The sequence below is a fragment of the Spermophilus citellus genome (genome assembly GCF_964194105.1).
Source record: "Spermophilus citellus genome assembly, chromosome: 3".
In the NCBI taxonomy this organism is placed as follows: Eukaryota; Metazoa; Chordata; class Mammalia; order Rodentia; family Sciuridae; genus Spermophilus; species Spermophilus citellus.
In genome coordinates this window covers 76,351,398-76,421,455 of record NC_138184.1, presented here as the reverse complement: position 1 = coordinate 76,421,455, position 70,058 = coordinate 76,351,398, and the positions used below count along the sequence as shown (strand labels likewise).

The 70,058-nt window shown below is 55.9% G+C and overlaps 1 protein-coding gene across 8 annotated transcripts; it reads left to right on the top strand.

Moving 5' to 3' along the window:
- The first annotated feature begins 26,339 nt into the window (after positions 1-26,339).
- CMKLR1 (chemerin chemokine-like receptor 1) lies at positions 26,340-64,818 on the top strand. 8 transcript variants are annotated; one of them, XM_081288312.1, is made up of 3 exons: positions 26,340-26,954; positions 58,007-58,071; positions 58,718-64,818. In XM_081288312.1, the coding sequence occupies exons 2-3, from the start codon at positions 58,069-58,071 to the stop codon at positions 59,810-59,812; spliced, it is 1,098 nt and encodes a 365-aa protein (XP_081144438.1). In that variant the 5' UTR covers positions 26,340-26,954; positions 58,007-58,068; the 3' UTR covers positions 59,813-64,818. The 8 variants fall into 8 exon arrangements, with proteins under 8 accessions (XP_081144438.1, XP_081144436.1, XP_081144442.1 ...); XM_081288310.1 differs by having other exon boundaries at positions 26,341-26,879; XM_081288316.1 differs by lacking the exon at positions 26,340-26,954 and adding an exon at positions 47,073-47,095.
- The last annotated feature ends 5,240 nt before the right edge of the window (positions 64,819-70,058 follow it).

The window sequence follows — 70,058 nt, the reverse complement described above, 5'->3', positions numbered from 1 at the left end:
CTTGGTGGGTAGCACCCGGCTCCCTCGCCTCCAGGTGAGACAGCCCTGAGCGCGTCCCAGGTCATCTCCCAGAAGCCTCGGGTGGGCCGAGCTGAGTCCCCTCCCTCACTTCCTGCTTCCTACCAGCATTTCCCAGGGTCACCTCCCAAATACGTTACTGCACCCAAGTCCTGGTCTCAGGCTCTGCTTCTGGGGAACCTTGGCTCCCACCTGGATTCACAGGGGTCACTGAGCGCTTCCGTCTAAATAGGCTGCATCCCCAAGATTTTTGGCCTCAAACCTGTGCATAGGACCCCACCCACAAAGTCACGGTCCTGGTTATCCGAGGTCTTAAAGACTCTCAAAGGCAGAGCCAGGTGACACAGGTGACACAAGTGACACAGGTGACGCTCTTTCCCTGGAACAGATTTGACCTTGGCCGAGGTGGCCCTCCGTCCTGGGCCCCGCCTGCTCTCGCCTGGTCCCTCCGCGGGCTCTCGCCCCTTCGGGTCCCCGGGTCTGTTTGCTGCGGGGCCTGTCTGCTCGCCCGCTCTCCCAGGCCTTGCCACCTCCTGGCTGCTTGCCCCCCTCTGCCTTGTTTGCCTGTCAAAGCCATCAAGACCCAGCTCAGGTCCCCTCTGCTGGGGAGCCCTTCCTTGTCCCAGTCGTCCCCCTTGCTTGAGTGTCTTTGTGGTGGCGCATGGTCTGTGTCCTCTGAGGTCAACGAGGAGGAGAGTTGGCCCTGTCCCAGAAGCCTTTGCAAAACCCCGGGCCACCTCAGTGACCAGGATGGAGCCTTGTATTCCCATCGCACTTCAGCACTGTGCGCAGAGGAGCACAGGACCCGGCTCAGCCCGGTCCCATCACGGGGACCCCTCCAGCGGCACATGGGGTTAGCACCGCGTGATGAGGCTGGGGATGCAGGACGGCCAACCCTTCCCCACCAATGTCCCCTGCTCAGCTTCAACAACTTCCTTTTCTAATTTAAGAAATACAGATTCAAAGGTGGGTTTTCTTGATGTAAAAAGTTCCAGTTAGCAGAGCAGAGCGCGGTGGCGCAGGCCTGTCGCCCCGGCTTCTGGGGAGGCTGAGGCAGGAGGATCGTGAGTTCAAAGGCAGCCTCAGAAACAGTGAGGCCCCAAGCAACTCAGGGAGGCCCTGTCTCTAAATAAAATACAAAATAGGGCTGGGGATGGGGCTCAGGGGTCGAGTGCCCCTGAGTTCAATCCTTGATACCTGTCCCCCGCCCAAAAGTTCCAGTTAAATGGTCATTTATGTCCACTCACACACAGATGACTTGGTTCTCTGTTACTCAGCACAGATGAGCTGGAGGAACGAGAGTCCCCAAGGGGTGCCGCTCAAGCAGCCGTGGACTGGGACGGTCTTCCTGGGGATTCCAGGGCGGCTCAGGTTGAGGTCCGCGTTTCTTCCTTGGCACCTGGATAATCATCTGCACCGGGATGGGGCCTCTTCTTCTTCCCTCTCCTGGAATTCTGGGGATGGTGACGTTTGGGGTCCACGTTCCATACAGCTGGTTTCCCTGTTGGGATCCCCCAGGTGCCGTCTAGCTGGTGGGAGGGGACGTTCATGTGATCCCCCAGATCCACGAGCAGGGAGCAGAAGGCTGGGGTGTTCAGGGCCCGCCTCAGCTCCCGCCCTGCCTCCCCCAGCGCCCCCATCCCTCCCACCTCCCCATCCCCTGCCCCACGACCCTTTCCCAACTCTCTCCCCAAGTGTCTTTACTCCTGTGACTGAGAGCCTCTTCCAGTCTTTGTTGTCAAAGCGTCTCGATTAATACTAACATCTGCGCAATCTGCCAAGTCCTTAGCCTGTCCTGAGGACTAGGTTCTGTGCTTTGGGAAGTCTGCATTAGTTACTTGTTACTGCTCAAGGAATCAACCCCAAACCTAGAGCCTTAAAGCGACAGGGCACACGGACAATCTTAGCTTCTGTGGGTCGGGAATTCGGAATGGCCCGGCCAGTTGATCCTGGTGGGTTGTGTCAAGACACTGGGTGGGACAGCAGTCATCGGAGGGCTTGCCTGGGGCTTTGGGATCAGCTTCCAAGAAGGCTCCTATGACTGACTCGGGCAGGTGAGTGTTGGCTGTTGGCAGAAGACTTAGGCTCCTAGCTGGAGCTCTCTTCCACTCTGAGTTCCTCCAAGAGTGATTAAAGAGAGAAAGTTGGAAACTGCAATGATACATAAATAAATAAAATCAAAAATAAATCTGTAAAATAATAATAATTTATGAATTCATAAAATAACGTGACCCAGTCTTTGATGTCACAGACTGCCATTTCTGCCGTATTCCAGTGGTTAGGCAGGTCAGCCCTATTCCTTGTAGGAGATCACTACCTAAGGGCCAACAGAGAGGGGTGTCTAGCACAATTCCCCCTTGGATCCCCAATGATTGACATGCCTCCCACATGCAAAATACATTCACCTGCTCCAAAAGCTCCCTAAGATGGAATTCTATTGCTGCATCGAAGTGAAAATCTCATTCTCTAAATTGGTTGAATTAAATTACACTCAACTTACAGCAGAGGCACAGACAGAATAACCACCAGAGACAGCCCTGTTCAAAATGGGTGGGTGGGTAGCAGACACACAGCTGGTCTGCAGCAGAACTGAACTCTATCAGGGCACACGTTGGCCGTCTTTGAAAAAATTAGATCTTGAAGCCTGAGAATGAATCTCTATGGCTCAGCCTCTGAACTCTTGCTTTATCCAGTCTCACCATTTTCTTTTTCTTTTTTTTTCTGTAGAGTTGTGAGGGTCCAAAGTCCCCTTTTGATCTATGTAGTTTCTGTCTTTTTTCCATTCGACTGAAATCCTGCCAATACATTTCTCTTAAAAATTGTGGGTCTCTTGTGAATCTTATTAGAGGGTCATTTCATTAAAAGAAAGTTCTACCTACATGAATGCAGCAAAGTAGCAGGATATAAAATTAACACCCATAAATCAATTGTGTTCCTATATGCCAAGGGTGAATTCGCTGAAAGAGAAATTAGGAAAGTATGCCATTCACAACAGCCTCAAAAACAAAACAAAACCAAAAAACAAAACAACAAACCAACCAAAAACCCCCTTGGGAATCAATCTAACAAGGGAGGTGAAAGCCCTCTACAATGAAAACCACAGAACACTAAAGAAAGAAATTGAAGAAGACCCATGTTCTTGGACAGGCAGAATTAATATTGTCAAAATGGCCACGCTACCCAAAGGGTCATACAGATGTAGTGCAATTCCTATTGAAGTTTCAATGACGTTCTTCGTAGGAATAGATAAAGCAGCCATGAAATTCATTTGGAAAAATAAGAGGCTCAGAATAGCCAGAGCAATCCTTAGCAAGAAAAGTGAGCCAGGGGACATCACAACCCCAGACCTTAAACTATATTGCAGAGCTACAGGAACAAAACCAGCATGGTATAGGCACCTGATCGGGCAAGAAGACCAATGGCATAGAATAGACGACACAGAGAGAAACCCACGCACAGGAATCTTACTTATGTAAACTGTTTTCTACCTTGGGCTTCTGCTGAGGATCCCAAAGTGTCAGAAGCACGACACCCTTCATTTACTAAAGGGCACTTGGTTATCAGGGGCGCCATCTCAGGTCTTTAGGAAGCATTAACCAGAGAGTTCCCAGTTGCCCCCTGGGTTGCCCCTTCATACCTCACTTCCTGACAATACCCTGGATTTGATATTTGCCTAGAGATATTTCTTCCTCTTGACATCCTTTGTCATCTAGAGACCCAAGAAGATGTCAAAGCCAGCAGGTCCCGAGTTCCTTCTGTTCACAGCCATCCATTGAGCTGACCTGTTGCCTCTGTGTATTATTTCGAGCATCAGGAACAAACAGGGTCTGACCTGGACATCTGCCTGGAAATCTCCTTGTCTGGATCACCCAGTGGACTGGACATGGCACCTGATTTCCACGTCACCCAGGCGGCAGTGTTGCTAGACGCTCTGTGGCTCCGTCACCGGCACCGTCCCCCTCTGGGTCAGTGCTGATCCGTGTGCGCCCATTCCCGGCCGCTCTTCTGAAGTTCATGTTTTCTGAGAATCCCATTGAGTCCCCCTGCCCTTTGGAACCCGATGACATCAGTGTCACTATTATCTGAGGAAACTCAAGCCCAGAAAGCAAAAATCAGTGACCCTGGGCCTCCCAGAGAAGAGGAGGAGGATGGGGGAGGTGAGCGCAGCCTGTTGGATCCTGGCGCTCTTGGGCTATTATGATGATTCCCTTTCCTGAAGTTTAATCTCCATGGTCCTGGCCAAGGTCAGAAGCTACGTCCATGTCTTCCTTGAAATGCCTGTTTTCCCCCAATAGATGCATTTTGGGGGGGGACAGGAAGAGATAGGTGAAGATGCACTTTCGGGAGTGGCTAGGGTTTCTCTTTAATCTGGGGGCCCTGGGACTCCCCGAAGCCCCCCCCCGCCCCGTTTCCTGGTGCTCCCCTTATTCAATGATGGGAAAGATGGAGGTTTGCTCTGGACTTTTGGGGGGTGGGGTCAGGACAGGTTTTTCGAGGGCTGAAGTCATTGACTCTTGAAGGACGCTTGGGGGAAGAGAGAGGAGAACGTGATCCAGGCAGGAAAGTCAAGTGACCTGCTTATCCGTCCTCGTCCTCGGGGAATTGCCACCTCCCCCACTGCCATCTTCCTAGGTCACAGATGCCCTCCAAAGCCAAACAGCAGCACAGGATTTAGGGAAAAGCACACGTCTAAGGGAGGGAGACTGGTCCCCCGGATGCTGTCAAATGTGCCGCCTGTCCTGGGTCTTGACCTGGGGTCCCAGGCTGCAGAGAACCCGTTTGTCCTCCCAGCGCCCTGACAGACGCGGCCTCCCCTTCAGTGTCCAGGGTGAGCTGGGAGCTGCCCACATGGAGGGAGCCTGCAGATCTGCTGTGAGTCTCGGGGTCACATACAGTAGCACACTGACTTCCCTCTGAGCGTGGGGTTGAAGACACAATTTGTTTGCCAAGACCCTGAATGATCAGGTCCCGACCCCTCCTGGGCCGCGCCTGTGGCCCTCTCCACCTCCGACCCCGCGGGAGACCACGCTGACCTCCTGTTATTTCTTTTTGGTTATTTGATTTGAACTCAGGTTTCCTTGGCCACCGAGCCACATCCCCAGCCCTATTTGGTATTTTATGTAGTGACAGGGTCTCACTGAGTTGCTTAGGGACTCACTTTTGTGGAGGCTGGCTTTAAACTGGCCATCCTCCTGCCTCAGCCTCCAGAGCCGCTGGGATGATTGGCATGTGCTATCGCACCTGGCTGGGAATTTTTATGTTTGTGAATTTGGTGTTGCTACCACACAGATCAAGATTCAAAGCATTTCTGTTCCTGTAGGAGATGAATTTATGCCCCTTTCCAGCCCATGATACCATCTGCACTCCTGGATGATACTTACCCTGGTCCCCATCACCAGAGATTAATTATGTCTACTCCAGGGCTTCCTATCCGTGGGACCACAGAGTTTACCTCTGGCTTCTTTCAGTAGCATCACGATTACTTTTGAGCTACAACTGTGTTGTTGCATGTATCAATATTTTTTCATTTCCCTTAACTAGTAATATTCCATTTCATGAATGTACCCTGATTTATTTACTCGTTCTCGTATACTAAATGGACGTTGAGCTTGCTGTCTTTTGTCTGTCATGAAGAAAGCTGACAAGGACACTTGAGGACTAGTCTTTGTACCCTCATGGATTTTGATTTCTCTTGGGTAAATATCGAGGAGGCTGAAGGCTGTTTCTCAGGGTAAGTGATGGTGATGATTCCCCCACATCCTCACCAGCACTTGGTATTATCAGCCTTTTCTATTTTAGCTCTTCTCCCCTATATATGGCATTATCTCATTGTGGTTTTTTTTATTGATATGACTGATGCTGTTGAGCAATCTTTTCCTGTGCTTATGGGTGAGTGTGGAGGTGTGAAAAGAATTGACATTCAGGGACAACTCCCAGCTACAGGATGGAATTTAGTAGATAAGTGATACAGCCTCCCTTTCCTCCAGGGGTCAACTGTGGGACATGATTCATGATGATTCTTAGACATGTCCTATTGGTATTAAGTCCTAGTTGCCCACAGTAGTAAATGCATCCTTAAGACAGTATTAGTCTGTTCTCCATTGCTATAACAAAATACTAGAGGCTGAGTAGTTATAAAGAAAAGAGGTTTATCTAGATCACAGTAGGGGAGTCTGAAAGTTCAAACAGCATATTGCCAGCTCTGGCAAGGATGTCTTGGCTGTACCATATCATGGTGGAAATACGTCTGAGAGGGAAAGGTTGGATGGCCTCAGGAAGCCAGAGTGTGGACAGGGAGCAGGCTTGATCATCTATAAAAACTCACCCACACAGAAATGAACTGGGGTTGCCCATGAAATACCTGAATTCTTTCTTTTTTTCTCTTTGTTTTACTCCCTCCCTCCTTCCCCTTCTTGCTTCACCCCTTGGTCAGGATATAATGCAGCAGGAAGGCCCTGACCAGGTGCTGGCACCTTGGTATTGGATTTGTCAGCCTTTAGAACTGTGAGAAATAAAATTCCTTTTGTAATAAACTGTCCAGTCCAAGATCTTTTGTTACAGCAGCGCAACATGTACTGAGACCCTGCCCAAGTCAGAGAAGGAGAGGGAGCCACACCCTGGCCCCTGCCCTTTCCTCTTCCTCCAATCCCGGAGCCTCCCTTGGGTGGACTCAACCCTGCTGACCCAGGGCCTGGGAAATGCAGCCCTCAGGCTCAGGTCCCCTCAGGTTGAGAGCCGAGCCAGGCGAGGGCAGGACAGGGATATGAGGGCACTTGGGCCCAGACCTGGTGGGAAGGGAGTTGGCAGGAGTCTCCCCCAGGGACCTAGACAGGCCACTGTCCTTCTCTAGGGGCTGCCCAGGTCTTGGCTTCTGGGCTGGACACAGAGACCACCCTCTCTGTGTTTCAGGCTCAGTGGAGCATTCTCTGTCCCAGTCACCTGGCTCAGGGACAGCTGATCACACAGGTTATGGCCCACGTACCTTCACTCCCTCCTGGGCCACCCTGAGCTTTGTTGTCCCTGGGGTGGTGGGGTGCTTGGGTGTCTGTGGTCTGTGAGATTCAAACCCAACTGAGTGGAAAATGGCGGGAGGCGCGCCAGCCCAGGACACCTTCCTCCTCAGCAGGAAGGAGGCCTCACGCCCCTGCTGGCCAGGCCTGCCCCGGCAGAAGGCGCGTCCAGCCCTCAGTGCCCGAGAGGGAACAGTCAGGCCAGGAGGAGGGAACTGGCTGGGCCCGTGGCTCATCTTGGCCTGGCCACTAATGGGTCAGTCGCCTTGGGAAAATCATCCTGACTCTGGCCTCTGCTTTGCCATCTGTAGGGTGGGTCCACGATGCTGTTTCTACCTTTTCCACGGCACAGGGAGTGGGTTTGTGCACCCCACTGTGTTTGTGGGGTCTTGTGAACAGCAGGGGTGTTCCTGGCTCGTGTCCCAGCGTCCTCTCTTCCTTAGAAGACACTACGTGGCCAGGGACACACCCCAAAGCCCAGTGTGTCTTCAGCCCAGTCCTGCGGTGGGAAGAGCACAAAGTGACCCCCAGCGATCCCGGCCCCCTGGTATTCACGTTGTGGGTTCAATCAGAGGTGTACCCCCAAAGCTCCCGTGTTAACACAGAACTGTTCATGGGTGAAAAGATTGGATCAGGGGAGCCGTGACCTCCTCAGTCCCTCCTGGTTTGAATGGCAGGGTGGGGCGTGGCTGGAGGAGGCGGGTCATTGCAGGTGACCTTGGAAGGGTGCATGTCTCTCCCCCTTGCTTCCCAACTGACCCCTCCATGAGCTGAGCAGCTGTCTCCTGCAGGGCCCTATATTGCTATAACAAAATACCAGAGGTTGAGTAGTTATAAAGAAAAGAGGTTTATCTAGGTCACCTGTGGCCCAGGGCAATGGAGCCTGCTGTCTGTTGGGTGCAGGATGGGCCACCTGCAGCCCCCCAGGTAATGGGAAGTGGTTGGGAGAGAGGAGCCCACCAGTGTCTGTGGGTCTACCCAACAGCGCCTCCTGGAGCTCAGGAGTGGAAATGCAGGCAAAATTCTCAGCCTGAGCCATCCTGAGAGATGGTAATGATCTTGCTTCCAGAACCTTCTCCTATCCTTTTTCTCATTCTCTGTTAATTCTAAGTCTTCGGGGATCTCTTCTGGCCTTCTGTTCTTAGCTGTTGTCTTCTGTCAGGCAACCATGATCTCTGGCTTGAACCACAGTAAGAGCCTCCTCACAGACCTGCTTCTTGTTTTCCCTCTGCAATCCAGCTCCTCCCTGAAGCCAGGGGATACTCTAGAACACAAGGACCATCGTGTTACTCCTGCTCTGGAACTCTCAATAGCTCCCCATGGCCCTCAGGACAAAGTCCTGGCTCTGTGCCACATTCTACAAAGTCCGGCTCAGGCGTCTCTCCCACCACCATCAACTACGCCCCCTCCTCTGGCCATGCTGAGCTATGCATCTCCTGACTCTGCGTCTCTCTCTGCTGTCCCTGGGATGTGCACATTTCTGTTCCTTCTGGATGGCATACTCTTCCTATGCAGTGCCATCATAATCACATCTTGCTGTACTACACCTACCCTGTAGGTCTTGGACCTGTTTTTATTCACCATGGTGTTTTGAGTGCCTAGCACAGAGCCAGGTACATAGTAGGTGGTTAATAAGTGCTTGCTAAATGCATGAATACAACCACACCATCTCCCTGCCACTTATGAAATCTGATTTAACTAGAGTTTGGTGGGCAAATCTCTTCCGACCTGTTCCACCTTTCCTATCTAACCTCATTCTCCTTTACCCCTAATATGTACCCTCACCCAGCCAATGTCTTCTCATTGTCCTGCTTGGCCACAACCCTCTCCTGACGGCCACAGCTTCTGCTACACCATCCTTTCCGGGCCCTGGGAGTCTGTTCCCCCTGCCCTCTGCTCGTCCAGGCCAACTCACACCCTGACCCCTTTACCTACCTTTGGTGCCTGTGTCGGCCAGTTTTGCTTTACTACAATGAAATGCCTGAAGCCAATCACTTAGCAAAGAAAAAACACTATATCTTTAGCTCCCCGTTTTGGAGCTTCGAAGGCATTGTGCCTGCGTCAGCTCAGTTCTGATCTGGGTGGTGGGTATCAATGGTAGGACCATGTGTCACAGCGAGTCACAAGCCCAGAAGCAGAGAGAGGGAGAGGGGACTAGCTAGGGTCCCACACCCCCAGTGACCTAAGGACCTTGCATAAAGATGCACCTCTTTAAGGTCCACAGCACCTCCCAATACTGCCACCTGGGGACCAAGCCTTCACATGTGGATCCCTGAGGGACACTACCCACGTGCAAGCCCATGTGTAATGGTGGAGAGGATCTGGCTGAGAGGACAGGTTGAGGGTAGTGCCGGGGCTCAGGGAGTCACAGCCTCAGTAAGTGCCCAGAGGTGGGACAAGTCTGTCCTGGACAGAGAACCATCCTGGGCCAGGCTCACACGCACATTCCCACTTAAGCTGGTCACACGTGTCATGGTGACATTTTACTGCAGCTGAGATGCCAGGTGCTGGGGTCAGATGACCTGGACTCGGAGCGCAGCTCCTCCAATGACCAGCCAGTGACCCTTCATGACAGACACTTGCTACCCTTCTGGTCCCCAGAGAGAGACCAGCGGGACAGGCACCCTCCCCCTGGGCTCCTTGGGAGAATTTGGAGTCAACACATGGGAGATGCTGGGAACCGTGCTCGGCTCAGTAGACATTAGCTATTATTAGAGTCTCCAACTGTCCCAGTGGAAGCCACCAGCCACACGTAGCTATTTCCATTTAGATTCATTAAAATTCAGCAAAATGAAGGATCCAGTTCCTCATCACCTTAATCAATCGATGTGTCAGGTGCTCAGTAGTCAGGGAGTTGGAAGGTGTAGAGGTTCTGTGAGTCGGGTCTGCTGAGGAAGGACACGTAAGGGGCAGGAGAGCTGGGGCAGTGGAGGGCGCCGCAGTTTGGATCTGGGGTAACCCCCAGCGGCCTGTGGGCTGAGGCTGGGTTGCCAGCCTGAGGTGCTGTGGGAGGTGGTGGGATGGGCCTTTAAGAGGTGGAGCTTAATGGGAGGAAGTCAGGTGATCAGAGGCATGCCCTTAGGTACACTGGGGACCCCAGCTCCTTCTCTCTTGCTTCTTGGCTACCGTGAGGTAAAGAGGCTTCCTCCATGTGCTTCTACCATAATGTGCTACCGCGGGCACAAAGCAACATGGCCAAGGGACTGTGGGCTGAAATCTCTGAAGCCATAAGTCAAACTAGACCTTTTCTCCTTTTAAAATCAATTATCTCAGGTGTTTTGTCACAGTCTTGGAAAACGGACTTACACAAGAAAACAGGGAGAGAAATCTCCTCTTTTCCATTTGGAATTTTTATCGTGTGCATTTATTACTCAGCAGAGCATGAAAACAAAACACACAATAAACAGACCTGTCAAGGAGAGACTGGGGCTCAGAGAAGGTTCAAGACCACAGCATGGTATGGTGGCCAAGCCGAGGCTGGAGCGCAGCCTGAACTCCCAACTACCAGGCAGCACACAGGGGGCTCAAATGGAAGCGTGGAGCCCACAGGCAGGTGATGTTCCAGAGTCCGGCCCTGGAGACTCCAGGGAGCCCTTACGTTCCTCTCAGTCACAAGGCCCATCTCCTGACAGATCCCCAGGCCCTGCAAACACTTGGCAGAAAAACAAGAGGTGCCCAATCCTGATAACAGAGGGCGTGGCAGGTGGCGGGAGGGCCTCGGGAGTATTCATGAGGCTGCCGCGTGGCACTCTCCAGATTTCCTGACAGTCCCGAGGTGAGGACTCCGTTGTCACTTTGCCCCCAATCTTGAAAGCAAGTGCGCACAGTGGCCACAGCCCGTGTCTTGTTCATGGGTCACGGCGTCAGAGCCGAGCCCGGAGTCTGCTGGGCAGCCTGCAGCGGGGGCCTGAGCTCCTTCTGCAGCGTGGTGGCTGCGGGGAGGTCCCCACTGACACGGGGCTGGAATCCAGAGCCCAGAGGAGGGGGATCGGGGGGCTGCAGGTCAGGGGGATGGCAGGCTGGGGAGGAACCGGTGTGACCCAGCACGAAGGGACGCTGGGTGGTCAAAGAGACCTGGGAGACAGACGCGGCTGTCCCTGTGTCCAGCTGTTAGAACGGGTGCCAGGCCTTCTGTGAGACAGGGGCGTCCACCGAGGCCCACGCAGGGGGTACAGGGAGGATGGAGTAGGGCCGTTCCCAGGTCTTCAGGTCAGGGACCAGAGCAGGGTTGTTTGGGGGGCAGAAGAGGAAACAGAGGGCCCTAGAAGCCTGGAGGGCGGAGGCCCTGGGCCAGCACAGGACTCGGCAGTTCCCCGGACCCTGTAGCTCTTGGCTGCTCTGCGAACCCCCAACTCTGGGAACCTGAGAACAGGCTCTTTGTCTGAACTTTGCTAGATCCCCTCACTCTCTCCACTGCTGCTGAAACCCCCGAGGGACTGTCCCTTCCCCTCCCTGTCTCAGGCCACCCCTTTGGAACCTCTTCCATCATTTGTCCACTTTGGTCTTGAAGCCCTGCCTTGGGCGCCCGCCACTCGCCTGTTCAACCAGCTGTTATCCCACACCGCCCATCAACCAGCCAGCCAGCCGGTCAGGCAACAGGCTAGAGGTCCAGTCAGCCAGCTGACCACCCAGCCGATGGCCGACCAGCCAGAGGCCAACCAAGGAGCCAAGCAAGGAGCCCAGATGGACCGGGGTCAGGCAAAGCCACACCACGACCAGACCCGAGCTGGCCGAGGACTCGGCCTTCCTGTCTGGTTCTCCCTCCCCCCCGTCTGCAATCACCTCTCTGCATAGTTCTGAGCCGGTAGAGCAGCGGTTTGCAAACTGGGTTCCGTGGGGCCTGGGTTCCGTGGAAGAGTCCTGGGAGCGCTTTGGGCTGTGCGTGGCAGCCGGCGGAGGGGGGCGGGCAGGGCCTGGGACCCGCATCCTCACGGTCTCCCTCTCTCTTGTTTTATATATTGAGATTCGGGGTTCAATTTTGTCTGGAGAAAGTCTGTGATGTCTTGAAGTTGAAATCCATCTGAAGCGTTAAAGTTCGAGAACCAGCGCACTGGGTCACCTTCTGGGCAGTAAGTTGGAGATTGTGTCCCCACAGGCCTGGGGGAGGCGGGTGGAGGCCCTGGGCCTGGACCGGGCGTGATCGCGAGAGACGGCTGGCTGTGTCCCCCGGGGGTCCTGGGGTTGTGACCCCTGGGGTCCTGGGACACGGTGTCCCGGGGCCGGATGCTCTGAGGGGCCCTGCCTGCAGGAGGGTCCGAGGGGCAGCAGCCCCTGGCCACGTTTCCCACGGTCTCAAGCGCAGCTCGCCTCCAGTTCAGGGTTGGCCGGAATTTCCAAGCTCTTGGCAGGCGAGCAATGTCCTTGGACGCGGTGCCCACTAGGAACCGACTCCAAGAGATCTTCCGGCCGTGGCGGGGCCTCCCCATCTGCCTGTTCCCTGGAGTCTCCACAGGGAAGGGAGCCTGTGTGGGAAGACAGTGAGTCACAGACACATCACCACCCAACCCTCAGAGGCCCTGGGTGGGGCATGGGGCGTGGGGCCAGGGACATCCTCTTGGGCTCCAAACCCTCAAAGTGGAAGAGTAGCCAAATCGGGTTCCCACTGCCAGGGAGAAATCAGAGCAGGGAGGCTGCACCTTGCCTTTGCTGTGTGGCCTTGGGCAAGTGGCTATACCTCTCTGAGCCTGTTTCCTGTTCTGTGCCAAATGGAGCTGGTTGGTGGCTATCACTGCAAAGCACATGGCCACAGGGGGGACGTGTCTTCGTTCAGTGGCAGATGGCCACACAGGGAATTTCTAGAAGACCTGGGATACCACTGAGGTTTCCAAGTTGACATCTCTTTCCTCAACCCTGTGGACAAGCCGGGGACATCTTTCTTCTCTTTCTCTCTCTTTGGGGGGTGTCTTCCTCTCAGGTGGGAAGAGCTGTCCCTGGCTGTGAGGGCTCAGCTTTGCTTCTGGGCCAACGCCTGGGGCTGACTCAGGGGGCTCTTGATCTCCTTCCCCGCTCCCTGTCCCCCACGCCAGCGGGTGTGGGTCTCGGTCTCTCCCAGGGAACATCAGCCGTCCCCACCGGCCTGCCCGGGAGCTGGGAGCGATCATTTATTCAGAAGCAATACTGGGAGCGTTTGATGGATTGGTGACAGCCCAGCTCTGTTCTGTGGGCAGCTGATGGCCGCGCCGTCACAGTTTTAGGTATTAGGAGCGCCAGGGGGAAGGCAGATCTCGTGCCTTGGGGACCCTGGGACAACAGCTCTGGGGCGATGTCCTCACACACCTTCACGCTCACCTGGCAAGAAGACAGTCCCTCCGTGCTGCTTTCCACCAGGCACCTCGTGAGTACCCTGTGGGGGAAATCTGCTCCCGGAATGGGAGGAGGTCCATTTCGGGGCTAGGAGGGGTCCTCGTGCTAAGTCTGCCAGAGGAAAGCTAGAGTCGACCTGGCCAGGCCCCGCCAGACCCACCGGCCCTGGCCCACGGCCGACATGTGAGAATCACATGGTCCAGCCTGCTTGCTCACTAAGCCATAAAGAATCCAAGGGTCATGCTGGGTGAGGTGGCGCACGCCTGCCATCCCAGCAGCTGGGGAGGCTGAGGCAGGAGGATCGCCAGTTCAAAGCCAGCCTCAGCAAGAGCAAGGCCCTAAGCAGCTCAGTGAGATCCTGTCTCTAAATAAAATCAATGTTACAATAGAAAGTAACATGTTTGTTGCTCATTTCAGACTCAAACAGACACGCAGGAAGGGGTCCCACGTGGACGTACTGTTAGTAGCAAACAGATGAGAGAAGTCCTGGCACACAGGAGCCCAGGTGGAGAGGCAGGGGCCAGGCGGAAGACCTGAAGAATTCCAAGTGGTCTTAAGGTAGGACGAGTTGCTGTGACTGTTACTTGTATCCTGCACACAGGAGTCAGGGACAAGTGCCAGTCAGATGCCCTGATCTCAGAAAGTGCTTCCTCCAAAATCTCGGGAGACTTCTCACAGACTCCAGAGAGGAGGCCTCGGGTCCTGATGTGGATGCTGGCCTCCCATAGCCTTGCAACGTGGGTGCTACCAAGAGGGCCCTCTACACCCAGGGCTCCAAACACAGACACAGCCGCCACCTTGGGACTGTGTGGAACCCCAGAAGGAAAGTTCTGTGGACAGACAGCACCCCATTAGCATCTCCCACAGACTAAGGGAAGGAGCTCTGGCCCTTCGAAGGCAGGACAATGACCCCTCCCCTGCAGTCATTTGCTGACTCTCATGACATTACTAGTCCAGACAGGGGGTCAGTAATTGGCATCCACGTGGTCTTGTGGGCCACTCTGGCCTCAGTATCCTCATCTGTCTAATGGGTAGAAGGTCCCTCCTACGTTCATCTGGATGATGATTGAGAATGACCCAAGCTCACACCCACTTCAAGACCTTCTCCTCTGTTGCAGTCCACCCTGAGATTTTGACAGCTGGTAATAACTTACCACTCAGATCTCAAACAATACCTCCCCAGTAAGCCAACCCTGACTTCTCATGGTATGGCTGCCTGAGTATGCTCACTGCACCTCCTTATTTATTCACCTTTTAGCACTTCCCACCATCTGAAATGATCTCATGGGCACCTATGTTCATTGCTCCTCTGCTCTGAGGGACTATGTGGACATGTCCATATGACAAATATGTGTTATAGCACACACACAGGACAGGGCCTGGCCAATAGTAGCTGCTCACTTAATCTTGTTTGAATGAACAAATAAACAGAAAGGTGGATGCAAACAGTCTAATGCAAGCAGGTGTGCTGTGGATATATACTTCCTTTCACTGTCTCATCTGAGACCTCCCAGAGATTCTGGTGTATTTGTCTAGTTCTCATTGCCATAATAAAACAGCCGAGGTTGGGAACATTATAAAGAAAAGAGGTTATTAGAACACGGTTTTGGAGGCCAAAAGTCCTGAATCCATCCAGCCTTTGGTCTGGGCTCTTTGGCTGTGTCACATTTTGGCAGGTGGCACCATGACGGGAGTGAGTGTGAGAGAGATCACATGGTGATCCCAGGAAGCCAAGAGAGATCCGCGGGTCAGTCTTGCCCTTTTATAATGACTTAGTCTTTCGAGAACCAGCTCACTCTTGTAGGCCAGTGACAGTACCCCCACTGACCTGATCTCCCTGCACTAAGCCCCACCTCCATCACCACTCCCAGGACCAGGGAACCCTTGGGAAGCTTTTGGATTTAAAATAACTGTCCACGCTCCAGGCAAGTCCCTCTCAGAGGTCACTGCGGGCACCGTGTGCTCCGTGGGAGGCTCTCGGACTCATCTGGATGGATGGCCGACTAGCTTTTCAAAGCAAGTGGGGCCGTTTTCTATCAATCAGGAGATTTCATATTGAAACAAAGTCACATTTTCAAAAAGAAAAGGGGAGGTTTGGCAAAGCCAGATCTGCCTTTCTGCTTGGGGAGGAAGGACTGGCACTGAGTGGCCACCACCTATGGAGTCAGGAGGGACATATGGCATCCGCTTGGCCCCAGGTCCCCTGCTCCTCTCACTAGCCTGTGCCCCGTCCACCTGTTCCTGTGAGTGACCTGCGAGCATGGGCGTCCCCGGATTCATTCTTTCCTGGCCCTGCTGACTGACCAGGGCCACTCCTCTGTCCCCTTCCCTGTTGAGCCACAGCTGCTCCCTCAAGAGTGCACTGTCCTGCAGGGCAGACCCCTACCTTGCAGCTCCCAGCCCGCCCTCGCCCTTGGAGTACAGATCTTCAACCCGTGCAGTGGATTCTCCAGGTTGGTGAGGAGGGAAGCCGTTTGGATCTCTGATGTGTCTCCAATTTCCCTGCTTCTTCTCTGGCCCCAGATGGGGGACTCGGGTGGGGGCTGCTGGGCACAGATGGCTTGCTATTTAGGACAACCACGACCCAACACCCCTCCCCCAGCCCTCCTCTTTGTTTTCTAGATTTGCCCCAATGGCTGGAAGTGTGTGCTGTCATCTCCCCCATCCTCCCCCATCCCCCCATTTTCCCCATACCCCCAATCCTCTCCAGCCATGCCCAGCATCATCAGAGTGGGGGAGGGAGCCTGGGGAGAGGTGTCCCTGCAACTCTCTGCCCAGATGTGGCTCTTCCAGATGTGGCTCTTGGTTTCCCTGAAGCGCATTAGAAATGCAGACTTTGGGCTCTGACTGCTGCTAAATCAGAGCCATGTGTCAGTGAGTGTGTGTGTGTGCGTGTGTGTGTGTGTGTGTGTGTGTGTGGTGCTGGGATTGAACCCAGGGCCTTGTGCACATGAGGCAAGCACTCTACCAACTGAGCTGTATCCATGGCCCCAGAAGCCGTGTTTTAATTGGTGTGGCCAGAGCCCCTGTCTGTCTGTCTAGGCTGCAGTTCTTTCTCTGGGAGAAGCCGTTCCCCAACGTGGGCATTCTACAGCGCATACACTGATATATAACTTCAGAAGAACAAGTGGCCCCTGGCAAATTCCATATTACCTGTCAATAAAACAGAAGAGAAAACGTAACGATTCCCAAAGCCACACTAGGACCTGATTCGCACCACCCCCAGCCCCACTTCTAGAGCCCAGCCGACCAGCACTGGGTTTTGCAGATTCCAGTCCTGGAATCCTCTGTAGGACAGGGTTAGGTTCTTGCTGAGACTTGGACTCCCCTGGGGAGATTTAAATATTACTCATTAGGGATTTTTTAAAACCAATTTAATTGACACACAATAATTGTACGTATGTCTGGGGTGCAGAGCTGTTTTGATACAAGCATACACGGTGTGACGATCGCATTGGGGTGATAAGCAAACCCATCACCTCAAACGCTTATCTTCTCTGCACTGAGAACTTGCCGAATGCTCTCTCCTGCTATTTCAAAGTGGAGGTACATTATTGCAGAATATAGTCACCCTATTGTGCAAGAGAACGTCACATCTTCTTGCTCCAGTCCATCTGCAACATGGGACCTGCTGGCCATCCTCCCCTCATCCCCTTCCGCCCCCCAACCTCTGGCGATCGCCCTTCTGGGAGATCCATTTCAGGTCCCACCCAAGCGAGAGCAGGGGCCACTTGTCTTCCTGTGCCTGGTGGCTTTGCGTAACCAACCGCCTTCCTGATTGGTCCACGCTGTCATGAATAACCTGAGCGAGTCTAACGTAATTGGCCTGGGTATGAAAGGGGGCGTGGCTTAGCAGCAGTTGGGTGTGACCTGGGAGTGAAAGGGGCGTGGCTTAGTCTCAGTTGGGCGTGGCCTGAGAGTGAAAGGGGCGTAGTCTAGTAGCAGTTGGGCGTGGCCTGGGAGTGGAAGGGCGTGGCTTAACCGCAGTTGGGCGTGGCCTGGGCGCAGCGGAGATTTTAAAAGCTCCCCAGATCCCAGCTGCAGCCAGGACTGACAACCGCTGTTACAACTTCAGGCCTCCGTTGAAAGGTCCCAGGGGACAAAATCACTCAAATCCCACAAGGAGGAGGCTGAGGCAGGAGACCCACAGGGCAGCCTCTCCCTTTTCCCCTCGGGTTGGAATTGGACAGCGGCGTCCATATGGAAGGACGAGAACCATTGCATTAGGGGACAAGACCCGAAATACACATCTTGGAGCCCCAGCGTCCCCGTCTGGGGGAGATGCTGGCCTGTGAGCAGCTCGGAGGTGGCCTGTCCACGGGCTGCCTAGGCGAGCACCGGCCCTTCACGCCCCACTCTCTCTCCACCTCCCCACTTCATGCCTCCTGTTTTCTTGGATCTCAGTCTGTGGGTCCCTTCTCTGGCCACCCTTAGGGAAGGCGGGTTTCCCTTGTTGCATATTTTCAAAGAATGGGGCTCTTGGCAGAGCCGGGCTGGCAGGTGGGTGCTGAGGCATGGAAATCTGGGGATCCTTCTGGGGCTGGAAGCTCGTGGTGTTTGCATCCGATCTGTGGGGCCCTCGCTGTGTTCCAGAGCACGATACAGGACTTACTAACATTGCAACTAACAAGCTCGTCCAGATCCCTAAGGTGCCACACTTGGGGGAGGGTTCTCCTCCCCACATCCTCTAGGCACAGGGGGAGGTACTGGGTCGGCCCTACGGTGTGCACTGAGGCATAGCGGGGTTTCGTGGGTCAATAATTTTCCAATAATTAGACTTCCATGCTCGTAGGTCTTGTGGTTTAAATATGACTCAGTTATACCTCTGTTGCTAAAGTAACTGAATACGTAAGCCCTCAAAAATTTGCTTTTAACAGTGCTGGGCTACTGTGGATTTGTGCTATTTAGGTAACTTGCAATCTACTTTCAGGACAATATAATTACATGGCTGGGTTATTTTTAATTTCATGGGGCAGAATTTCTCAAGCTTCAGTCATTCCAATGCCACCTTTCTGATTTTCTTCTCTATGGTGTTGTGAATTTAATATTTTCCTTTAAATCTACCCATTAAAAATATACGCAAACGTCCTCATTAAAAATATCAGTAAATGTAGCTCAAAAGGAAACTTATAGGACCACAGAAAATAGAAAATCAGTTATCGCAGCATTGCTCAGGTAGACCGTAATCATAAAATATTAGACTTTCACATAAACAATGAGAACTAGAACAAAGCTATTCAGTGTCCACTTGGTACTGCTGCCTGCCCTAGGCTGCTTCCTTGTAGAAGGAGACCAGCAAGTGTTGGAGAAGGTGTTAAAACCATCAACACCAAACTGAGACTTTGGATAGGTATAATCAGAAGGACTGAACAAGAATTGAAAGAGAGAATAACTTTCTCACATTCTCATTCAATATTTCCTGAGCAGATATGTCACAACGGACCCCACTAATGCATAATTATACTGCACTAATAAAAACATACAAAATGTTTATTTAGTGTCTAGCCTTTGTCATAGGAGATCATTTTATTGTGTAAACTTATTTGCATGAGCCCAGTGTGGTGGCACCTGCCTGTAATCCCATCAGCTCAGGAGGCTGAGGCAGGAGGATCACGAGTTCAAAGCCAGCCTCAGCAATTTAGCAAGGCCCTAAGCAACTCAGTGAGACCCTGTCTCTAAATAAAAAATATAAAAAAAGGGCTGGGGATGTGGCTCAGTATTTAAGTGCTCTGGTTGAGTGCCCTTGGGCTCAATCCCTGGTACATTAGAAAAAAAAAAAAAAAAAGAAAGAAGGAAAGAAAGAAAGAAAGCTCATTTGCATGAACTCACTCACAGTTACTCTTGTCCAAGTCAACAGCAATTCTAACTTTGGCCTTCAGTTTACTGCAATTTATTTTTATTTTTCCTCCGGTTTTCTCTTAGAGCCAGATCAAAAGGGTGGAGATTGGGTGAGTCTTGAGATCTTTTGTTCTGCCCAAACTGGGGAGTTCAAACTGCTGACAGCCCCAGAAGCCTTTGAAGTGGAACTGTCCGGAGTTGGAAATCTGCCTTTATCATTTGTTTGCTCTCTGATCTTGTGCAGAGCACTTCACTTCTCTAAGCCCACATCTTCTTAGCTGCAAAATATGAGAGTCCTGTGAGACTTACATAAAAGCATTCTGTGGGGATCCCCTACCACAGGACCTGTGGTCCATAATTGATCATTATTGTCCATTCTGTAAGCTCAAGACAGCTGGACACTGTCTCTCTTATTGCCATAACACTAGCACCTGGCACCTGGTGGATGGTCAATTAAAAAAATCTCACACTTGAGGCAGGGCGTGGTGGCACAAATGTCTTTATTCCTGGTGATTCTGGGAGGCTGAGATAGAAGGATTGTGAGTTGGAGGCCCAGCCTCAGCAGTTAAGTAAGACTCTGTCTCAAATAAATAAATAAAAATGAATAAAAAGGGCTGGGGATGTAGCTCAGTGGTATAGTGCCCTTGAGTCCAATCCCCTATATATAAAAAAGAAAAAGACTCACACTTGAAGAAGTTCAAGGTTGCAGAGGGTGGGGAGCGCTGTAGGCTCATGAGGCCTTCTGGGGAAATCTCCTATTAGGTGGTTGAAGAGTATCAACTTAGACCTTGCCTTTGGGGACAGAACAGCTTGAGAGATTCCTGGGGGGCAGGTGCTGTGCTGGGGAGTCAATAGGAAGGGCTTCAAACTGTCCCACGGATGGTAAAAATGAAGACAGCAGGTCCTCATTTACCCTAGTCCATCAGGGCTAGAAGAACAGTGTCCTCTTTTTATAGAGGAGAAAACCGACATCTGGAGACAGGAGGCGACTCGACTAAGGGGTGCAGCTTGTTTGAAGCCAGCAGAGGCTTGAACCCCTGTCCTGGGATGGCTTGTCCAGCGCTCCGCTCCCACATCGCCTCCGGTCCTGTCTACTTCCTCCACCGCTGTCATATAATGAGAAGCAGCTGGGTTTTCTTTCCAGAACTTTACAAAGCCCCCATCTTCACCTCCTTCCTTTCTGGGAATCAATCTGCATTCAACCGGCACCTGCGCACAGCAGGGAAAGCTGGGAGTCTCCTTGCGTTCCAGAGGGCCAAGCTGAGATCCTGGGGGTGTGAGGTCACCGTGTGCACAACAGAGGGAGCGCCAAGCCTAACCGGCTCCGGGAGGGCGGGGCCTGATGTCTCCCCTGGGTCTCATCTGCTGGGTTAAACCATCCTGATCCCTGAATATTATACAACATGAATAAGAAATAGGGAAAAAGAAAAAAGAATTAAGAAGACAAACAGCAACTGGAATCCCACTACCTAGAGATAGCCACTGCTGACCCCTAGCCCCATTTCCTTCCAGTTCTTTTCTCTGAATATGTAAAATCATTTACATTTCCCTTTCTCCCACCCCAGTAAGCTCACAACTAATATTATATTAAAAGTGATACAATCACATTTTGAAGTAGATGTGAAACGGGCCTCAATTTTGTAAATTTAAAGACTTCAAAGAAAATTTAAAAATTTCAAAAGTGTGCTAGTGGTGCGGGCTCCCCTCCAGAGCCTCGAGTTAGACTGTCACAGTTCTGTGCCATTTGAGGGGGTAGGTGGGAGAAGTATCGGACTATTATAAGATGTTTTATCACCAAGCAACACATATGTAATAAGTTATATACATTATATAGGTTTAATATGATCTATATTTATATTTTGTGAAATGCAATATACTTCATATATAATAGCTTTATAACTTACATACCATCCAATTCAGCCATTGAAAATATACATTTCAATGGGTTTGAAAATCTTTGGAGCCTTTTCCCCAGAAAACCCTGTACCCACAGAGGCATGCACACATAACTTGGTGGACCCTAAAGACCATCAGTAGATGACTCAACTCAGAATTGATATATTCCAATAAATTAAAAAAGATGAGCCGGGCTTGGTGGCCCACACCTGTCATCCCAGTGGCTCAGGAGGCTGAGGCAGGAGGATGGTGATTTCAAAGCCAGCCTCAGCCAAAATGAGGCCCTAAGCAACTCGGTGAGACCCTGTCTCTAAATAAAATACAAAATAGGGCTGGGGATGTGGCTCAGTGGCTAAGCACCCCGGGGTTCAATCTCCAGTGCCAAAAACTATGAGAAATAGCTGTTGTTATAAGCCACTCAGCTTATGGTATTTTGTATTACAGCCCAAACAGACTGAAGCTTATGGGTTCACACAAGCCATCCCCCCCACAATTCACTTGTTGTTTTTACTTCCAGAAGGGAGCTGAGGCACAGAGAGGTCAAGCCACTTGCGTTAGGCCACACAGCTATGAAGTACACAGCAGAGTAAGTGGTGGGGTGGAATTCGAACCTGCGCTGTGCTCTGCACCTCTCCCATCTGCGACCTTGAAGTCTCCTGGCTGTGATTATATCGTATTCATCATCTGACAAGAGCTGGGCTCTGCGTCTGGATCCTGTGTGCCTTACTTGCCAGGGTTACGCCTTTAGTTCCTGGGTCCTGGGGGGGTCCTGGGAGGTGTGGTGGGCTTCCCCGACTGGTCAGGCGATATTTTAATATTCATAGGACTGCACAATTCCCCAGCAGTGCCTCTGGGGCTCTTCTGAAGATGTGCACCTTGGTAGAGGTCTGTGCAGGGGGAATGGGGAGCCCAGGGCCTGGGGTTCCTGCAGTAATGGTGGGGGGGGATCCTAGGCCTGGGCCCTTTGGCGTTCCCCACCAGGCCTGGGCCCAGCCCCTGCCCCTGAGCTCTGCGTGTGCCTCTGAGTCAGAATCCCTGGCAGGAAAGTAAACTTTCTGCACCTAGGGGAGGAGTGGGGAGCTCACTTTTCAAAAATAGGAAAGGCAGCCCCGTTGCTATGACGAAGTCCTCGTGTTTTCAAAACCCAAAAAATCTTGATGACCCACATTAAAAAAAAGGTACCTACCACCTCCTTGTAAAATACCCGGAAACAACCGGCATCTCCTGCCCGATGTGAGGGGGTGGGGGGGTGGGGGGGGCCGGGGCAGCTTGTCTGAAGTAGGACCTCAAAGGCTCTGGGGTCGCCCACACTCGCCCCCCCCACGTCACCAGCAAACCCCAAGCCCCCCCCACAGAGCCACTGCAAATGGGGGTGTCTTACAACAATATCTGAGAAGGGATGGGAATCATTCACACAACATGGGTCTTTATGAAAACTACGAGCAGCCCTGGAGCCCAGAACTTGGACCCACGGGTCGTGGACATGGGGTCGGCCAGCTGACGCTGCAGGCTCCCCCCTGGGCCTCCGGGGTCCACTGCCCATGACCGCGGGCCTCACGCGTCTCTGTGGGTCCTTGATGGGCTTCAGCCTCCAGGTTCTGAGCTCCCGATCCTGGCTGTGGAGGCAGGGCCAGGGCACCGGGCAGCTCCGGGGCCTCCGTCTTCCCATAGGCAAAATGGGCGCAGTCCAGGAAGCCACGCAGGGAGACGGACAGAGGAGGGACGGGAGGCGGAGGAAGGCTGAGCAGACGGGGCCAGAACAAGTCACTGTTCCTCGTCACCAACCCCCAGGTAGGGGACGTGGAGGGGTCACCAGAGGCTTCTCACCTGTGCTCTGATGGTGACCCAGGGGCCCTGGGGGACAGGGTGCTGAGGGCAGTGGATCTGACCCAGGCTGGCCTTATTTCTTTCTCCTTAGGGTTTGGGGTCCACACAGAGTCTTCTGGAAAATAGAGGCCTTTATAGAGAAAGACGGAGGCTGGTGGTCAGGGGGGGCCGAGGGCTGGGGCACGGGTGGGGGCCTAAAGAGTCCCCGAGGGCCTGGGAGACTGGAGGGCTCGGGTTTCCTGACCGAGCAGGGAGCAGAGACAGGCCCCGGGACAGAGGGGTCAGCGGGGCAGGAGAAGGAGGCGCAGGCCAGCGACACACAGGTCTGCAGGAGACAGACCTTCACTCCATAGAAGGGACAGGGAAGCCCAGAGAGGGGAGGTGATCTGCCCAAGTCCACACAGCAAGACAGCAGCAGGCTTGGATTTGAACTCAGGTCTTTCTGACCTCAGAAGTTGTGTGTGTGTGTGTGTGTGTGTGTGTGTGTAGGTCATGCCCTTGACCTCTAGGCTGCCCTAAGATTCAGTGGCTTTGGTGTCTGGCCCGTCGCTGGACGCTTCTCCTGGCAGCTGGCCCTGGGGAGGGGCTCGGGTCAGGAACACTCCAGTGTGAGTCAGCCCCGGGGAGCCAGGGACAGCAGCCAGGGCGGGAGGCAGAGGTGCACAGGGCCACGTGGCATAGCAGGAGGGACACGGTGGCCACGTGCAGACGGGCCTGCAGGAGGACGCTGGACCCTGCCAGGCAGGTGGGGGGACACGGGCCCACCTGGAAGGCCGCTGGGGGAGAGGATGTCCAAGCGCAGTTTCAAAGGACCCAGGCTCCCAGGCAGCTGGGCGCAGGGTGGGGGGGTCACCTTTGCAGAAGGAACAGCTTGGCACAGGGTGGGTTCCCAACAGAAGAGGAGGAGGAGGGTCACGCGGCTGGAGAGGCGGGCAGGTTTGGGGCACAGGAAGCTTCTGTGTGTGTGTGCGTGCGAGTGTGCGCATAGATGAGTGTAAATGTGTGTACATGTGAGCACTTGGGCAGTGTGCATGCTCATGTGTATAGGTGAGTGCGTGTGTGTGCACATGCATGTGTACGAGTGTGTCCACGTGTGCGGGCATGTACTTATGCACGTGCATGATTGTGCGTGTGCTTGTGTGTTTACCTGCATGTGTGCACGCGTGGAGTGGGGCTTGGGAAGCCCTCTGGGAATTACGATGATTGAGCAGTGCCTCAGGACTTGCTGTGTGGCTTTGGGCAGTTGCTCACCCTCTCTGGGCCTCTTTTCCACTGGCTGGAAAATGAAAGGTTTCCCAGAACACGGCTTCATGAGGTTCCTGTCACCTGAGAGCTGGCCAACAGCTACCCATCTCCTGAGCTCCTCCTCCCATCCCCTCCTCCCATCCTGTCTAGGATTCCAAGAGAAAGGGGCTGAAACACCCCTGCAGGGCCCTCCCGTGGTCACAGGCCCCTGGAAAGCTGTCTTGTAAGAGGAGGGGCTGGGGCTGCTCTCCACCCTGTCGCCCTCACCAGGAGGGGTCGGAGTTGGGGCTCCTTGTGCCCCACCCTCCCAGGGCCCCCTCCGTGTGTTAACTCTTCCCAGCTTAGAAGACAGCCCTGGGCGGGACATGGCCTCCTGCACAGGATGAGGGCTGCCAGCCTCCTCCTCCAGCCTCCTTGCCCTGGGTTCCCAAGACCCAACTTCTCTGCGCTTCCCTCCCCCTGGATGTTTGCAGAGCCCAGGGAGCCGCTTCCCCTCCCCTCCCCTCCCCTCCCCTCCCCTCCCCTCCCCTCCCCAGACCTGGTCTCCAGGACAGGAGAGCCTGGCAGTCCCCCAGTCAGCTGCATGCACACTGCCAACCAGGCAGGACTTCTGTCTGGGTGGGAGGACGCCTGAGGACCGCCATGCTGGCCCTCCTGCCTGGTGAACTTGGAGTCTGCTGGCCGCCGGCCTGCTGCTCCCTCATGCCCAACGGGGAGGAGAGGAAACCCAGCTTTCAGCCTCGGGCCAGATCCCGCGCTGAGTTCCCCACCGTGGTCTGTTCTCCGGTGACTGCTCCATTCCTCTCATTTGGGGAGGAGAACGTTGAGATTCAGAGAGGCTAGGAAGTTGCACAAGGTCACACAGCCAGCAGGTGGAAGAGGGGCTCCGACTCAGCTCTGCCTGCCCCCCCCCCCCCCAGGGCCGGCGCCTGAGGTCAGCGTCCTCTGGGTGCTACAACAAATCCCCATGAACTTGGTGGCCCAAGACAGCACAAAGTTAGATTCCTATGGTTCCGGAGGCCCAAGGGCCAAACCGAGACTCAGGGTATCACCAGGGGGCAGCAGGCTGGTCCCTCTTGGAGGCTCCAGGGCAGACCGGGCTTCTCGCCCCTCCTGGCCACCAGAGGCTGCCAGCTGCTTGGCTCCCTGCTCCTCCATCAGCGGCCTCCTCCCCGTTGGCCTCCCGCCTTCCCACAGGGACCCTTCCCAAGCCCGCCTCCACATCTCCAGGTCCAAAGCACATCTGCAAAGTCCCTTCCCTGTCACCAGGGAGGTGGCATAGCCTCAGGATCGGGGGTGGGGACAGGGACATCTTCTGCGATTCTGCTGGTCCTGGACACATGCCCTGGGGATCCTTCCTGGTACTTCAGGGGTCCTTAGGGAGCACCCTATCCCACCCCTCAAGTGCAGCCTCCAGCAGGCAGGCTCCCTAGGGTGGGGCCTGGACATCCTGCTCACCAGCCTGGGCCTGGCACACAGAAGGAGCCCAGGAAATGGCTCTTGAGGGCTGAATGAACCAGAGAAGTTAAGTGACTGGCCCAAGGCCACACAGGCGGTCCGGCCAGAATGGAGCTCTCCATTCTAGGCCTTCAAGAAAGTGCAGAAAGGCACAGTGTGGGCTGCAGAGGATCCTGCAAGTCACAGAGAGCATCTTTGGGAGCCTCTTCTAGCCATCTGATGACCAGAGAGGTCAAGGAAACTTTAGTTCTAGAATGTTAAGAACCGGAGTCCCTTTATCACCAATCTCCAGGACTCCAGATCCTGGTGGTGGTGAAGCTGGAGTCTGATCCTCCATCTTGACCCCAGGGAGCGTTTCCCGGGGTATAAACAGGTTTCCCTGCGCCCTGGCCTCTCCCAGGCCCCAGCCTGTCTGCAGGCCCTGAATTTCAAAATCCTGTTGATAAATAAAAGTGCAAACAACAAGACGGGGACCCCAGCAGGGCTGCATGTTCTCATCCCTCCCCCGGGACCAGGGGCCCAGCTGGACAGGAGCCCAGGGCCTGGCCTTGCCAGACGTGGCCCCCGGCTGATAGACTCCAGCTCACGACACCCAGGGGCGACTTGGGGGCGGGGCGTGGGCGGGGCTTGGGTGGCAGGTCCCAGGAGGAACCGGCGACTTCCAAAGTTCCTCCAGAGTTGGCTTCTCCCAGCGCCCCCTCCCAGGGTCCCCAGATTGTGCCGGCCACCAAGAGGGGCAGGAGCCGTTCCCAGGTGGGGGGACAGCACGCACCGAGGCCCAAGGCCTGAGTGGGGACAGAAGCAGCCCCGCAGCCGGTCCCTGGCAGGGCGCAGCCCCGGCCGCATCTGCTCCCGGTTTGCGCCCAGACGGTGGGCGGGGCTCCCAGCTGCGCCAGGGGCGGGTCGCCCGGGTCCTCGCTGCCACCCACGGCTCCCGCGGGCAGGGGCGGCCTCGGCGGCGGCCCCCACTCCGCAGCTGGCGACCCGCCCTCCCCTCGCAGCCCGCTTCCTGCCCCTCCTCCCTCTCCTCCCTCCAGCTGTTTCTCTGGCTGAGTCCTGGTCCCTGTCGCTGTCCCATTCAGGGCAGCAGCCCTGGCGAGCAGGCAGCTCGGGACGGAGCGGGGCTCCCGGGAAGCCTCGTGGGGGCGGCTGCGCTCTGGGGGACTCCACGGGGGTCGTCAAGGGACCGAGAGCCACTACCCGAGGAGCCCTGGGACCAGGAGGAGGAAGCCAGGGACACAAGTGTCCTGGACAGTCCCGGGGAAGACGGAGCCCTGAGAGAAGGTATCAGGCTGGCTTTTCGACGTCTTCCAGAGGGACCGGGGAGGGGACCGCGGAGACAGCAGCTCCGATCTTCTGGTAACTTAGTACTTGTCTACAGGCAAAGAGTTTTGAGGTCATTTTCAGATTTCAAAAGTAACGCCTGCTGTTTACCAACCGACGACAGCAGGGACACAGCGTCCTATAGGGATGGGGACCCCCATGCACGTGTGGCCGCGCAGAATCTCCCACCATCTGGGTGGGAAGCCTGCTGGGTCCTCAGCCACCGACCCTGAACTTCCGTGCAGATCATTTCTATCTTTGCCAACATTCATTTTGAGGGCTGCGTGGGAAGGGGCCCGGGAACTCACTGAGCGCTCTGCGGTAGATTTGTCATTATTTTGAAGGTGCCACGCTTTCCCCAGTGGGTCATCTTTTGTGTTTGTCGTGGGGACCCCTTTTCAGGGGTGCAACTGCATCCTGGTGGGTGGCCCCAGCTCACAGTCTCTATGGCATCGTATCTGGGTGCAGGGTTCTCACATCTCAGTTACCCACCCCTTGGTCCTGAGGACCTGAGACTCTTATCCAGATGCTTCGATGTGCATTTCTTATTAATGTTGATGGTTCGCCCTTCTTTGATTATCCTGTTCAATTCTGTTCCTGTTCTCCACCCCTGGGAACATGTGTTTCTTTTTATTGATATTTAGGAGTTCTTTGCATAGGAAGGGTAAGATCCCTGTGCCAGTGTGTTCTGTTGAAAATATTCCACACCCCCCTGGGCCTCATCCTTGTGCATTTTAAAGGGGAGGAGCCATGAAAAACGAGCTTTGGGCCAAATTACAAATAGACAACACATTTCAATGATCTATTAGCTGCTTTTGGATGGAAGTTGGATTGCTCGGCACTTTGTGGTTCGCAGAGGCCAGATCACAGGTCTGAGGTCACATGGTGAGGAAGCGGCCAAGGAGAGCCTGGCTTTCTTTTCTGTTAAGGAAAGCCCAACCTGCCTCCTTCTCAAGAGCAACCTTTTCTGTAGCTCTTGCTCTCTGGAAGGACAGACACCTCTACATGACTTCATGCTGAGCTGCATCTGGTGCAGGAAGGGGATGGCTTGGCATTTTCTTAAGAAGGAAGGTTTAACTTGAACTTTTGGGGCTCAGGTGGAAAGTCCAGTTGTCTTGCCTGTTGTCCTGGTAGCCTGGGAGCTCCTGGAGACCTTGAGTATCACTTTCTCTGGGTCCTCAGTCCCTTGTGCAAGAAGTAACTTGACCCATGCTAGGTTCATGGAAGAGCATTGATTGAATAAGGAGTAACCAGGTCTCGGTTTCACCATCTGAAAGATGGGGTTGGACTAAAGTCCCATCTCTGAGGTGTCTACTCACTGACATCTCTGTTTGCAAGCCACTTTATTAGGATGACTCTCTTGAGTCTGCACCATGGCTTTATAATAAAGGCAGCAGGAACACACCTGTTTTACAGAGCAGAAGACCAAGGTCCAGATGGGGGTTCTGAGCTCTGTCTCCTCAAGACACCATCAGGCACTGTGCTGCAGGGGTCAGTTTGAACTGGTTGGCCACCTGACAAATGAGTGACAGAAGCAAGTTATCCTTTACCTTGGTGCCTCAGTTCCCTCATCTATAAAATTGTGCTACGAATAATAGCTACCTTGTAGGATAATTATAAAGATTCAATGGGACCATACATGGACAGCACCCCGCAGCGGCTTGTCATGCAGTAAGGTAGGTAGTGTTAACAAATCTGTGCTGTTTTAGCTCACTCGGTTTGTGGTACTTATTGTTATAGCAGCCAACAAGAAACTAATACACTCGTTGCCTGAACTCTTACTTCATTTAACACCAGGATGTCATAGATTCTGAATCCTGTTCAAACAAATCCAGGTACTCATTATTCTTCTTGTCATCATTTTCATACTACCATGCTGTTTAGACCTGTAACATTCATCTGAGCCAAACAGAAATGAAGCTGGGTGCAGTGGTGTATGCCTGGAATCCCAGAGGCTCAGGAGGCTGAGGCAGGAGAACCATGAGTTCAAAGCCAGATTCAGCAACTTAGTGAGGCCCTAAGCAAGGGCAAGATCCTGTCTCTAAATGAATAAATAAATAAAAGGCTCTGTTCTTCGATGCCCTTGGGCTCAATATCCCTGGTACCAAAAATAAATAAATAATAAATAAATAAATAAGAAAAAAATATATACATTTTTTACAATAGATTATTAACATCTTTAAAATAGATGATTAGTTCATAGATTCTCGCTGACATGCAGGAAAACCAAAAGCCTATTTTGTTCTCTTTGGGCTTCTCTGTGCCTGTGCAGCCAATGCTGCCTCTGCAAGGCTATGAACTAGACTCAGAGCATCTTGCCCTGTGATCTCCAGACCACCTGGATAAGAATCATTGATGGTGTTTCTCAGAGTTTAGAGTTTGAGATCAGAATGTCAGAAGGTGAGGCACTGGTGTCTGCATTTGGACCAACTCCTGGGGAGATGGGAGCACCCTAAAACTTGAGAACCAGAGTACTTGAATATCTTTTTTTTTTTTGTCATTTTTCCAGGTTCCTGGATTCTTTGCTGGGCACAGGGGTTTCTTTTCCCTTTCTAAGCAAATACCCTTGTGTTTCTGTGAAGTCAAATGTTCTGTGTCAGCAATTGAGGCCAGGAGGCTTGGTGGAGAAGAAGTGAAACTTTGTCTTATGGCACCACAGAGAGTTGGATCATGTTAGCAAGCCCCCAGCGAGGGGAACTTTGAAATTATTTTAAGCCGCAGAAGCCTTTTTTCAAATGAAATTTGGCTGGGAGGTGCAACTTGAAAACAGATAAAAAAGGGGGTACAGTTTACTCTGGAACAAAAATGGAGCACGTCAGGCCGCAACTCACTCGACCCGCCTCTCATTTCTGAAGGACCTCCAAGAATCACTTAACTCTCTGGGGTGGGCTGAAAACTGGAAATCTACTTCCTTTACTTGATCCAAAGATCAAGCTTCTAGACTTTTATTAGACTTGCTGTGTGAACTAAGGCAAGGTATTCCTTGAATCTGGTCATAATCATTTAATCTATAAATAGGGAGGTTGTATTAGTTAAGGTGGTCTGCAGTAACAAATAGGCCCAGACACATAAATGGCATTAGCAAGACATGCTTATTATAAGTCAGGTGTTTCTGTTTTTACTCTTCTTTTTGTTTTCTTCACCCCTCCTACCCCACCCCACCTTTTGAGACAGGTTTTTTCCTATGTTGCCTCAAACTCCTGGGCTCCCTTGATCCTCCTGCCTTGCCGCCTGAGCAGTGGGGACTGCAGGTGCATAACACCGTGCCTGGCTGAGGGCAGGTGCTTCTGAATGGAGGGTGTTCCTCTTCCTCATGGTAATTCAGTGACCCATCTTGTGGCCCCCTCACCTCCTTGGACTGGCCGATAAGAGAGTGGCAGTAGCATGTCCACGTCCTAACACCTGGGCTGGGGTAGCAGACTCCCTTTTGCTCCTGGGAGAGCTAGGCTTGCGGCCAATCGAGTTGCAAAGGAGGCAATTCTCAGGCCCCTAATCATGAATTTCTCTAGAACGTGTCCAATGACTATTTTCTCTCCCTACTAGGGGGAAAAAAAATCAAACCAAAGATGACGATTTTAACGAGTGCTTTACATTTATGGAGTTGAAAGTTTTTATAGCCATCATTTGTTTCACTGATCTTGCGTGGAAAGGATTCAGGATCATCACTGCCTCTTTATGGATGAGGAAAACGAGGCTCAGAGAGGTAAAGGGACTTTGTCAAAGTCACACAGCTCTTAAATAAAAGAACTGGGATTTGAACTCAGAAAATCGTACTCCACCGGAACATTCACGTGCATAGATGTGTGTGTGCCTGTGGTCAGGGTAAAGATTTTCCAGGCTGGACTTCCCCAGGGCTGGGCACAAGGGCAGCCGAAGCTCAAGAACAGGCCGGAGTTCCTGATGGTAAGGCAGCTGGGTGGTTGTCCTGGCCTGGGGAAGTCCTGTGTGACAGTATTACAGCCTCTGGCCACGAGAAACAAGAAAGGGTGGTGGTGGGGGGCAGGTTGGGGTCCTGGGCTCGGCTGGGGCTCGGCTGGGCTGGGCCCACCATGGGTGTCTGGGAGCGTTTCCTGTGTGGACAGCCCACAGCAGGATGAGGGCTTTAGTGACATAGGAAACTCGGTGACTCAGCCCTGCTTCCTGACCCTTGGCCCTTGATGGAGAAGCTTGCAACAGACTTTTCCTCATTCACTCAACAAACACTAATGCCTGCTGTGCGTCGGGCCCCTCTTGGCCAACCCCATGAAGAAAGGTGGGGTTCGTGCCCTTGTGGACCTTGAGCAGTTATATTTGTTCCCATTTAGAAATGAGGGAAGTGAGGCTCTGATTAGGGGAGTGACAGTCCCAGGTCTCTTGGTGGGATGAAGATCTGCATCTTGTTTCCCCCTCCAGGGCTCTTTCTAGATCCACGGCGGAGAGGGGGGCACTGGGCCCGGTCTGGGATGCAGAGAAAGGGCCTGGTAATGGTTGGCAGCTACTTTGTGATGCTTCTGGGCTCAGGTTTGAGGCAGTGTCAGGAAATCAGTTGATTCATTTATCTTTGGTGTCTGCATTTTTTTTTTTTTTTTTTGAGTAATGGACGTGAGCATTCTTGAGAAAGTGTAGAATTTCTTGCACTGCTGGACGGAACCAAGGGGCAGTCATTTTACCCGGTCCCAGAACTGTCATAGACTCTGGGGCCCACTCTAGAATGCAGCCCCCTGACTTCCTGACACCCTGGGCTTCCTCCCCCAGGTTGTGGAGGGATGGAGTGATCTAACGCTCACAGAGCCCTGGGCGCACCACAGCGGCTCCAAGAAAGCATTTCATTATCATCCTTCTCAGGAAAGTGAGAAAGTTGTCTTTGCCAGTCTGGGTTGGGGGCATCTGGTGCTTTGCAACTTTGGGTCCCCAGGCTGGAGCAGGTCCTTGGGGCCCTGGGGGCGGGGCACCGTGGACCTGGCTTTCCTGAGCCTCACACATACTCTGGCATTGATGGAAGCCCCAGAAGTTGAGTCAGCAGGCGCCAGCTGCCATTCAGGCAGGGGGGGAGGGGTGGAATCAGTTCTGCTTTCTCAGGACCTGACTTGGGTTCTGTGATCCTGTCCTGAGGCACGTGACCTCCTGCTGAGGGCAGCACTCGTGCAAGGAGGTGGGTGGGTGGAGAGCGAGGCTCAAGAAACAACTAGCACTGGGGATGTGGCTCAAGTGGTAGCGCGCTCGCCTAGCTTGCATGCGGCCCGGGTTCGATCCTCAGCACCACATACCAACAAAGATGTTGTGTCCGCCGAAAAACTAAAAAATAAATATTAAAAAAATTAAAAAAAAAAAAAAAAAGAAACAACTAGCACAAGTGACCCTCCACCTTGGAAATCAGGGATGAGAGATAGGGAGCTGACGGGCGGGGGTGAGCATGGGGGAGGGCAGGCCCTGCACCGGGCACACCTGGGCACCGGCCCTGCATGTGCATGCTCCGTGAATGCAGACATCTTTGCTGGGCTTGGGGAGGGGGTGCCTTCCTCTGCCTGTCCGTCAGGGGTACCTCCTACTGTGATCTGCACCCATGTGCCTTATGGACTTGGGCTCTGAGAGCTGAGCTGGCCATTCTCTCCCTCGGTTCCACAGAGCGCTGACCATCAGAATGGACACGGGTGTGAACACCCAGAGAGGCTGGGCCGGCCTCCCGTATGGTGGTCAGGCCTGACCTTGGCCCCAGCCTTGGGCGTCAGTCATTGAGACGATTTACCCGCTGAGCTCCCGGCGGCACAGGGTGGGCTCTTGGCTGTGAAATGCTACTAAGTGCTTCCCAAGGGGGTCGATAAGGAGAAGGACTGAGCCAGACTCCAGCACCTGGCGGCTGCTCGGGTGGGGCTCGGGGTGACCCCATGAGCCCCTGGCCATTCAGTCTTCCAGGGCGGGCGCTGTGCCGGGCGTGGGGATTTCTGTACACGAGGACCCTCCCTTTGGCTTCTGCCTCATGTCAGGAGCCGAGCTCCCTGGGGGCTCCTGGTGGAGCATGGGTGGCCACCTAGTGGCAGGTACCAGCTGCCTGCCAGGCTGTGCTCAACTGGGAGACTTCTTGGGCTCTGAGTTAGCTGTGTTCCCTCAGCTGCAAGAGCCGTTGTGACCTCAGGGTGGCTCAGTTCGCCCCATTTCCGCCCCTTTCCAAACATCTGTTTCTGCTTCTGGTGCTGCTCCTGATGGCCCCATGTCCCTCCCAGTCCCCTGTTTAAACGCCTCAGGAGGGAGCACCTTCCTGGTGCAGATGGTGCTGCGGGCCCCCCCACAGGTCCCTGACGGGGTCCGCTTTGCTCTCTGACAGTGGATTGGATCCCTCTCAATCTGGAACCTTCCTTTCCAGCAGGTCCCAGAAGAATCTTGAATGGACGTTGAAGTGAACGGTGTTGACCTGGCAGGATCCAGTCCAGGGATGCAGGTCCCCCCCCCCCGCCCCACCCTCCCCGTCTCTCTGGTGGGAACTGCCGTCACCTTTCTACCTGGGTGCTCAGGCTCTGCCAAATCTGCAGCCACCTGACCTCTTGAGATTCAGGCTTGGGACTAGCTGGGTATCGCTTCTGCCACTTCCTGTCCATTCTGGAAAGTGACCAGGCCAGTCTAGAACCAGGGGAGGAGCAGCAAAGTCCCCCTCTTCATGGTAGGAAGGACAGGTGTGTTTTGGGAGATGTCACAGTCTGTCCTTAAAGATAATATACCAACTGGGGGTGACAATGATCGCCTGAGATAAGTGTGGCCACCCCTGAACTAGTGCACACTCCCGTTTCTCAGCTGAGCCTCAGAAAGGGAGTGTGAGACCGTGTAGAGAAGAGAGTCTCCATTGACATCGTTCATTTATTGAGCACCGACTATCTGCCACGAGCGTGGGATACCGGGAGGAATGAACCCTGTCCCCGAGAGTCCCCAGTTGAGTGGGAGATGGCGTGTAGGCACACGGAGGGTGTCCTGTCTGCTCAGAAGTTTGGCCTGCAGGTCAGGGAGTCGGGGGACGGTGCTCACGGGTCCTGACTGACCCTGACCATTCCACTCATTCAGTAGGGAACACGCACACAGGGCCATTGTGACTGAGGGCTGATTGTTGTCTGCACTAACTGAGGCCCCTTTAGCTTGCCAAGGGCTACAGGGACAGACAGGAGGAGCTTTCGGGGATCGGAGCTGGGTTAAGGGGGTGTCTGGAGGAAAGTTGGCCGGAAATAAGAGATTTCAGGCTGAGAGAGCAGCGAGCAGGGAGAGGTGGGGGGGCACCACAGCGTGGGGTGTCCTGTGGGCAGGGCGGGAGGCCAGGGCTGACAGGAGGGAGCAGGGGCTCCGCAGGGTCTGGGAGCTCCCAGCGGCTTCGGGGAGGGCTGGAGCTCCTGGTTTTCCTGGAGGGCACCCTGGCCCTCCCGGACTCAGTGCTGAACTCCAACATGGGGGCCATGGAAGATTCCAGACGACCCCAAGCTAATTGAGTTTGCAGTTGCGAGTCAACAGAGGGCGTGTGGCTCTGTGGCTTGTCTCCCAGGTTGTCTGGCCCCCGAGGCCAGCTGGGGGTGGGGGGGACAGTGGTTCTCCTGTCTGGGGGATGGCGGGTCCTCTGTCCTGCCGCTCTAAGGACTTGCTGACAGACATGGGCACCGAGGCTGGGAGGGAACATGGCCTTTGCTTTGGGCTTCACGGGAGCTGGGTCAGGATGGCCTCTCTGGTGGGCCCCGGGGCATCTGTGGAGTCTGGACGGGCCAGAGGAGGCTGGCCTCCAGCCTCGGTACCCAGGCCAAGCCTCGCTGACATTAGAGGCTCCTGCGGCCTCCAGGCCGTGGGGGGTTTGGGGCAGCGACGCAGGGACAGGTCCTCAGGGAGCCGAGTGGTTTCCAGTCTGTTGTAGAACAACCCGGCTCACCAGGGGCCTCTTGGGCTGCCCGGGGTCAGGGTCATGAAGAATCCAGGGCTCCTCTGCAGGGGCACGGCCGACGCAGCAGCCCTGGGCTGGCTGACCCCTGGCCCCGCTCCCGCCCTGTCTGGGCTGACCTTGGGAAAGCTGCCCCACGGCCAAGGAGCCACCAGGAAAGGACCTTCCTCCCAGGGACGTCGTGGGGCTCAGAGGAGGGCCTGCTGAGCCGGAGTTGGGGTTCCCAAATAAAGCACGGCCTCCGTGGGAGGGGCTGGCCTGACCGGGCCCCCAGGACTCTTGAGCCACCGCAGGTGAAGAAGGGCCAGCTGTGGACAAGGCCCATGTCTTCGATTTGTCCCACGTGCCTGCCCTCCTCTTCCTGCCTTGGCCACGGTCCATGGCAGGGATCAGGGAGACGATGAGTCACCGCCTTGCATTTCCTGGGGCCCGGGGCCTGTCTGGCCTAAAGGGGCCTCTCCTTGACGGTCCCCTCTCCTCCGGTGACACACCAAGGGTGTAAAGGAAATCAGAAGCAGGACTCTGTGGTCTGATGGGCAGGCGGGGCCCTGCGCCTCCTCCCGTCCCCCGGGGCTGGCCGTCCTCTGCGCTCCCCGTCACTCCACACTCCGGCCCTGCCCGAGCTCTGGCAGGTCACATGTCCCAGGGGCCTGGAGGCCAGAGGTGCTGGGGCTCTGCTTGCCAGAGCCCTTGCGTTGTTTCATCTTCCTGAAGGGACAGGTAGATGTCACCAGCTGTGTCCAGGTGGGGTTCCTGCCCAGCGCCACTTCCTGCTGCCAAGGTTGTCTCTGGGCCATCACCCTCGGGCCGATGGCCACAGACTGTTTATGAAAGGGACACTACCCTCCCCCATGGAAGCGTGTGAAGGAGGGGACAGCCCTGAGGGAAGGGCAGGGAAATGAGGGCCAGAGGGGACGCCCTTCATGCTCCAACTTGTGACATCTTTATCAGTGAGATAATGACTTGAGCTTTTTTCCTGTTTGGTGGGGCTCCTGGGGATTTGCAGTTGGACAAACCTGGGTTCGAATCCCGAGTCCCTGCATTTCCAGCTGGGTGATCTTGGATCTTCGAAGGTGTCTCTGAGCCTCAGTTTCCTTGCTTATAAATTCAAAGTGGTGGCAGAATGTAATGAGGATAAAATGAAACCATCCACGCACACACACACACACACACACACACACACAGAAAAGATAGGCAAGCCGGGCACGGTGGCACACGCCTGTCATCCCAGTGGCTCGGGAGGTGGAGGCAGGAGGATCATAAGTTCAAAGCCAGCCTCAGCCATAGTGAGGCCCTAAGCAACTCAGTGAGACCCTGTCTCTAAATAAAATACAAAATAGGGTGGGGGATGGGGCTCAGAGGTTAAGCGCCCCTGGCTTCAATCCTTGGTACCCAAAGAATAAAAAATTAGAAATCAACACCACCGCAGTGGGCCCGCACCTAGCAGCTCCGTTAACCAGGGAGCCTGCCCAAGAACCGGGGGCTTAAAACAATGTGGCCTCAGGTGGGGCCCCCAGGATGAGGCCTCCAGATGAGGAGCCTGGGCCCTGTCACTCTAGGCTGACACTCAGGGTCCGGCCCTCCCTCTCTTCCTTGCCTGGGCTTTGGAAGGAAGCAGGTACAGGGAGAGGCTGGGGCGCCAGCCGGGTGGTGTGGCAGTGACGTGGGGATTCCTTGATGTCCTAGTGAGACGGCCTCGGTTTCCTCACCTGTAAATTGGAGGTGAGACTGAAATGCTTTCCCGTCACAGGGGAGGGTGGGGGGCTGCAGGGGTGAATTTTTCTTTCTCTTTTCTTGGGGAGTGGGGATTGCCACAGCCAGATATTTAAAGGAAAGAAGTTTGAACTGGGGGGGCCAGGAATTGGGCTGATAACAGCTGGGACCCTGGCCGTTTGCCATGCGCCTGCTCGGCTCAACACAGGGACACTTTACCAGCCCTTTTTATGTTTTATTTAGAGTCAGGGTCTTGCTAAGTTGCTTAGGGGCTCACTAAGTTGCTGAGGCTGGCCTCAAACTTGCGATCCTCCTGCCTCAGCTTCTCGAGTCGCTGGGACTTCGGGCATGCGCCCCTGTGCTGGCTTGTCTCTGTCTTTTGAGAGGCGAGTTCCCAGAAACCAGGGCTGTATTCTGCGTCCTCTTAAGTGATCAGGACAGGGTGGTGGTAATGTATAAGGAGCCCTGGCCCAAGGCAGATCCTTGGGACACGTTCTGATGTCTCTCCTCTCGGGTGCCAGGTAGAAATCCTGGGACATCTCCAGACCCTTGAGTTCCTGAGGGGGCTCTGGAGGTCCTGGGGAGTCTCCCGGCCGGCATGGAGAGCATGGCCCGGTGCGGGTCAGCAGGGGCGGCCTGGCCTGGCCTGTCCCTGTGCTCCCGCCCCGTGACCCCTCTGTCGCTCCTGGCCCTTCCTCCTCCTTTTCCTCTTCTCTCTTTATTGAGTACAGGCTGCAGCCTTCCAGAGGCTGAGCCCCGCAGTTGGGCCAAACCCTGCCTGTCCCCAGCGGAAGGGTCCTGGAGTGTCCTGTGACAGCTGGGCTCGGCCTCAGCTCTGGAAGGGGACCTGTCTCGTGCCCCTGCAGCTCCCCGACCGCACCTGTCACATCAAGGCTGCTGGTGACACTTGCTCATTGAGGGACTGGACCAATGGGCCCCTCCAGCAGAGGGACGCCCCCTCCCCCTGCAGGGAGCAGGAGCTGGGCATCCTCAGGAGCCCTGTTTACCTCTGGGAAACCAAAAGGAGAGCTGAGATGATGCTGAGATCCTGCACTTTGTTTTTAAAGCATATACAATATTTCGAGGACATACACTTGGTTTGTTTTATTGAAAAGCCTGGGAATTTTGCATCCAGCACCATAAACGCCCTGTGCATCTGAGCTAAAGTACTGTGGCCCTTTGAGTCAGTTCCTGGAAGGGTGCCTTCTCTGTCCCTGGCCTCCTGTCTGGGTGGCTCATTTGGAGAAAACTTGGGGTGGGGAATTCATGGACTACCAGGTCTGAGGGAGGGGCTCTTTTTTTCCCTTTGTCTCTGCATTTTGTATTCAAGGAAAGGCACAGAGAGGTGGAGGAACTTGCCAAAGGTCACCCAGCTGACCAGCAGCTGAGCCAGAGTTTGACCCCCAGGGGCTTTAACCATAATCCTCCTCGGGAAGTTGCTGTTTGACTAAGTCCATCTGTCCCGTTGTGTCTGCAGCTGGGCAGCTAGGACAGGTTTCCTGCACAGCTAAGATGGCCTTCCTCCCACAACCTGGGAGCCTCCTGGGGGAAAAGAATGAGTAAAAGAGGATTCTAAGAAGCTCTGTGGTGGGCTCTGATCTGGGTCCTCTGTGTGGTTTTAGGTGTGTGAGGGCAAAACTCTCAAGTTTTGGGCACCCCCGTGTCCCCCGATTTGGACTCGCCTAGTTCTGCTTTCAAGGGGGGAGGGCTCGGAGTCAGTTTTCTGTTACTAATAATACCACCCCACCGTCTGGGTCAGTTGTAGAGAAAAGAGGTTTGTCTTGGCTCATAGTTCGGGCCCAAGGTCAGGGGGCCGCATCTGTTTGCTTTCTTGCTGGCAGAGTCCCCAGGCGGGGCAGGCATCACATGGCAAGGGACAGGGAGGGTGCTACGCTCACCTCCAGGCCTAGACACTCCCGAGACAACCCGCTAAGTCGCTGCCCTGCCCGGTGACTGGCGGATGGATCCCTGGGAGGGCAAAACCCCAGCCCCCTTCAGACACCCCATCTTCCCAGCTCCTCGTGAGGAACGAACTTCAACTAGAGTTGAGGAAGAAAAGCCCCATTTCCAAACCACGGCAGGGAGGGAGGGAGGGAGCCAACCCGAGATGTGGCCTCAGGTGGAGGCTGGCCTCAGCCTGGCCCCTGGAGCCCTGGAACCGGAGGGATGGTGCCCCAGGTTAGTCAGGGACAGGCAGCTCCTGCTTGGCAGAGGGCGATTCTCAGCAAAGAGGACGGCGATGACATGTTTGCTTCTAATGTCCCCTGGGGCTGGCGGATGGGCAGCTCTGCTGGGGCTTTTGGCTTCTGGACTGTTTCTGTTTCTGTGGATGCGATTGCGTGGGAGCTTCTGGTCCAGCTTCCACTCCCTTACAGAATGCATGAAGGAGCAGGGTGTGGGCGGAGCTAGAGGGGTGGGGCTAGAATATGTGGGTGGAGCTAGAGGGTGGAGCTAGATGTGTGGGTGGAGCTACAGAGGTGGAGCTAGAGGATGTGGGTGGAGCCAGAAAGTTGGAGCTAGATGATGTGGGTGGAGCTAGAGGGTGTGGGTGGAACTAGATGATATGGGTGGAGCTAGATGGTGTGGGTGGAGCTACAGGGGTGGGGCTAGAATATGTGGGTGGAGCTAGAAGGTGGAGCTAGAAGATGTGGGTGGAGCTACAGAGGTGGAGCTAGAGGATATGGGTGGAGCCAGAAAGTTGGAGCTAGATGATGTGGGTGGAGCTAGAGGGTGTGGGTGGAGCTAGAGGGTGTGGGTGGAACTAGATGATGTGGGTGGAGCTAGATGGTGTGGGTGGAGCTAGAACATGTGGGTGGAGCTAGAGAGGTGGAGCTAGAGGATGTGGGTGGAGCTAAAGGGTGTGACGGAGCTAGAGGATGTGGGCGTTGCCAGCAGGTCACTTGTACATCTCCTGGGCACGGGGGAGGGAGGCCAGGGTGCCTCCCCTTTAGGATTTCGAGAGGTTCTTGGTGAACCTCCACCTCTGCCCCGTGCGCTGCCTGGCTTTTCACCATCAGAATGTCCCATCCCAGTTCCGCTCAGGAGAGCCTTTTCCAGCCATATGATGGGATCCTGCAGAGCTTCTGGGCTCGGCTGTGACCTCAGCCTGACAACCACCTGCCAATCAGGTGTCCGTTCTTTGAAGTGGCCTTCGCGGACTCAGAGCTGGAGTCAATGCCATGCCCACGTGTCGCCCACGTGTCCCCCACGTGTCCCCCAGCACCCTGGGATCCCTCTCTCCTGATTATCCCTCCTCTGCCTTCCCACCTGGCTCCCGGGGTCATGGGAGTGGATCTGTATTTTTGTGTTCCTGGCTCCTGTGTCGGGACCTGGTAGGTAATACGTGCTCAGTAAGGTTATTAACTATGGATGAGAACCATGTAATCACATTCCTCCAAAATACATGTCAGCGAGAAAGCTCCGAGATGGGGGTTTGAAAAACTCAAGCTCCTTCACAACTGTACCGCTTGTGCAACTGGATAAGATTCATTATCACACTCAGAATAATAATAATAATAAATAATAGTAATAATACTAATGAACTTACCAAGGCTTTATCACGGGTCCTGTGCTCTGCTCTTCCAGTTTACCTCTCTCCTGTATTATATCCATGAAGTACGTACTATTACTGCTTCGTTTGATAGGGAAACAGAGACATAGAAATCAAGCAACCCAGAAGTCTCACAGGTATGGTGTCGCAGAACTGGCACTTGAACTTGGGTGGTCTGGCTTCAGAGCCTGCCCCCTTTACCATCACTCATTGAACAAGGCTTTGGGTTCAAGTCTTGGCGTCTCTGTTTTTAAGCTGTGTGACTCTGGGAAAGTTGCTTGATGCCTCTGTGCTTCAGTTTCTTCACCTGGGAGATGGGGGTGGTTGGGAGGAGAAGTGAGGGCTGGGAGGACCCCAAGGGTTCACAGGGATGGTTTCCGGGTCTCAGCAAGGCAGCGGTTTCAAGGGGTCCCTGAAGTCAGCACCAGCAGGGACGTCACAGGTCAGCGCTGTTGGTAGAAGGTCAAAGAGACCAGGAGGAGGGAGACAAAGGCTCCTCTGTCAGCCACTTGGCCCCGAAGGGAGGCTGGCCAGGAGGACCACGAGTACCACGAAGAAGGTGGACGGGATGGGACTCCTGCCCAGGAGTGGGTGGGGACCCTTCCGCCTGCCGGGACATGTTCTTCTAGTGCCCCGGGTGGAAAATTCCCTTGGATTTTTTCCCGAGGGGCCAGGAAGGTTGGGGCCAAGTCTGCGGAAGGGTCGGCTTTCTCCGGTGCCCGGGGAATGCCATCGCTGTTTCGGTTTAGGACTAAATAAAGGCAGAGGTGGTTCTTAGCTGGTGGCTGCTTGGGTGGCTTACACTTGTCTGCCAAGCCACCCCCAGAACTGGCTCCCCCAGGGCTCGGGCGCCAGCTCTGGGACTGGGGACCACACTGACACCTGCCTGCTGGCCTGTCACATGTTCTCTGTCACACGCTCCGTCCTCTAGCCTGGCTGACCTCCTCTCTGGGAACCTAGAGAGTCCAGCTCCACCCTGCGGTCGAGGAGGGGCCTCAGGCGCACGTCACCCTCCTGTGGCCATCCGCTGTGTGGATGATCCCTGGTCCCACAGCACCCCGGGCATGGCTGTGGTCTCCCTTGGTAAATGTGGACACTGAGGGTCAGGATCGGGAACAGCTCCCACAGCTGGGTGAGAACCACGGATTCCTGATTCCCGCGAGACCTTGACTGCAGGCGTGGCCCAGCTCAGGGATCCACAGTGTAGGCCCTGGAGAAGGTTCTGGATGGTTTAATACAGTGTTCATCCAACACAGGGGTGAAGCCCCTTTGGCTCATTGTAAAGGATGAGGGCACTGGAGATCGGAAAAGTTGTGCTCTACGTGTGTGATAGGAATTATAGTGCATTCTGCTGTCATAGAGAACAAATTAAAATAAAATAAAAGCACCAGACTCTTCTAAGATGCTCCAGAAAAATGGTGGGGTAAACCGTAACACTGTAACACATGCACTATTGCTATTCAAGACATTGTAACAGTAAGGGACAAAAAGAAGTTAAGTACTCATCCCCAGGAAACTGGCTAAGTAAAAGCCAAAAATTCTACTGCCCAGTGGAGCTCGTCTGTCATCCCACAGACTTGGGAGGATGAGGCAGGAGGATCGCAAGTTCAAAGCCAGCCTCAGCAAAAGCAAGGCTCTAAGAACTCAGCGAGACCCTGTCTCTAAATAAAAAAAATAAAAGGGGCTGGGGGTATGTGGCCTAGGGGGGAAGCACCCCTGCCTTCAATGTCCAGTGCCCCTAAACAAACAAGTAGTTCCTCTTCCTGTTAAAACCCACCAAAGCCGTTGATGAGCGTCCCTTGGCTCCTGTGACCAGCATGTGGGCAGACCTGTCGCCGGGATGATTCTAGCTCCATCCCAGAGCCAAGGCCCCTCCTGTCTGGATGCTCATTCAGAGGTCTCTAGTCTCTGGGGATTTTGGAAATCCTCGCCCGTCCTTCTCATGCTTTTAAAAACATGCAAATACAACAGAAAATGCTCCCCACCTGCATCTAAGATGTTGGGGCCTCCGTGGTGGGGTGCCTTTCCTGGAGCTCTGCCTGTCTGCACTGGGGTGGCTCCGTTGGGTCTTCCTGGGAGTCTGGGGAAAAGACTCCTTTTAGCTTGGCCTCCTTCCTCTTGTCTACGGGCTCTAGGTTCTCATCTGTAAAGACGAGACAAACCGAATCGCTTTCCCCATGGTCTACAGCTCACGAGCCTGGACTGGAGAGAGGTGACCCTGGCACGTGGGCGTCCTGTGTCCCTTCCTGAGCCGAAACCGCAGGGGCCCTGGGAGGCCACGCTTTCCATCTGTGAGCTGAGGCTCTGTGACTGCACCTGGGAGATGGAGGTGCCCAGAGGAGCCCTCTGAGCAGAGCCTACTGCCTCGCTGACTCCTGGGCAGCTCCTGGGCAGCTCCCTGCACACGACTGCCACCCTAGGTTGCAGGTCTCTGAGCCTCAGTTTCCTCATCTGTCAAATGGGTGTCACAGTCGTACCTACTACTCACAGGAGCGTAATGTCGCAGGGCAGGATGTTGGCAGAGGGTCCGGCTTTAGGGAGTGGACAGGGTAACACACAGGGCAGCCCTTCCCCCCTCAGGGACAGAGGAAGGGGCCTCTGGGAGTCAGGAAACCGTGATTTATTGCACACTCCCAGGCACTGAGAGCCACAGGGACATGCCTAGAGTGTATGGCGGGACACGAGGTGTAACGGGGGTGGTCCTGCTCGGGACTCTACACCTGGGTCATGTGATCTCTTCACCCGGCACAGACCAGCGAGGGTTGGCCCAGGCCTGTCCCCCCCACCCACCCCCATGAGGAGCGTGACCAGGTCAGAGCACTTGCCCTTGAGATATTCTGGAACTTTCTTCAGACTCAGCCGAAGCGTCCCCCTCCCCTGGCCCCCCCAGGCCTGTCCCGTACACAGAGAGGTGTCTTGTTCAGTCATGGTGTGTGCGGCGTCCCCCGGGGACACCTGGGAACTCCGGGCCGTGAGGGGTCAGCTCCGTGGATGGCTGTGCCCAGGCCCCTGGGGGGAAGTCCTCCTGCTCCCCGCAGCAGGGGGGGGGGGTGCAGTTTTCCAGAGGAGGCTTTTTTGAGCCAGGAGCTGCTGACCTGTGTCGTGCTCTCGGCCTGGGACCCACCCACCCACCGTGAACCCTGGGGACTCTGCTTATCGTCTGCGTGTTTTCCTCCCCATCCTGGCTTCTCTTCTGTCCCCACCCACGTCCCCCTTCCTCCTTTTACTCTCACTTTTAGCTCACGGTCCCTGTGCGAGTGAACGTCCCCCACCGTCCCCTTCTGGACCGAGTCAGTGAACCGGCCCTGGGCGCTGGCCCTGCCTGGGAGGGCAGCTCGGGCCTGGGGAAGCCATGGGCGGGGGCTTGAGGGCCGCAGAGAGGAAGTGCCCGCCGAGGTCACAGTGAGGAAGTGGCCCCGGCCAGGGGCGGGGTGGGCGGTGGCGGGCAGCGTGTCCTGTGTGACCCAGGGGGAGCCGGACCAGGCCTGAGATGAACGTGCAGGTTGTCCAAGTTCAGTTTCCTTAAAAAAATAGAAGGAAGGACTTTCTGATGCCCGGAGCCTTTCTAGACGTTCCGTGGGTGGGGGATTCCAGCTGCCCCCACCACAGAAGCACAGGACTTCGGAGGTCCTCGGAGCTACCCACCCGTCCTAGGGTCCCCTTCGATCCCCTCAAATTGGACAACGGGTCACTCCACACACCTGCCTGCGTGATCTCATGACGGCCCCCAGGACCCAGGCTGCAGTTCAGCCACCAAGGGGGACGCGGCCAGCCAGGGGCCAGGCGGGAGCTCCGGGCGCTGGGCCCCACTTCCTCTGGCCCAGGGTGGTGGCCCGTCCTGGGCTCTCCAACAACAACTCTTCAGGCTCCGGAATTTCCTCTGGTGGCCAACCAGGGTTTGGTGTCACGCAGGGCGGGGGGCACGGCAGCGGCTTCCCAGCAGGACTCCTCCCGGGTCAGGGCTGGGCCTCCCTGGGAATAGGTGTCGAGGGGTGACGGCAGGGTGAGGTGGAGGCAGGCAGCCTGGGAACAGGGTGGGACCTCCTACCCCGGCCTGGTCGCTGGCAGCGGCACAGGACATTTGTCATGCTCTGTCTGGGCCGGGGCCAGGGAATGCCAAGGGGCCAGAACCCGCCCGCCCAAGGCCCTGCGCCTGGCCAGGTGGGGACTGGGGTCTCTCAGGGCCCACCAGGTCCCCCGCAAGCTCTGGGTGAGTGGGGGTCACCGGGGGCTCTAGGAAGAGGGGTGCAGAAGGTCACAGACTGTGACCAAAGGACAGTCAAGGGCCGGGAAGAGGTGGACCTCAGAGTCGGGGCCCCCGGGTCCTGATCCCACTCTTATCCTTCCTTAGTTGTGGGGTCCTGGGCCAGTTCCCTTGCTTTTCTCCGCCTCAGCTTCTGCACCCCAAAAGTGGGAATGAGAAGATTCACCTGGAAGGTCTACGTAGAGGCCCTGGGGGGCAGTTAGGGCCGGGGTGCTGCCTGATGTCATGACAGCCTTCTGGTTCCTGTCCTCTCGCCCCTGGACCCTAGGACCCGGCTGGTGCTGAGGGGACCGAGGGCATTTTTGGTGGGGGGTACAGGGGGTTGAACCCAGGGCACTTATCCACCGAGCCACACCCCAGCCCTTTTTGGATTTTACTGAGACAGGGTCTCACCGAGTTGCTTAGGGTCTCACTAAGATGCTGAGGCTGGCCTTGAACTTGCGATCCTCCTGCCTCAGCCTCCTGAGCTGCGGGGATGACAGGCGTGTGTCACCGCACCTGGCTCACCGGGATGTTTTAAACAGTGAGGGGTCGTGCTGGGCTCTGGGTTAGACCACAGGCCTTGGGCTCCCTCAGGGCACCAGACACTGGCCGGTGACCCCACTTGCTTGCTCCCAGAGACTCGGTTTGTCCATCTGTAAATTGGGAATGACGGCAGAGCTGTCGGGACACCAGGAGGCGAGGACAGCCCAAAGTCCAGCCAGATGCCCGGTGAGGCTCTTCGTTCTTGGTGTCACTTTGCCGCAAGCCTGGCCTGACCCGCGTTGAGTCCACCGTGAGGCTGGGAGCGGGGAGGGGCTCTTGTGAAAAGCACACCCCGGGCAGAGGGTCCCGTGACAGGGAGGCCTCCAGGCACTTGGTCACCATGTCCCCAGTGCTGGGGTCCTGAGCACAGGGAATGGGCTGGTTTGGAGGGACTTGGGCTCCGAGGGTCCCCATAGTGACCCCTCCCTGTCTTCCCAGGAGGCCATCCTGGCTGGCCGAGGGGAAGGGCCTGATGCTGCTGCTCATGGCCAGGTCCCCCTCTCTGGGCCGCCTCCCTCCCTCCACAGGGTGGGACACCCGATTCCTGGACCCTCCAGAGAGCTTCCTGAGCCACCAAGTCCCCTTGCTGTCCCCGTCTCTCCTCCCAGTGCAGCCTCCCCATCGCCCCCTGGTCAGGAGCCTCGGACCAGGCCTGGCCCCCGATGGCCCTCGGGTCCCGTGGGGGGGTCTCACACTCTGAGCCCCTCCACGTGTCTCCGCGATCCCCCCGCACCCCAGACGCACTCCGCGGGCCTCTGTGGGGACATGCATGGTCCCCTCTGCAGGGACCCCTCTTCCTCGGTGGCTCCATCTGGCAAAGGTCTCCCATCCTCCATGGAGGCTCAGATGAGGCCTCCCCCTCCGAGCTCCTCCTCGTCTCCCCGGCCACCGTCCCCGGCTTTGCCCAGAACCAGGGACACACACTCAGCAGCCAGAGGAGCCACACGGGAGACACGTGGGACTAATTCATGGACTGTTTCACTTCCACAAAGAGAGGCCAGCGAGGCCGCGGCGAGGGTGACCTGTCCTCCCGGACAGAGGGGCCCAGGGCCCGTGGGAAACGGCGGCCGACTATTCCCTTAGAGCCAGGGGACAACAGGGAGGGCTGGGGACTGGTCACCCACCCTGTCAGCGGTCCAGGTCCAGGAGGGCCGGTTGGCTCGGTCAGGGTTTGAGGTGACATGGCAGGGCCCTGATGATGCTGTCCTTTGCTCCTGCACCCTCGTCCCCTGAGGGAGGGCAGGGGTGGGTCACCTCAGCCCCGTAGCATCTGGGAGGGAGGTGGCACATAGAGAGTGCCCACTAGCGGCTTTTCCAGGGGCCGTCTGAACGCGTGGATGGGTGCGGTTTCTCGTCCCTTTCCTGGAAGGCTGCAGGAGAGGGGACAGGAGGGTTACCGGGTTGGAAGGAGGCATCCCTGGGCCTGGAGCCCAGCCCAGCGTCCAGCCTGTCTTGTCGGAAGCTGCCCAGCCTTCGGGAGGCCTGAGTCAGCCTGGGGGGGGGCTCCAGTAGAACCTCTGTCTCCTGACCTCTCCCAGGAGGAGGTGCCGGGCCTCTCTCTGCCTCCAGGGCCCCTGCCGAGCCCACTTCCTGCCCTGGCGGGGCCGTGGGCCTTGGGAACAAGGTGGCCTCTGTTGGGCGGCCAGCAAGAGGCCTGAGTGGGGACGCCCTTGGCCAGATGTGATGGGGCGATGGGACACAAGGAGAGGGCCCGGAAGGGGCCTGTGCACTGCCAAGTTCTCCTTGGACCCTGAAACAGCGGATTCCACCGAGGAGCCGCGGAAGTACACGTGACTTCCATCCTGTGACAGAACTTCTCCTTCCTATAGTGCCAGCACAGTGACCGTGGCCACAGCGAGCCGTGTTTTCTGGTTCCTCATAACTCCTTGAGACGGAGGGTAGAGAGGAGGAGCCTGAGGCCCAGAGAGGTGCAGTAACTTATGCAAGGTCACACAGCCAGGAGGTGCTGGTGCTGAATGCAAAACTAACTCTGAGTGATGGAGCAGGATTCCAGGGCACACCGGAGGAGGGGAGGCTGAGGTCCAGCTTGAAGCTCCTGTTCTTCCCACTCACTGACTCCCTGGGTAACTTTGAGGAAAATCCTGAGTTTGTTGGAATCTCAAGTCTTCTCATCTGTGAAGTGCCTTCGTTTGAGTCGCGGAATCACTTGAGACCCGACCAAGGGCTGGCTGTTTGTCTAGGGACACCAGCAAGGCCGTTTCCTGCCCCGCCAGGAATGCCAGGTGATCTGCAGGTCCCGGAAGTGGAAATGGGTCTGGAGGGGTGCAAAGGGGGCCCGAGGCCACGCAGCCAGGGAAGGACTGAATGACCGCTGGGCTCCTCCTGAGGGTCTTTGACACAAAGTGTGAAAATGCTTCATAGAAACTGCTGTGGTCAGCAAGGACGCCAACCTTGCTAATGGGGTCATGGGGGAGAGGATGGATTGTAAATTAACCTTGACCCTCTGGGGGGTTTTAGAACTGCAAAGGGTCCCCAAAGATCCCTCCCTGCAAGGAAGGTTTTATTATGACTATTCTATGGGCAGTTCAACTACAACTCAGAGAGGCAAAGCAATTCACCCGGGGTCACACAGCACGGAACCCAGTCATGCTGTGTATTTATGGTCCCCATCCTCCCTCCCCACACAAACTAGGAACAGACACTTGGTCCTTCAACTGTGGTATCTTTTAAAGCTGGAAGGGAGTTTCTGAGATCATCAACTGCAACCTCCTTGTTTTGTAGATGAGGCTCCAAGGAGTCAGAGATATTCCTAAGGCCCTGTGCTAAGTAGAGGCTGGGAAGTGTCAAAGAAAGAGCACGAGATTCTTCCCTCTCCATCTGGGTTCTGATTCCACCTCTGTTCCTCATTAGCCCCGTGACCTGGGGGAGATTCTCGGCCCTTCAACTCTAGAGCGGCTGAAGAATGGGCATGATCCCCTGGGGTCTGGATGAGGTGGTGTCTCTGCACATCTGGCACACATAGTAGGTGTTCAACAAAATGGTTCACTCTGGTGGTTACTATTCACAGTGAACCCTGTTGATGGAGGGTGCAGGGTCCACCTGGCCGGGGTCAGGAGTGAGTTCAAGGGGCCTGGGGGGATGTTCACTGGACCAAGTGACAGCGAAGGAGGAAGCAGAGGCTGGGGGTTCCTGCTCTCTCGCTCCGCCCTCTCCCAGGCAGGCTGGGGCTCTCTTGTCGGGGAATTTCCTTTCCTGCCACCTCCCAGGTCCCTGAAGGTGCCTCTGGAGGGTATCGGGTGCAGGTTGGTGGTTGGCCCTGAAGGAGGCTGGGCTGGGCTGGACCTGGGGAGACAGCAACAGCTGCTCAAGGGGCACCCGGGACCCCTCAGGCACAGCCTCCAAACCTGCAGCACCCTGCGCGGCACAGCCAGTGTGTGCCACCAGCTGGCTCCTGGCTGGGGACAGTCGGGCCTCCCGCAGTGTCCTCAGACCACATCCTGAGCGGCCCACATGAGCACCCGAGGCTGCCGCCTTCCATATGTGCGGAATACACAGTCTGGGACTGATGGCGTGAGAGGACCCAGAGTGGACTTCAGGGGATTAGCTGAACACAGCTCTGGGCCTCCCAGTCTGGCGGGACATAAGCAGGGGAGGAATTGTGTTTACTGTCCACCTCCAGGGGCAGGGGCAGTGTTTATGGGGAGCAGCTTAGGCCGTCTGCCCGGTGACTTTGTACAAGCCCTGGGCCCTTGAGATAATGCCTAGTGTTTAGAACTGGACGCATTCTTGGGGACTAGAGTGGCTTTCTGGCCTGGAGAGACATCCATCCAAATACCGGCTCTGGGGGCCTTTGATGGCTAGGAGTGGCTCTGGGGAGATGGCCGCACAGGTCCCCGATCGCCAATGCCATAACCGGGCTGAGTTTGGAAGAGGTGTCTGCACTCTACCTCTGAACCTGCTGCCAGCTCAGGGGTCATTTTGGGGCTGGGGTCGGGCCTCAGCTCAGCACTAAGGTAGGCAGGGATTTTAGCCAGCGGTTGACGTGATGTGGTTGGCATTTTAGAAAGATCTGTCCTGTGATAGTCAGCTTCTGGTTACTATAACAAATACCCGACATAAATCAACTTGAAGAGAAGAAAGGTTTCTTTTGGCTCGGCTTTGGTTTCAGTCCAGGGTCAGTGGGCTCATGACTCCTGGGTCTGTGGAGGAGGAAAGTGATCACCCAGTGGTGGCTTATGGGGTGGCCAGGAGTGGAAAAGCCCTGGTGTCCAGGTCCAGCCATGGCGAGGAGAACTTTCCTCCCTTGGCTGAAGGGCTGGGAGAGGGCATGGCCACTGGGTCCCAGAGGGTGCCTCTATGGCTAAGCCGTGGGCCCCTTCACGCAGTCTTCTGGCCCAGCGGTGTGCAACAGAGAGAGGCTGGAATTAGAGGTCAGAAGGCAAGGAGCCTCTTGGGGTTGGCATCTGGGTGACCCTGGAGGGCACAGGGCAGGAAGGCGGCGGCTCTCTGGTGAGATCCTTGGCGAGGAAGGAAACGCTCTCACCCCTCAGGGAGGGGTACCCTCGGGGGACAGGCCAGGCGGTGGCTGGATACTTGGGGAGTCTCCTGCATCCTTGTGCTCAGAGCTGCCAGAGGTTTTGGGGTCCCCTGGCCCCTGAGCAGGGGCTCTCCTGGCCTCCGCCCGTCCTCAGGTCCTGAGCTCAAACTCGGCCCTTCCAAGCCCAGGAAAAGTGGGGTGGCCTCCCAGCTCCGCCGGTGACTCAGTGCGAGCTCCCGCATGTGGGCGTGAGAGTGTGGAGGACATTTTCTCCCGACATGGAGCTAATTCTGTCCCGGGGCTGGCAGCCAGGGCTGCGGCTGGGACATCTGCTGGTGCTGTGTGGGTTCCAGGTTAGAAATCGCTCAGAGCCTGGGGATCCAGGGATGGCAACCACGGCCATTTGGGGGAGCCGGGGGGCCCCTGCCCTCTGCCCTGGAGGGTGGGAGATGGGAGAGGGGGCCCTCCAGGGAACAACGCAGCAGGCAGACATCCCGACCCACAGCTGCCTGGCGGGTGGGATGCAGGTAGTTGGTTCTAGGCTTTGGGGTCCACCGTGCAGACGATGGACAATGTGTCCCTTCTCTGTGGCCTGGGGAGGGTCATCATCCTCTTGGGGGCCTCGGTTTCCTCAGCTACAAAATAGGACATCCTCAGAGGGGCGTCCCGGCTCCCCATAGCTTTTTGGAGGCCAAGAGAATCAGGGGAGGGGCGTCTGGGCCGCCCAGCTAGACAGTCAGGGAGGGCCGTGGGGAAGGGGGAGAGGGGACAGGAGCCAGGCCAAACAAGGCCGTCTGCACAGTGAAGAGGGATTCCAGCCTCCCGACGGGCTCCCACGCCCACGGCCCTGATGAGGCCTGGTGTTGAGCCTGGGGCCCGTCGCTGGGCTGGGGGGCGACGGCGAAGGGAGGGCCCGCAGGTGGTGCCACAGCTGGGGGACCCGCAGGTGAGGAGTGGGTGGCAGTGAGGGCTGGGGGCTCTCAGCCAGGAGGGCTGCGGGGATGGCGGAGGGGGACGGGGAGGGCGGGAGGAGGAGGAGGCTGAGACACCGACGGGGACAGGATCAGAGAGAGGGGACCCAGAGGTCCAACGAGAAGTGGGCGGAGAAAGGGGGTCAGGGGGAGGATAAGGCAGAAATGGAAGTCACACTTTGCTGCCTAGATGTCCCTTGGCCCCACCGTCCCCTGAGCCCATGGGGACACAGGTCAGCCCAGCTCGCGGGAAGCTGGTTCACACTCACCAGGCGGCTGTGAGGGGTGACCCAGGGTTAGGGTCAGGGTCCATCCAAGTGACCCTGTGGCACTAGGGCAAAGATGAGCCGAGGCCACGTTCCCTCCGTGGTCTGCCATGTCCCAGCGTCCCCACCGGCCAGGGGCGGAGGCCCCTCCTGTGCCTGCAGGAGGCTGGAAGGTCCACCGCCTCGGAAGGGCCTCTGTGGTGCCCGGTCGGGCCATCTCCCCTCGGGCCACCGACTAGAGGGGAAACCAGAGGCGCCCGGAGCCCCGTCCCGGCCGCTCTGTGCGACACAGACCCCAAGTCCTGGCGGGTTGGTCCTGCTCTCGGAGGCTCCAAAGGGGCTGAGGCCAAGGAGGAGGGGGTCTGGCCAGCCCCTGGGCTCGTGCCACCTTAAGCTTCCTCGGGTCCTGCGCTACCTGGGGCTGAGGTTCGTCCCCTAAGTCTTGGGCGGGCGGCTGGAGGGCAGTGACGGCCACCTGCAGGTTGTTCAGTGAGAAGGGAGCGGACACCATCCGCCTGGGCTTCTGTTCTGGGTGTCGGGGAACCGGTGGCGACCTTGTCCGTGCTGGGTCCCTGCAGGAGTCCTGTGGTGGGGTTGTGGTCAGGACACGGCCTGGTGGCCTCCTGTCCTCATCTGGGGAGGTCCTGGGGCCAGGCCACCTCACAGACGCCTTGGGCTGAGCTGTTGGTTTGTCCAAGTCCAAGTTCATCCCCTGCCCACAGAGAGGACCCACTTGGCCCTGTGCCTGGGGCGGCTCTGGGCTGGGCGCCACCTGAGCATGAACCCAGGCAGGGAGGCGGGAGTCTGTTATTTTTGGGTCTCTCTGGCAGTTGGGAGAGGAGGGGGGTTCGACCCCATTACACCCTCTCCGACCTCCCCTCCGACCTCCCCTCCGACCTCACCTCCCACCTCACCTCAGACCTCGTCTCCGGCCTCACCTCTGGCCTCACCTCCGATCTCACCTCCAACCTCACCTACAACCTCAACTCCCACCTCACCTCCATCGCAGCCTCCAGGAGCCCCTGAGCTTGTCCCCTGCCCCACTGTGGTCCTCTGTCCCAGGACTGCTCCGGTGCGTCCTGTCGTCCGGCTGGGGTCTTAGAACGTGCATTTCCTTCCCTCTCTCAGGGGCTCGTGCCTGTCCCCCTGCTGCTTTTAAAGGGCTCCATGTGGCTGCGTGTGCATGTGGTCGTCTGGATAGTGGCACAACATCTCCAGGTGGGGACTCGCCTCCAGTCACCTGTCCCCTCTGCTAGGAATGGACACTCAGGGGCTGCCAGCATCCAGCCACCGGCAGACGTGTCTGCACCCTGCCTGAGCGCTGTAGGGACTGTGTGCAGGCCCTGGCCTCCCCGAGGACTCTTGACCCTGACAGCGGGCACTGCGACGGTCTGGGAGGGATGACCTCAGGCACCCGGGCAGCCCCTGGGGATATGCCCCCAAGACAGGGTGCGAGGAAGTCGGGATTCAGCCTGGGGATGTGGCTGTGTGGTCCCCATGGTGCTCGGTGGGGCTGAGCCAGGGCCACGTCTGTGGGCCTCTGCAGGTCCCCTCCCTGGCCTCCTGCCCAACAGCCCTGGCTCTCGACTCCCTAGGGCTTTCTGCGATTGCTTCCTTGGTAGATCCTTTTGCAGGAATCGTCACACGAGGGTTTGCTCCTGGGGGCAGCGGCAGAAGCCCCTCTACAGCAACGAGCAGGTAGAGACCTGCTGCGAGACCCAGGCCTGGACATTCTCTCAGGAGTAGCCACAGGGACCCACGATGTGACACGGTGTCTGTGCGCCCTCCTGGGCAGCCGGGGACTCTCCTGCTTTCTCCTTCTTGCCACGGCCTGGTGGGTTGGGCTGAACACCTTGTGCTCGTCCTTGGCAGTTCTTTGACCTTGGGTTCGTCCGACGCCTGGGCTTGGGAGACACCCCCCTGGACATTGCCTGTCCCGACATTTCCCCACTTTCCTGTGGGGGGCGCTGTCTTTAGGGGTTTGCAGGAAGGAGTTCCTTGAACATACTCATGGCCATCCCTTGATGGGTTTGGAGACTATAAATACCCTCCTCCATTGGAGTCTCTGTGTGTGTCTGTGGTGTAAGTACATCGTGTGTGTGTGTGTGGGGGGGGGGGTGGAGTCTGGGGACCTGAGTCCCAGAATAGGTGAGGCTGCAGGGTGGGGAGCTAGAGGGAAGGCTTCAAAGCGCAGAATGAACACTTGGAGGAACCACAAGCAACCCCTTTGATTTTTTGGGGGGTACTGGGAATTGAACCCAGGGGGACTCGACCCCTGAGCCCCATCCCCAGCCCTATTTTGTATTTTATTTAGAGACAGGGTCTCCCTGAGTGGCTTAGAGCCTCACTCTTGCTGAAGCTGGCTTGGAACTCGGGATCCTCCTGCCTCAGCCTCCCCAGCCGCTGGGCACTCCTTGATTTTTGATGGAGTCGTGTTCAGATAAACCCAAAGTTCAAAGTATTGTAGGTTAAAAATGCATTTACTGTGCCCCAGTCAGCCTCAGGATCCCAAGATTGGCTAGGAACTGTGGCCAGCTGCCACGGCCCGGCATCTTGAGAGTGGATCCAAGCACCTATCCCCAGCTTGGGAAAAGGCAAAAATTCAAAATATGAAGTATGGTTTCTGTTGAATGCATATTGCCTTGGCATTATCATGAAAGTCAAAAATTGTAAACTGGATCGTCTTGAGCTGGGCACTGGGTGCTCTAATTTATAACAATGACAACAGCAATGACCTGAAGCTGTATGTGTTTCCAAAGCCTCAGTTTCCTCATCTGTAAAATGGGCCAGAGGATACCCCCCCCACACTGCAGAGCTGCAGCCATACGTGGGACAGTCTGTGACAAGGCGGGGCACCGTTACGTAGTAAGTGCCCAATAAATACATTAGGGTGCCAGTAATATTAAGCATGCGCTTATTAAGTGCTCCCTGCATGCCGGGCATTGAGCGGGGCGATGACTGGGAACGGTATGTGTCAGGTGGCCCTTGGTGTGTGGGTGGGAGAAGCCGTGCATGGAGAATGGTCACCAGCAGAGGGAGAGGCCTGGGGACCTGGAGAGAGGGAGGCGAGGCGGGCAGGAGGAGCCTGGCCGGCTACAGTCAAGGTCACTGCTAACAACAAAAATAAATGACAACACTGGCCGCGTCCTCTGGGGGCCACTGACCTCGCCTCCTTGAGCCTCTGTGTCCCCTGGGTGTGACCGTGTTGGGGTCCTGTAGGGCTCTTGGGTGACGTCAGAGTGCAGCTCGTGGCTGGCTGCCCAGGAGGTGCTCGGTGAAGTCACCTTGTCCTTCATCCCTCCATCTGCCGGACGGTATTCCGGGACCCGGGCTGAGGCATGTAAGATGCTCATTGGGGACAAAGGGTGACAGGCCCTTTTTTTTCTTTTTTCCGCATTCCTTCTTTGCCTGTAATTGTTTATAGAGAGAAGAGGGCAGAAGTGACCCTCTGTGATTTCCAAACCCTGAGCCTGAGGGGACATCACAGGAGGCCCTGATCCCCGGAGCACTCTCGCACACAGCCCAGGGCTGCTCTGGGACACGTCACCGCCCCGAGGCCACCATGCCGGGAGCAGGCTCAAGCCACCAGTGCTTTAGAGGATCGCGTCAGAAAAATAAAACAAGACAACAAAGACCAGTGGGTGCCCACCATTGGCTCTGGTCCTGGGACGTGGCGCTGAATAAGATCCAGTTCTTGTGCTCAGGTGTCCTGCCGCCTGGTCAGAGGCGTCCCCTGGCCACGGTCACATAAATAACTCATGACTCGCAGAGGTGAGCAGCCGGGGAGTGCGCTGGCCTCCTAAGGCTGCTCTGCCAAATGGTCACTAACGGTGGCTCTGCTGTCAGCCTGGCTGTGACAGATAATGTGGCTGCTGGCCAGTGACTCCCCTCCCTGGATGTGTGTCCCAGACCTCAGCCAGATTGTCCCCAAATCTGGGGAGGGTGCATTCCTTGAGAGGTTCAAAGGAGCGGAACAAGAAGGAGAGTGTCCCCGGAGGGTGGAGCCGGGGACCCTGCAGCATCAGGAAGGATGTGAACAGGCTCAGAAAAACGTGCTCGGCTTTCTAGAAAGCCCTGTGGTTAAGGGCTAAGGTCGGGGTCAGAGCAACCTGGATGTGCATCTGTCCCTGGCTGACCCTGTGACATGGGCTTCCCTTCAACGGAAGCGACAGCAGGGTCACCCCTGGGTTGCATGAGCTCATGCAGCCAAGCGTCCTCAGTACACCCGGGCTGTGTGTGCACCCCACCAACTCTGCCTCACAAGGAACTAAAACCAATAGAAAGCCTCATCCGGGGCAGACCAGGGACCCAGCCAAACCCAGGCAGAGGCTGAAGGCCAGCAGCGGGGAGGGAACGCCTGCCTTTAGCCTGCAGAATCGACTCTGAGCTTCCTTGTAGCCACATCAAAAAAGGAACAGCGGATCCATCGCAGGGTCTTGCGTTACGGAGAAAGAGGAAACAGTTTCAGTGTCTCGGGAGACACAATGTTGTCCTTGACCAGGAAGGAAGAAATGGCAGTACCATGGACCAGGAATCACACAGCTCGGCAGGTGTCATCTCATGTGGAACTTGGGGTAAAGAGGAGGGAAGTCTAAGAAGGTGGCTCAGGGAAAGATCCCTGTGAGGACCCCAGGAATGTGCGGAGGGTCCTGCTTGGGCTCAGAGTAGGTGGGATATGGGGGCTGTTAACCCTGCAGGGAGGCAGGGGAAATCTGAGCCTTTTCACCTGGGAATCTCTAGAACTCAGATTTTGGAGGCAGACCTCTCAGCTGTGTGACCTCAGGCAAGTGGCTTCACCTCTCTGAACCTCGCTTTCCTCATCTATGAACTGGAAGTCATCCCTGCAGGGCCATTTGGGAGTACGGTATGGAGTCTTGCATATAGTGAGCACCCGAGTAGCTGTTAACCACGTGTGCGCACATATTCTGTGTATATAATCACGTAGACTTCTTTTCTTTCATAAGCTTGGTGGGATACAAGTGGCTAAAATGTGCTAGCTCTTTACAACGAAAAATTGTCCAAAGGGTCATCGTCATTGCGTATTGCTCCCAGCAACTCGAGGGAGGGGTCCTTTACCTCCATCTGAGAGGCTTGGCTTTGAGAAGCAAAATCTTACTCTTGTCCCTGATCTGTCTTGGACTCAGAACCGGCATGACAGGAGGGCAGGAGGGTCCCCGTCCTCTGGCCTCCCAGCTGGCCTTCTCTCCATTCAGTTGAGAGACAGTTTAAGGGGTCGTGGAGAAGCCTGAGGAATTAATAATAATAACCAGCACTCGACGCCGGCCTGCGAGGGGCCCTCCTGTCCAAGGATTCCGTATCCGGGATCGGAAATATTTTGGAAAAACAATTGCATCTCCACTGAACATGTCACCCCTTGTCCCCAAACGATTCACGTATATAGGCCACATTTGCCTCACATCCCGTCTCATAAGTAATCCAGAGGTAACCTGAAGGACGTGGCTGGGCATCGCCATCTTCACAGGGTCCTTGGTGCCTGGGGATTTTGAGAAGCGGGGGAAGGGCACGACCCCACAGAGGAAGCGAACCCACTCGACTCCTGCTGGAGGGAGGGGTGAGGGGTGGACAGACAGACATGCCCAGAGGATGTCAGGGGAGCTGTCAGGGCCTCTGTGCCAGCCCTGCTTGACCCTGACCCAAACATGGAACGACGCGGCCTCTGGCTCCACGGTGCCCTCCGCCCAAGCTGAGAGCCACCAGGTTATGACGTGCGGCTGGTCTCTGCGGAGTGGCTGGGTGTCCTGGATGTCCCTCCTGTCCCCACTAGGGGAGTGTGGGGGTGGGAGGCGCCCGGCATGCCCTGCTTCCCTCCCTTCTCCCTTCTTTTATTTTAAAACATATTTTCAGTAGATGGACATGATGCCCTGAGTTTGTTTATTGAGTTTTACGTGGTGCTGAGGATGGACCCAGTGTGGGGCCAGGCGAGCGCCCCACCCCTGAGCCCCAGCCGGCCCCTCCCTTCTACCCTCTTACTCCACTTGTCCCTCAAAACTCAACTCAGAAGCCACCTGCCCCAGGAAGCCTCGGACTCCCAGGCTGGTGGCTGTCCCCCCGCAGGGCTTCCTGGGGCCCTGCAGACCTGCCCTGGGCCCGCACTTGTACCTGTGAGCTCCCGTGGGAAGGGCCCCGGCAAAGCCATGTCCTTGTCCCTGGGAGAACCAGCACTGGGACTCTGGACAAGGTCATTTCTTCCTCAGGGACCTGCTTGGTGGGAGCCTTTGACTTGGACGGATCACGATTTCAGGGGCAGCGTGACCTGCGGGTTCAGAGCCCAGGGTCTCTCCCGGCCTCTGCCCAGGCCTTCACCTCCCGGAACCTCACTTAGCCCCTCCTGGGATTTGAGTGACAGCAACCCGGATGGAGAGCTCTGCCGGTCCGGGTGCCTGCCAGCTCAGCATGTCACCCCAAGGGTCACCAACCCCCGTCAGTGTCCTCCAATCATGAGAGGCCAGCTCCAGTGTCCCCGTGTCTTTATTCTAGTGCCCCTGGGGACACTCAGTGGACACCCTGGGCTGCCCCCCCAGCCTGCAGAGTGGAGAGACACCGAAGCTCAAATCCCGAGCCCCTTGATCTCAGAGTCCTGCGTGGAATTTCCCAACTGCTTTTATCTAATAAAAGCAAAGGACGACTTTCATGTAATAAAGTAGAACCTCAGGTCCATGAGGACCAGCCACACACTGACGCACAGGAACCTGCAGGTATTTATCATGAAGTATCCACGGGCAGCCTCGCCCGGCTCTGGCGTCTGGTTTGGAGCCGGTTGGTCAAGACAGGAGAGCCGGGCAGAGGAGAGAGTGTGGGCGCGGGGGTCTGAGCCCAGGGTTCCAGCCCTGGGTGGCCATGACCCTGGGGGCTGCCACCTCCTTTACTGGGGGCTTGCTGTGTGTCAGGTCCCAGCAAAACACCCCATATCCCCGACAACTTTAGTTCTTCTTCTTTTTTATTTGTTGGTACCAGGGATGAACCCAGGGTGCTTAACCACTGAGCCCCATCCCCAGCCCTTTTAAAAAATTTTATTTAGAAACCAGAGTCTCACTGAGTTGCTTAGGGCCTTGCTAAGTTGCTGAGGCTGGCCTTGAACTTGTGATCCTCCTGCCTCAGCCTCCTGAGCTGCTGGGATGACAGGCAGGAGCCACTGTGCCCTGACCAGCCTCTGAAGAGCTCACAAGTGCTGGAGGTCTTGGAAGCAGTGATCACGTGCAAGGTCACATGCAGGGTTCAAACCCCACCTGGATCACTTCCGGGCTGAGTGACCTTGGCTGAGTACTACTCAGACATCAAACTTCTGCGGCCTCCTGTGTCTGGTGTGAGCAGCCCAGGGGCTCCTGATTCTGGCCCTGAACTTGCGCCATCCTCTTGTCCTCAGACCCAGACCCACCTGCCACCTCCTTCTCCCCTCAGGTGTCTCAGCTGTACACAGGAACCGGCCGACCGGGGACCCCCGTTGGACACCACAGCACTGAATGGTGAGGGACTCCTGTGGTCTGAGCTCAGGTCTCCAAAGGGGACGAGTGGCCTTGGCCAGGCTGGGAGCACGGGGGTGGCTGCTAGCAGGGTTTTGGAAGTGTGGCTGGAACCAAGTTCGTGGCACCATGCCTCTCTGTCCTAGGGGGCAATTTCCCCATTATTCTAGGGGCTTTTGGGTGAATATTTCCTTCCCCATTAAATGGTGGGGAAGGAGAGGATCCCAAAGAGGCAGAAGATATGATCGTCAACAGGACAGACCTGAAACTTGGAATTTTTTGGTGATGAGGATTGAGCTCAGGGGCACTCGACCCCTGGGCCCCATCCCCAGCCCTAGTTTGTATTTTATTTACAGACAGGGTCTCCCTGAGTCGCTTAGGGCCTCGCTTTTGCTGAGGCTGGCTTTGAACTCTGATCCTCCTGCCTCAGCCTCCCCAGCCGCTGGGATGACAGGCGTGGGCCACTGTGACGGGCTGACACTCGGACTTCAATGGCAGCTTGGTCTTTTCCCAGCTCTCTGGCCTTGGGCCACTGCTGGAGGAGGGTCTGCTCAGAGCGGGGCAGGGCACGGTTGGTCTTGCTGGCGCGGGTCAGCTTCGGGTGGTCACTGTTGCCCAGCTGCCCCTCATGACCTCCCTTGCCTTGCAGAGGATGGAGGATGGGGAGTACAACTCCTCCCTCCCCTACGACGACGAGTACCTGGATGATCTCGGCCCCGTGTTGGTCCTGGACGACCACCCTCCCCCGGAAGCCAGGGTGACCCGGGTCCTCGTGGTGGTGATCTACAGCATCGTCTGCTTCCTGGGGATCCTGGGCAACGGCCTGGTGATCGTCATCGCCACCTTCAAGATGAAGAGGACGGTGAACAGCGTGTGGTTCCTCAACCTGGCCGTGGCCGACTTCCTCTTCAACGTCTTCCTGCCGCTGCACATCACCTACGCCGCCCTGGACTACCACTGGGTGTTCGGGACGGCCATGTGCAAGGTCAGCAGCTTCCTGCTCATCCACAACATGTACACCAGCGTCTTCCTGCTCACCGCCATCAGCCTGGACCGCTGCGTCTCCGTGCTGCTCCCGGTCTGGTCCCAGAACCACCGCAGTGTCCGGCTGGCCTACATGGCCTGTGTGGTCATCTGGGTCCTGGCCTTCTTCCTGAGCTCCCCGTCCCTCGTCTTCCGGGACACGGCCAGCCTGCACGGCAAGACCTCCTGCTTCAACAACTTCAGCCTGTCCGTGGCCGGCCCGTCCGGCCGGATCGGGTCCAGCCAACATGTGCTGGTGACCGTCACCCGCTTTCTGTGTGGCTTCCTGGTCCCCGTCCTCGTCATCACGGCCTGCTACCTCACCATCGTCTGCAGGCTGCGGCGCAACCGCCTGGCCAAGACCAAGAAGCCCTTCAAGATCATCGTCACCATCATTGTCACCTTCTTCTGCTGCTGGTGTCCCTACCACACTCTCTACCTGCTGGAGCTGCACCACACTGTCCTGCCTGGCCCGGTCTTCAGCCTGGGCCTGCCCCTGGCCACGGCCCTCGCCATCGCCAACAGCTGCATGAACCCCCTTCTGTACGTCTTCATGGGCCAGGACTTCAAGAAGTTCAAGGTGACGCTCTTCTCCCGCCTGGTCAACGCTCTGAGTGAGGACACGGGCCACTCCTCCTTCCCCAGCCACAGGAGCTTCACCAGGATGTCGTCAGCGAACGACAAGTCTTCGGTGACCGAGAGGGAGACCAGCATGCTGTGAGCCTCACCTGGGAGACCTGCAGCGGTCACTCCCAGCCCAGGGGTGCCCAGGGGTGCCCGGGGCCGTGCCTTCTGAACACCAAGGCAGGCACCTCCTGACTGCACCTTGATGGATACTCGCTGCATTTTGCGTAGGGGTGAACCGTGTTTTGAATCCAGGGTGGGGACCCCTTTCTCCAGGTGGCATGGGGGACAGAGCCGGCCATGTCTCACATGGACCTTGGACCAGCACCCTGAGCTCCAAGGGAGACCAGCCTGGACCCACCCAGAGCAGCCAAGGAAGGATTCTCAAAAGCACCCCCATGAAATGAGAATTGGCATAGGCCATGGTATTAAGCTGCCTACTGGGTACCCCAGGAATACCCTGGGTCCTCTCCAAAGTCCCTGGAAGGAGCAGGAGAGGTCAGGGGGAACCTAGCGTGAAGCAGCTGACGCTTCGTCCCCCGAGATCCTGGCCCTGCAGGTATCCCTCCGGGTGAGGCCTATGGAAAGGCACAGGATACTGACTGAAGTGACAGACGCCCCTGACCGTGAACTTGACTTTGAGAGGAGTTGAGAAGATGGAGACGAGGTCCGCAGGGCTTTGTGGATTCTGGCAAGGTCCACACCAGGGAGCCTGCAACCAGGACTGGGGTCTGGGGAAAGGCAGAGCAAAGACCGACCAAGGCGTGGGCACGGCAGCTCGCCCCAGAGCTCCCCACGGTGGGGCACGTCAGCCACAGGTGCAGGGACGCCGGCCCAGGGGTGGAGGTGGCGGTGGGGACCTGGATGCTACCTGGCAGGACAGCCTGCAAGCTGCCTTCCTGAACCACGTCCCTGAGAGGAAGGCAAACAGCTCCCGTGTGTGCACCTCGTTGTCTGGCTTATTCTCTCCTTCCTTTGGCGGGAAGTGACATTGTCCCACTGACAAATGACAGAGCGGAGGCTCTGAGGAAGGAAGCCAGGCACCCAGCATCACATACTTGGCCTCACAGCGGCAGAGATGCGATCTGCCCCAGGCTCTGCCTCCAGAGGCTCCCCTCTGGTATGGAGAATTTGTCTGTTGAGAAGATTCCAGACCATCACGTGGCCCATGTTCAGTGTCCATGAGATATTTACTCCCCACGGTGGCCCTGAGCTAGGCACAATGGTTATTTCCCTTTTGCATATGAGGAATCTGCAGCTCAGAGAGGTTAAGGGACTTGCCCAGGGTCACACAGCTAGTTTGCTGGAGGCTGGATTGGAACCTCAGTTTGCTGGGTTCAAACAAGGCGGCAGAGTCATGAAGGAGCTAGAGAGGTTGGGGCTTCTTTGTAACGGGGTGCTGCTGGGGGTTGAACCCAGGGGTGCTTTACCACCGAGCTACATCCCCAGGACTTTTTGTTTGTTTGTTTGTTTCCTTCATTTTGTATTTTGAGACAGAGCCTCCCTATATTGCGGAGGCTGGCCTCGTCCTGGCACTCCTCCTGCCTCAGCCTGGGATCGGAGGTGAGTGTCACCGCGCCTGGCGAGAGGTTAGGTTTTGAGCGTAACTTGATTTTTTCAGCAGATCAATGTGAAGATCTCAATGGCCCTTTAAGGAGCTTCTGCAAATAGTTTTCAAAATGATCCAAAAACGGCAGAGAAAATGCACTTGGCCTCCAGCTCCCTGGACACCCATCAGCACCCCGCCCCCACCCTCGGGACCCCCACCCTCAGCGCACCCCGAGGTCTCCGGGGAGCAGAGCAGGGGGCCTGGCGGGCGTTGGCCTCCTGTTGGACCGAGGCCTCTTGGCCCCGAACCGCCCAGGTCCCTTGGTTGGGAACCTGTCCTCCAGATGTCACGTCTGCCTCGCGCTGGGCCCGTTCCCAGTCTTTGGGCTGTTTGGAGTCACACTTCATCAAGGGACAGACTGTTCCTTCCTGTTGGGTCTGGAAGCTTTTGATGGGGGAGCTCTGAGTCCATCCGAGCCGGGCCCCGGCGGCCTCAGGGATGGGGACCCGCACAGTTGGTCGGGAAATGGAGCTTTGAAGACGGCCCAGCGCCCCTGCCGTCCCCGCCCAGGTTGACAGAGGAGGCGCTCGGTGCCGGGTCGCAGAGGCAGTCCTCTGCCACTCAGGCCTCCGGGCCACGGGGACAGTGCTTCTCCTGGGCTGCAGGGGAGGCCCGGCCAGGCGGGGGGCCAGGAGTTCGTGGGGTCACTAGGGACGCCAACAAGCAGGACGGGACGCAGACCAGCTGTCCTCCCCCCTCTCTCCTGGATGCCACACCAGGAACGTCCGACTGACGTTTTCCGTTAGGGGCGTCAGTGCGACCAGGACGTCCCCTCCTGTCTTGGCCCCACGGTGTCTTCTGTAATCCCTGCAGTTGGTGAGCGTGCTCCTGTGTCACGCTCCATGCGTGACCCACACGCCCAGGGCCGGGACCCAGCCAGTGGTCTCAGTGCTACCTCTGGGGCCAGGTGGGTCGAGGGGACATGGGGACAAATGGCAGAGAGACCTGAAGAGAAGAGAGTACCCGAGGGTGGAGGAGGGAGGGGGAGCAGAGCACGCTGATGACTGAGAGGGCTCTGGTGTTTACTGAGCATCGACCATGTGTCACCGACCACGTGTCACCGACCATGTGTCACCTACCATGTGACTGGCCTGCAGGGGGAGGACCACCGTGGCCCCGTGGGTGGTGTGGAAAGCGAGGCTAGGAGCTGGTCACGCTTGCCTGGGGGACACAGGCTGGGAAGGGGGCAGCTGGCTCGGAGCCAGGGCTGCTGTCTGGGCCCCCACCTCCATTTTTCTAGCAACCAAGCAAGCAAAGGGGTGGCGACTTCCTCTGTCTAAGAGCAAAGACCTGGCGGATGGCAGAGAATGGCCGGCCTCCTGGCTCCTAAGTCTTGCTCTTGAGCACTGCTGGGGCCAACTCAAGGGCCCATCCCCCACTACCCATCCCCCAACACTCCCCCATCCCCCCAACACCCACCCCCCACCCACACATCCACCCACTCATCTCCCCACTACCCACCCACCCACCTGTTACATGAGCACCTATTATCCACCCATTTGCCCAGTCTCCATTACAGTGCATTTAACACCTGCTCTTTGCTGGGAGCCCAGGGAAGCCTGGGGACACAGGATAACCAAGCCACACCGTCTCTGTCCTCTGGAGAGTGGGACAGACAGCTAACCATTAAAACCCACCAAACCTGCCCATCCCGGTGGAGAAAACCCCCAGTGAAGGCCACACACTTATTCTAGAGGGACCTGACCCCATTAGGAGGCAAGGACACTCCCTGGGGGGACACGCTTGAGTTACCTTGGTGGGTACTGGCTTGGTGGGGAGGCCCTGGAGGGGACGCTCTGCGGGGAGGGGACAGGTGGCCAGTCCTGTTGATCTGGGAGATCAACACAGTGGTCACAGGGGACTGGGGACTCCGCGCGGGAACAGGGTGAAGGCTGGACAGACCGGGGGAGGCCTTTGCCCTGAGAGTGAGGGGCCAGGCCTGCTCAGGTCTGCACCCCGTGTCCACGGCCTTGGCTGCTGTGCAGGGACCCAGTGGAGCCGGGCAGAGAGGAAGCAGGCAGTGAGGTGTCCCAGCTGAGCACAGACAGTCCCTGGACTGGGGGAGGGGAGGTGGAGCCCTGGAGGGGGACTATTGGGGAGATAGTGAAGAGCCGCCCGAGCCCTCTCAGGGGAGCGGTGAGTGGGAAGCCAGGCCGAGCCCATGTCTCTACACAGAGTCTCGATGCTTTGCTTTATTGACATGAATTAATAGTAAACATTATTCAAATCGACTCCCGGTGCACAATGACGATCCTCGGGGGACCCTGAGCACATAATGAATCCCATAAATAACACACAGGTTCACCTCCGGCGGCGGAGGCCTGTTCATGCTGCGATTCAGGGGGTGGTGGCGGGGGTGGTGCGGGGGTCTATGCAGACAAGATGTCCAGCTTCGGGGACCGGGGTTTAGCCTTGGCCATCACCTGGGCTCTGTCTGGGGAGAATCTTCTAGAAGTGCCTCCCCCCCCCCGGAGGATGTGGCTGCCCCCACCATGGCCTGGATTCCTGGTCCAAGGGCAGGTGGGGAGCCAGCAGCAAGCAGCTCGGGCCTGTGCATGGTCCAGTGACTGACAAGGACAACCTGGTGGCTGGAGCTAATGTCATGGGGCATGTTCAAGTGCGGGTGGCCACTTTAGTGTCATTATTTCATTGAGTCTTTGCAGCAACCTCTGTGGTAGGAGCTGTAGCTCTCTGCACATACAGATGGAGAAGTTGCGGTTCAGAGAGGTGAAGTGACCTGCCTGAGGCCACACAGCTACTAAGTGATCAAGCTGGGGTCCCAGCCCTGCTGGTCTCAAAAACTCTGTTTCCCCAGCAACCTGCAGACACAAACTGTCCTCTGAAGAGACTCGTCTCTGGAGGGAGGATGACAGGGTGCGCTCCCTCTCTGGAGTTTTGAGGAGGTCCCAGTGAGGGGGTCTGAGGGATTGCTTTGTCCTGGAGGGAGGGAAGCCGTGTTGGGTGGGCTTGTCACTTGCAGGCAGCCTTGGGGGGGCTTAGGGTTTTGGAGTTTGGAAGAGACACATCCTGCCCCGCCTTTCCCCTCTCCGGCTCACAGACTGAAACGAAGTGGGGGTGCAGCTCATCTGGGGACCTCCTGCCTCTCTGACCGCTGTGCGCTGAGTGCAAATGCTCCTGCATGTGGTCGGCATTCGCCAGGCCGCCCCCTTCACTTCTGAGTTTGTCCCCCAGGCCCCCGGTCTGTCCTGGAGGACCTCTGCCCAGGCTCTGCGGGCCCCTCGGGAGCCTCGGCAGAATCCTGGCTGGAAGGAGGCAGGTCTTGGCGAAAGTCACTTCAGGGCAGAGATGTGATGTTTGGGGCATGAACTCAACCTTCCAAATTGCCCCAGGTGTGGGTGAGGGGTGTTCCTTGACCCGCAAGTGGTCACATGGCTGTCCTCACAGGTCATGCTCCCTTCTTGATGTGTCTACGGTGAATGCACCGCACAGCAGTAAGTTGTATCTCAATAAAAGTCTTTTTAAAAATAAAATAATTGGTGGTAACTGTAGAAACGACTTCCCTCGGGCACCCCGGCCAGCCGGCAGGAGGAGAGGACCAGATCTGGGGGAATCATGGTGGTGGGGGAGTGGCCCCTGCAGGGTCTGTCCAAAGAGACTGTCTCAGGAAGGACCAAGCCCTCCTGGGGGTTATCCCAATGTGACCCTGACTCTAAGGGCCTCTGATCTCGGTGACAGGAGCAGGTGGGCTCAGGAGTCACGCGGTCTGAGCTCGAATCCCAGTCCACTCTCTGCATCAGCTGGAGACCTCATTCAACTCCCCAAGCCTCAGTTTTCTCATCTGCACAATGGATCAGATCAGAGTTTGCAGCTCCTGGGGTTACCAGGGAGTTAAAGGAGACACCCCCCACCTTAGGGCTTAGCCCTTATTCACCTGGGGCAATCCCCACCCCCGCAGGTCAGAGCCTGGTCACCTTTGCCCCTCCCCCACTCTGCAGAGAGGCCAGGCTAAGGTGCCCGGTCCCCCTCTTCTAGAAGATCCCCGTTCTCCTTCCTCCTTGGTGCCGTCTGATCATTGCACTTCTTTCTGTATTTAGCTGCCTTGGGTCTGCTCTGCTGTGGGTGGCGGGCTCCGCCCGGCATGGACCTGTCCCTCCCACTGAACCCCATCACCCAGGGCAGAGCTGAGCCCGGAAAAGTGCTCACAGTTTTTTGTTGAGTGAAGAAATGGTCAGCAGCTCACACTTTTATCACCATCACCGTCAAGGACCACGATGGTCACGGTCACAATACACTCTCACAATACATAAATGATCAAATACAGTGAAAACACCCAACATCTCCAGCCACTAGAGAAATGCAAATTAAAATGATGCAAATTAAAATGATGCTGGCTCACTCCAGTCAGAATGGCAATCATCAAGAACACAAGCAACAAAACATGCTGGTGAGGATGTGGGGAAAAGGTACCCTCATACATTGCTGGTGGGACTGCAGATTGGTGCAGCCACTCTGGACAGCAGTGTGGAGAGTCCTCAGAAAACTTGGAATGGAACCACCATTTGACCCAGTTATCTCACTTCTCTGTGTATACCCAAAGGGCTTAAAATCAGCCTACTATAGGACACAGCCACATCAATGTTTATAGCAGCTCAATTCACAATAGCTAAGCTACAGAACCAACCTAGGTGCCCTTTAACAGATGAATGGATAAAGAAAATGTGGTATACATACACAGTGGAATATTACTCAGTCATTAAAAATAATAACTTTATGACTTTTGCTGGTAAATGGATGGATCTGGAGACTCTCATGCTAAGTGAAATAAGCCAGTCCCCAAAACCAAAGGGCATATGCTCTCTCTGAAATATGGATGCTAACACACAATTGGGAGGGGAGAGGATAGAAGTTCATTGAATTAGAAATTTGGAAATGAAGGGAAGGGACCGAGGATGGGAATAGGAAAGAGAGTCGGAGGAATCTGAATAACTTTCCTGTATCCACACAGGAGCACACGGCCAGTGAAACTCCACATCATGTACAACTGCAGAAATCGGAAGCTCTACTCCACGTATGTACGACATGTCAAAACACCCTCAAAAAAGAACAAATAGGAAAAAAGTACATGATTTCCAAATATACCTGATTTTCTACTTTTTTCCTCTATGGATGAAGGCTGGAGAGGGTGCCATTTCTCCCCATTTCACAGACAAGGAAACTGAGGCCTGGGGTACTCAGTTGGGAGTGGAGGAGTCGCGGTCGCTCTCTTGCACAATTCAGAGCCATCAGATGAAGGAGGTTCCCGTTAAGGGCCTCCCTCTCCCCTGGCCCCCTCCCTCCCCTGGCCCCCTCCCTCCCCTGGCCTCCTCCCTCCCCTGGCCTCCTCCCTCCCCTGGCCCCCTCCCTCCCCTGCGGCCTGATTTACTGCAGCCTGGAAATAAAGGAACCAGATGTCTCCCCCACTCCTCTTATGGTTTTGCGGTTCTTTTTCCGGATCAGGGCTCTGGGAAGGGTTTGGCGGGTATGGCTGACCGCGGACTCCTGTGTTCAACACCCCTCTGGATAAAGCCATTGACCGGGCGTCAGGTTTGCATCGGGCACAGATGATGGGCGACAAAGCACATCCAGACACCCGAGTGTCCTATGATGCCCTGTGACTCTGGAGCCCAGGGAACTGACCCTGGCAGAGGCCCGGGGCTAGCCCTGCCCTGGTCTCCACCATGTGGACATTTGGCACCCGAGAGCAAGCATCTGGATGGCTGAAGGAGTTTCCAGTTGGCTTCCAGATGTTGATCCTGTGGAGCAGGGACATGGTGGGAAAGGGGACTCTCACAGCCTTAGCTGTTGGCCTGTGGACTCCTGGTCGATGGCAGGATTTAGGATGCCCAGGACACTGTCCAGTCTTCCTGGGAACCACTGGCTTGGGATGAGACTTTAGGCATGGTGACAGGTGGCCGGAGGCCATTCCATGTCAGTCATTCTACTTCCTCTCCATTGGAAGGCTGGTCAGTAAAACCAGCATTTAGGGACGAGAAAGCTCAGAGGGATCAAGTGAGCAACTGATCAACCACTCGCCCAGAGGCAGAGCTGGGATTCGAACCCACGCCACACCCATGTGACTTTGTGGCACCTTCTCTTTCACTTTACTTCCTGGGTTAAGTAAAACAGAGACCTAAGAATTAGTACAGATCAGAGGAAGAGGCTTTGGGCTATAGTTAGAGAAGACTCGCAGCTTGGCTGGAAATAGCTGAGTGGAGATAGATTCTGGGGTCCCAGAGGCACCCGTCTGCCTCTGCTCTCCCACCCCCAGATTCTCCAAATAGGCAAGAGATTGGATTCAATGGCTCTTTCCCTCCTTGGAAAAAGAGCAGGAAGAGACCCAAATGAATGGCTCCTAAGAGGTAAAAAATAATTCAGAAGCTGAGGCAGGTGGGAGGAAGAATAGATAATGAGATGTGGGTTTCCTGACCCTCTTCCATTCTCGCCCTAGGAACACTCGGTGTGTTCATTTATGGGAATCAAAATGTCTCTGGTTGGTGATTTCTGGATTCTTTGGGCCTGCTGTGCTCGTATGATCCTTGTTCTAGTCCCCTGGCTGCAGAGTCTTCCACAGATTAATGAAAAAAGCTTGCTTAACCTTAAAATGCAGGATGTGAAGGGGTCCTGTGGTCAGCCTAGTCAATCCCCTCCCAGGATCCTCTATGGGACAAAGGAGGAACTGGGGACTTCCCCTGGCCCCAGACCTTTCTCTCCTGCCCCACAATTCCATCTTCCAGCCCCTTCCGTGGCTCAGTCTTTTTCTCACAGTTTGAGTTGAGAAGCAGAGAAACAGACAATCAGCGTACTTTAAAAGGCTGGGAATATAAATGGCAGGAAAGAAAGCCCTGAAGACCCCTGAGAGTTAATATCTGCCTTTGGACTCACCCTTGGAAATAAACCAAGCAAGATATGAAAGAAAGAAGATCATCCCCATGAGGGTGCTTTGGGCTGCAAGTAACAGAAGACTGAGTCAGGATGGCTGAGGCCATAAGCAAAGGCATTCCCTCCCTACTGAAAAGGCCCAGAGTGTGGGAACTCAGCAGCCCAACCTTGACACCAGGGGCTCAGGGCACTTCCTTCCCCCTGATTTGTCACCTTCAGAGAACAGACTTTGTCCCCAAGATACATCTCTCCTGATCCAAAGATGGCTTCTGCAATGTCAGATGTTGAAGCCACCTTTGGCATCTGCCAGAAGGGGAAAGACTGTCCCTTTAAGAATGTTGCAAAAAAACGCTTCTCCCTGAAGCCCCCAGCAGAGCTCCCCACACCTCTTTGGTCAGAACTGGGTCACGTGGCTGCTGCTCCTCCAATCACAGTGAGGGAAAGGAGGGTGGCTTACACCAATCAGGATCCACTCCTGGGTCACCTGGGAGAGGGGTGACCACTCAGATGAGACCAGGTTCCAGTCCCAAGGACAAAGGAGGGCAGTTCAGGGTAGAGACCAGTGGAGTCTGTTCTACCACATTTTTAAAAATATTTATTCTTAAGTTTTAGGTGGACACAATATCTTTATTTCACATTTATGTGGTGCTGAGGCTTGAACCTAGAGCCCTGTGCATGCTAGGAGAGCGCTCCACCACTAAGCCACAACCTCAGCCCTCTACCACATTTTTATTCATTTTTTAATCAGGTCACCAAGTGTTCCTTTAGACAGCCTTGAACACTCAAGTCACTACCTAGTAGGCCTAGTGGAGGTGCCACAATTTATGTAGTTAAAATTTTATTGGTGACCATCCTAGGTATCCTTCAACAGATGAATGATAGATAAAATGTGATTATATATAAATAAATAAATATATATATATATATATATATATATATATATATATATATATAATGGAATATTACTCAGCTGTAAAGAAGAATGAAATTATGATATTTGCCATTAAATGGATGAAACTGGAGACTATTATGCTAAGTGAAATAAGCCAGTTCCAAACACCAAAGGCTGAGTGTTCTCTCTCTGATATGTGGGTGCTAACACACATTGGGGGCAGATAGAAGTTCACTGGAGCAGACAAAGGGGAATGAAGGGAAGGGAGGGGGATGGGAATAGGAAAGACAGTGGAATGATGGGACGCACCTTCCATGTCCCTCTATGACCACACGACCCGGGAAACTCCCCATCATGTAGAGCCACAAACACGGGGAGCTACACCCCACGTACGTCTATGTCAAAATTCACCCTACTGCCGTGTATATCTAAAAACAGCAAATAAAGAAATAAAAGCAAGTTATTGGTGGACGTTTGGGTGATTTCTTCTCTAGAAGATTCTAGTATGGTGATGACCTTCCTCAGTGGGTCCTGGTTCCCACTGAGCAGAGCTTCGAAGCCCCCGCCCCTTGTGTCCCAGGCCTGCAGAGCTGACTGACCTGGACTTTCTGCCCTCAGGCCCACCCACAGGGGTCCCACTTAGAGCACTGAGAACTTTCCAGAAGCTTCCAGAGTCTGGCTGGCTTGAGGGAGAGGGCATGGCGGGTGGACATGGCCACACGGTGAGGCTGTGGCCTCAAGCAGAGTGGGCAGTGGCTCTTCCTCCCTGTGCCCTGGTCCCCCCTCTGTGAGCGGGAGAGGGCTGTAGAAACGCCCTGTGGCCTGTGTGAGGACTCAGCCACGTCGTCTCCCTGCAGAGCTGACTCCAGGGCTTGAGGAGACCATGTGCCTAAAGTCGCAGACTCTCCCACCCCATGGTTTCTTCTTCCTTATTCACAGTACTGCTCTGCTCTGCGCTCTCCA